General features: G+C 34.6%; 4 protein-coding genes and 1 pseudogene across 8 annotated transcripts; 3 read left to right on the forward strand and 2 right to left on the reverse strand.

The window, feature by feature from the left end:
- Window positions 1-1928: 1928 nt before the first annotated feature.
- Window positions 1929-3065, reverse strand: LOC122313381 (NDR1/HIN1-like protein 26). The gene has a single exon (XM_043128331.1). The coding sequence runs from the start codon at window positions 3063-3065 to the stop codon at window positions 2139-2141; it is 927 nt and encodes a 308-aa protein (XP_042984265.1). The 3' UTR covers window positions 1929-2138.
- A 109-nt stretch (window positions 3066-3174) lies between these two features.
- On the reverse strand, window positions 3175-13036 carry LOC122313380 (coilin-like). 5 transcript variants are annotated; one of them, XM_043128326.1, is made up of 13 exons: window positions 12644-13036; window positions 11968-12032; window positions 11597-11842; window positions 10302-10535; window positions 10103-10172; window positions 8948-9025; window positions 8583-8754; window positions 6615-6646; window positions 5157-5354; window positions 4835-4906; window positions 4628-4753; window positions 3766-3943; window positions 3175-3686 (listed from the first exon to the last, which is right to left on the reverse strand). In XM_043128326.1, the coding sequence occupies exons 1-13, from the start codon at window positions 12830-12832 to the stop codon at window positions 3493-3495; spliced, it is 1854 nt and encodes a 617-aa protein (XP_042984260.1). In that variant the 5' UTR covers window positions 12833-13036; the 3' UTR covers window positions 3175-3492. The 5 variants fall into 5 exon arrangements, with proteins under 5 accessions (XP_042984260.1, XP_042984259.1, XP_042984262.1 ...); XM_043128325.1 differs by having other exon boundaries at window positions 6615-6655; XM_043128328.1 differs by having other exon boundaries at window positions 6615-6655; window positions 11621-11842; window positions 12644-13035.
- Window positions 13037-15448: 2412 nt separating this feature from the next.
- Window positions 15449-16186, forward strand: LOC122312683. Its single transcript, XM_043127344.1, has one exon. The coding sequence runs from the start codon at window positions 15449-15451 to the stop codon at window positions 16184-16186; it is 738 nt and encodes a 245-aa protein (XP_042983278.1).
- Window positions 16187-25419: 9233 nt separating this feature from the next.
- LOC122312684 lies at window positions 25420-30097 on the forward strand (annotated as a pseudogene).
- A 26178-nt stretch (window positions 30098-56275) lies between these two features.
- On the forward strand, window positions 56276-65300 carry LOC122314060 (protein PECTIC ARABINOGALACTAN SYNTHESIS-RELATED-like). The gene is made up of 11 exons (XM_043129444.1): window positions 56276-56656; window positions 57462-57512; window positions 57607-57697; window positions 58300-58376; window positions 60801-60889; window positions 62703-62822; window positions 63303-63419; window positions 63528-63671; window positions 63749-63872; window positions 63969-64160; window positions 64519-65300. The coding sequence occupies exons 1-11, from the start codon at window positions 56354-56356 to the stop codon at window positions 64876-64878; spliced, it is 1668 nt and encodes a 555-aa protein (XP_042985378.1). The 5' UTR covers window positions 56276-56353; the 3' UTR covers window positions 64879-65300.
- The last annotated feature ends 6789 nt before the right edge of the window (window positions 65301-72089 follow it).

Here is a 72089-nt window from a genome sequence, read left to right on the forward strand (position 1 = left end):
GGTTTTACCTCTCCACAAATATACATGTTCTTCCAGTATTACATTAAATGTTTTCATAACATCATCGGTAGCATTCTCTCTCATTAACAGTCTTGTCATAGTCGCCTAACCTACCTATGGTTTCATTTTCTGAATCATACATTTTGATGCAGGTATAGACCCTAGCATAAGGTCTGAGGAAGAAGAGTCAATCCCGCCCAACTCCTGATTAAGGAGACTAGGACCTACCTTACCTCCAATACTCACCATAGCTAACGTATGCCTTTCATAGGATGTACAACAATGAGCCTAGTGCTCATTTGTAATCAGTTTACCGCTTATGGTGACTAACTTTACTCTAAATGATGTAAGGTTTTGAGGTTAATGAAGGGTGAGGAGCCCCTTTTCATGAAGTTTAGTATTTTGGTACATGTTTGCTAACATTGTCACCATAACGTGTTCTATTTACATTCCACTGTGTCATCATAAACCGAATATCTTACACGGGTACTTCTCTCGGGATTATTACATGTCTAAATTTCCACTAGGGTATTGACCAATTGGCAAGCATCCTTGACACCACAAAACCTCATCTAGTCTTTCATGAGGGCCGAGGCGCCACATAATTTTCTCTCTCCTCTCATTTATCTCCTTCCCTGCCATCATCCCTTCCTTGCCTCTACTCTCCTCCCATCTTCTCTTGTCCGCCTTCCTCTCGCACCTCAATGGCCATTCACCATCCTCTCTCTCTCTCTCTCTCTCTCTCTCTCTCTCTCTCTCTCTCTCTCTCTCTCTCTCTCTCTCTCTCTCTCTCTCTCTCTCTCTCTCTCTCTCTCATCTTCTCTTCTTCTTCTCCTCCTCCTCCTCCTTTAAGCCATCTTCTCTCTCCGTTGTTGTAGGTCACGACTCACAACGCACGGCCAAGCCCCAGTCTATGATGATAAGACCACAGCTTGGTCATGGGTCTCCACGACTGCAACCATGGGTCTGTAACTTAAAGACCCACGGCTTGGGTCTACGAGTTTTATGACCCATGGGCATGGCCGCGACCATGGTTTGTCGGTCTATTCACAGATCTAAAGATATGTGTGATCTATAATATTGTTGAAACTTTTTATTGGATTTGTGCAATGTTTTTATGTATATGCAATTGATTTGAACTTTTTATGAAAAATTTGTTGTCAAATAGGGTGTGGACAATGGCTACATCAATCCGTTCGTCTGGTAGACAGATGCGGATGGTAACCCAGCCCAAGCAAGTACACAATCAACTTCAGTTTATAAGTAGATCTCATTATTAAGAAAAAAAAAATATTTTTTTTTGAACTTTCATCAAAATTGGACCATAAATGATCCTTCAGAGTCTGATGGAAGTAATGAGGAAAAAAAAAAGGACAAAAAGTCAATTTTATTTTCTCTCTCACGATACCTCTCTCTTATCACGCACATATCTATTGTTCTAACTTCTTTCTTTTTTAGGAAAAAAAAAATTAAAAAAAAAATGAAGCCCTTTCTGTTTGAGAAAACACAATTATCATCTTTATTTTTTATTGTGTCACATGGGTTCCCTCGCATAGAGGGGCCGCTCAACAAGGAAAAATGCTTGATGCACAAAATAAATTACAAAAAACTTGATTCGTAAGTTATAAAGTAGATATAACATACCATATCAAGTTATGAGTTTGTAAGGTATTTTTTTTATTATTCTCTTTGTAGACGTAGCAGTTATCGCCATCAAAATGTACAATATTAATGTCCAAAATTTAAACTCCAATTTTATTAAGCCATGAAATGAATATTAGCATTTTAAGTTTGATCGACTAGATACTAAGATTGTTGGAAATATCAGATGGGGAATGCAAGGAAAATATAGTGACATGTTTAGTGTCAGAATTGGAAGATCCCTAAAGTAGTAACTGAGGATAACACAGAGTTGGGCAGACAGAAGATTTAAGGATAAATTAGGTAATAGAAAGCTTAATACCAGGCCGTAACCCAATTGATGAAAAGGTATTAGGTGCACGACAATTTTACAAAAATATCAAAACTTAATATCACTGATCAAAACAAGAAAAACAATGGAGAACAACACACACTGCTTATAAACTCGAGTACCCTGACGTGGGTTTGCGTCCCATTAATCCAATATGCATCCTCGATTAATGTTTTGTTTTGCATTTTCTTTTGATCAAAACTCCATCAGGAGGACCAGCAGTAAGAATAGTGCATTGACCATGCAACCAATAAGAGTACCTTAAGACGCTTCCCAGATTAGATCGTGCTCTAAAAATTCCCTTGACTTGAAGCATGACCCCATTGCTTTCAATCTGCTTTTGAAGCCTTGAACTTTCTGCTTGTGGAAGCCGGACCTGACTAGTCACCATATGAATATATGCAAACTTGGACTCGGCCTTGGCCGCAGAGAAGGGTTCAATGTATTGGGTAGAAATAAGTGTGGTTTCATAGTATAGATTGATATACATGTAACTATAGTCGATACGTACTTTCTTGTTCGGATTTGTGAAGTTCACGAGCAGAGTAACATCAGCATTGAGCAGATGGCCCATGTCAAGATAGGCTGCATTTAATGTGACACTAGAAATATCAAAACCAGGGCTTCGTGGACGAAAAACAAGGTAGATTATCAAGACAATGAGGCCTCCTACAATTATGACAACCCAGAGAATTGCACAAAAGACTGCACCAAACCATTCTAATAGTTTGGTTCGGCGTTCACGTGGTATCCGGGGGCCTTGTGAATATTCACCCTGTTGCTGTGGCCGAGTCGGCAGACCCGGCTGCTGATGTGATGGCCGTGAGGATTGTCCGTCCACATGTTGATGGGGATACGGAAGTTTCTCTTTATCATGTGGTTCTATCTCTGAAATTTTGGTCGGTCTGCCTCGAGGCTGGGAATTTGGGTCATGAGGCAGTTGTGGTCTGTAAAAGTGAGGGTTGCTTTCAGGTCGCTGCCAAGACATGGTTGTGGATATGTGATGGGCAATGAATGGAGCAAGACAAGAATAACAAGAAATGATTGATTTGTTGTTATTGGACGCTAAGGGGGAAGGAGAGGATAACTTCATCAGAACTTAAAGGATTATTCGTGTATAGGCAAAGAATCAGACACCAAGCCAAGTATCGGAGACAAAGTTATCTTAGAGACTAGAGACGATACCTTTTCTTTCCTAGAGGTGGTGGGAAAAGAGAATATTTTACTGATATTTACTTGCCTTATCCACTTTTGTTTTGTACACACTCTAGATCAATACCATAGTCGCACTCAATTGACTGGGCCAACTCAGGCCTCACAAAGCCTGAGAAAGATGGAGACCAATGCAAAGTTCTCTCCGACTAACGGTAAAACTGAACACTTTTATATCAAAGCCCTTAGCCTTCCATAGCCCATAAATACACAAAACTAATACCATATTCTTTTACTTTCTACCAAAATTGCTGAATCTCGTTGACAGGAAACAGCAGATGCTTGTGTCCTAATGCCAGCAGCATTTCTCATTGTCCATTTTGCGCTCTTAAAGGAGCATTTGTCACTGTTGGGCCCAGCGCACTGCTCCTGGAGGCCGTATAGGACCACGCACTCTTGCCAGAAGTCTCTTCCTTACTCCAACCACCCTGCTGAGAGAGCTGAGCCTTCTTTGCATTTAAAGCCTGACTGATTTCATCCCATGCATCTACTTCTCCATTTCCTGCAAAGATACAAACCAAAATGAGAGCTTTCCATGCAAGTACCTAAATGCTCGAATGATAACAACCTACAGGAGGTACCTAGAGCAAGGGTAGGGGTTCGGGAAGGGGTCTCTTTGTTGTTATTGCCGACCCTGACACCTGATACAGGGGTTCGATTACCCAAAAAAAGTTCATTATACTCACCAGTGACTGTTTTTGTTGTACCCAAGTTGCCATGCTTCACAATGCGGACGTCAATAAGCATTGAATAACTTATCTGTGAAAGAGCTTCAATTGTCAGCTTTTGCAAACAAGAATAATCACCATTTTCTTGCTTAATTAAAATTCTTCAGTTATGTAACCGAACCAAGAATCCCAATTACCAAGATTGAGCCATATATACAAGTACAAAACAAAACAAAAAAGTAAAGCCTTGGATAATTACCAGAACATTGTACTGGTCAAGTCTAAATATTGTATAAAATATATATATATATATATATATATATTTATCAAAAAAATATATATTGTATAGAAAATGTCAGGACTAGGAGATAACCAATCAGCCGAGCAATTCAACTGCTAAACAATGTAATAGAGAAGTAGTTATAATCAGAACTTCTGATTTTTCAACTTCAACTTAAGGCCAGATCAACTCAAGTTGAATGGCTAGAACAGTAGATTGAAGCATACAAAAAGCACTAGCCTCAATCAATTTAATGACCTATAAAATGAGAATGGTTTAAGTCTGTCATCCTCCAACCTACTGCTTAAAATGAAGCTTATATTTCTAAATTCATGAAATATAGAAGATTTTGAATTTGCCCTCAGTGCCTGTTGGGGTTCAAGTCACCTGAACACGTAATTCACCTGAACATGTAAATTCGTAATTCACCTTCATGCTTGTCAAAAATGAAGGGGGGCACAATTAAACTAACATTAAACTGAATAGCCTGAGCACCTTTAAAGACCCATTTTCCCCATAAAGGGATGTATCTGTTATCTTCTCAAAATCAATTGGATATTCTGGAACTGTTACCAGCATAATCCTATTGGATTTAGGGACATAGCGTGATATCTTCCCTACCTGCAGGTGAAAGAATATGCCAGATTATATCCATGTTCTAATCGACTGACAACAATTATTTAATAGCAGAAAGAGTCATACTCGCAAGGAAGAAACCTCAGGGGTCCATGACGATGATAACTCAATCAAACGATATGCAACTACATCACCTTCCTGCAATATACTAAAAACACAATGCTTCTTATCCATAAAAAGAGAGAGAAACTTCAAGGTTGGATGAGGCACAATAACATGTTTTCCGCAGAAAAAATCCACATATCTAAGGGAAGCTTAATCAGTAAATGGATCTAAAAATAGAAAGCACACATTCCCCACCCTACTCTCTCTCTCTCTCTCTCTCTCTCTCTCTCTCTCAATAAAGACCCATGCAAGCAAGTACAATTGAAGTATAGAAGAAACAAACCTTAGGCGAGCTAGTATAAGGCTTAAGCTTATCCAAATCCACAGGATTGTCTCCAGTTGCTGCTTCTCCAGCAGCTTGCTTTTCAGAAATCTTTTGATTTAAACTCGCATGATCATTCCTTTTGTAAGAAGCAACTTTCTTGGTGCCCCATTTTTTACCCTTCTTTTTGCTAGTCATTCCATTCCACCGCAAGAGCTCCTGAAGAATGATCCAAGACAATTATATGTCATTAATGATTCAAATATTAGATAAAACTCTGCAATATTGGAGCCAGAAACACCATGTGAATAATAGGCCCCGTTTGGTTTCATAGATGGTCTCAACCTGTCTCATCTCAACATCCAAACACTATTCAAATACAAACACTTTTCAATTTCAAATTTTCAACTTTTTCATCTAATCATTACAATTTCTTAAACTTCTAAACAAACAAAAAATCAACTTTTTCAAATCTCAAAACAAAAATAATATTAAAAAATTATATTCTAACAATATTTTAACTTTATAATATTTTTATTTAACTTTTTCTCTCTTTTTCCAAAACCCCAAAAAATATCTAAGCTCAAACCATTTCACTATTATTTATAAACTACCTCACTATTATTTACAAAATTTCTCATCTCATCTCATCTGTATAACTAAATAAGGCCTAAAGACAAAAGGTCAAGAACTCAAGATATGGAGTAATTTCTGACAGGTTCCTGTCACTTTATTAGGCAAGAAAGAGACCATGGAAAAATTTCAATATATATTATAATTAAAACAAAAACATTGACTAAATGACCCTAGCCATGTAATTGTCTCACTTCGTGAAATCATCTATGTAACTTTGCCACTCCAAAAAGAAGCAAAGTCCACGTTGCCTTACAACCATCATGTTTTTATGAATTTCTGGGTCTTTGTATATCTTACAGGCACTGTAATGTCAATAAAAAATCCACTCATTGTGCTGAGGTACAAAGTCAAAAACCAGCATGCCACTTTAAGGCATCATACGAGTGTGAAATTTTTGGACTATCATGTAATAACCTATTTCATTCCAAATATAAGTATCTTTGGAGCTGTCCTTGTATATAGGCATAACTCACCCAAAACGTTTTCAGGACATTTCAAATTAAAATAATTAAGGACATACCTTAACTAAATAACATTTACGATTTTTGTAATGTCGCACACCCCTATCGCTCTCACCCATACAGTTTGAAATTTGAAATAGCAGCTTTGCAAGTAAAATTATCTCTGACCAAAGAACAAAAATTCTCCCCCTCCAACACCCCCACCCCCGGAAAAAAATTAAAATAAAATAATGCCAAGGCATATCTACAAAAAAAAAAAAATGAACCATGAAGAGATGGAATAATTTAATTTTAACAGGGGCTCAACAAGAAAGCATATCAAAAGGTAGGGCAGCAGTAGAAATGACAAGCAGTATAAAATTAGAAACACAATAGGACATACCATTTGACTTTCATTTTTCTTGACAGCCTGATCTGCATACACTAGAACAGAAACAATATCAGATGCTTTGCACTAACCTGGACTTTATTTACTAATGCAGTAGGATGTGACATTTAAAGTGTAACATCCAGACCCAAATTTTATAGGCTTTATAAGTTTGGACCATGGGCCCAATTTTGTTAAAGCTAGAAGGAAGATTATTTTAGTGGGCCCATTAGTCCGTATGTATTATTTGAGGATCTATTACCGATGAGATAGATTGGATATGAAATTATGGACCTAGATTCAAAATGGAGTAGGTTCAGCCCATTGGGCCCAGATATGGGTGGATAAGCCCAAGTATTTTCTAGCCAAAGCCCAATGATTTTTTGCCGTTAAGTTTGTGATAATTAGAAACCAGCTCTTTTTGGATAAGTTAGAACTAGATTAGGTGACAAGAAACACTCTAGATGAAAGCTATCCACACTTAGGTAGTTATAGAAGAATTCTTGCACCAATAGGAGTCTGTTACAGCCTGCTAGGACTCTTTTGAGATAGAATTTGAGCTGTTCCAGATCTGGAGAAGTAGGCATCAGCCCCATTTATGACTTCTAAATGGATCCAAAGAATAGCAACATATTTCCCCTAGAACACCAAGCCATTAGGATTCTTAGAACCCCTTTTCAAAACAAACTGAGTTAAATTCCTATAGCCCTATTAGTAGGTGTTCCAGGTCTCATTAAAAGGACTGTATAACCTGAATACTAGAAAAAGCTGTGAGTCTGGAAAGTTTTTATAGCCATCCCATGTGTGTTCTTCAAGAAAACCAATCCCTTCAAGAAGACCAATCCCTAACCCTAGATAGCTGCAGCAAATACCAATCAGCCTTGTTTTCTTGAGGTCCTTACTTTATTTTTTAAAGAAAACCCTAGGAAAGTTGCTGCAATTCCAGGATATTTAAAAGCCAGCCTCACCCTATCAAGTCCAACCCCTTTTTCAGCAACTTCAAGCAGGTGATTATTGACACGTTTGTTATCACTAGAAGCAAATAGGTAAGTAGCATAATCATACCCCTGCGTGCATGGTAAACGATGTTTTTAAAATATTATGTTACGTATCATTGAAAGCCCCTTTTTACGCACCAAGTTATGATAAAAGTGATTTTGAATGTCATGTTATTATGTTTCATTTATGATTACAATGAGCTATATCATTATGGGTTCTACATGCTTCATGATAAGAAAGATAAAAGAGCTTTACGAATGGCCATAAGAGATGCATGGTACCAATAAATTTATGGGTGGATGTGCAAGTGTGGTCCACCATAGTATGTTATGATGAGTTAAGTAGTTCTCCTTGTGGCAACTGGCAGTGGAACAGGTGCACATCCCTGCACACCGCCCCAGGGGGGTGGGGAGGGGGGAGGGGGGTGTGTGGTTAAGGTGTGCTGGCCAAGAAAGAAAGGGAAAGACAAGTTTAATGAGTTATGCATACTACATGTTACATGTTTATATTAGTAAAGTTGCACACTTTTCAAGAAAACTATATGTTTACTGTAAAACGTACTACTTATTTTGCATTTGATTCATTTTAATTGTTGTTTGTTTTTTATGTTTCTAAAATATTCAGGTAAAGAAGATAGTGTTGACCTGTTGACGGCCAGGCAACGATCATGTGTTAGGGATTTTCAGACTTGGTTAATACATCTATTTTTCACAAAAGGATCAGTTTTAAATTTTCTTGCTATGGGATAATATTTTTATGTTTTTTTTTTTTTGGGGGGGGAAGTTATATTCGATAAATTGGGTATTTTTAATATGTTGGGTCTCTTTACCGTGCACAGTTACGAAAGTACATAACACTCCTAACCTATGGGAAGGGGATGTTACCTAAACTCTCTGAAATGAAATGCCAGAAAAATACAGATATCCACCTCAGTTGACAAAGACACACACACACACACACACACACACACACATGCACACAGACCTTTACCAAGACGCTCAAATCGAATGTGTCCAGGTCTAATTACAACTGGGACAACCTCATCCTCTCTATCATCATTTTCATCCGGTTCATGATGTTCTTCAAAGACTTTCTGATCATCCTTGACAGGTGACTGCTCATCGTCCTTTGTGAGCATTTGCCCCTGATGAAGTAGCTATAGAATCAATTATGATATACAGAGAAGTTACAAATGAATTATCTAATACAAATATCCAATACTGGCTAATGATTCCAACCCTTGAATCACTGCATTTATCGGCTTCCCATTCAGATCAAACATGCCCAAACTTGCACAAATCATAAAAACAACTTTTTACATGTAATCACTATTTCTACAACCCAGGTACCTTTTTCTTCTCAATATTGACTTGTTCCCTCAACCACAGCCTTTTTGCCTTTTTACGCCGAGCACTTCTACTAGGGAACTGACCAAAATAAAAGAAGGTTTTGCAAGATAAGAGCTTAGATTTGACCTTTTTGATACATAATAAGACTTCACTAAAAGGTGCATCATGAGTTAACTGATTTAAGATCATTGTAATATAAAGCCTACCAAAAGGTAAGAATTATAATTTCAAGTTCCTAGCATCATATGGTTCCTTGCATTGGGTATAGCGGCACAGTTTTGGGCTCATGGATTAGGCCATTCCATATCCTTAACTACAGGAGATGGATTTCAATGGCTAAAATGGATTTCTACTATGGTGCTGCTACATATTTTCGTATTTCTTCTTATTTTGTTAAGTAACCTTCTAAAAGTTTGACTTTCTCACTGTAGAATTATAATATAATTGGGAATAACCACACATCCAGTATGAATATCACAACCCAAAGAGGAAGACACGTACTAGCAGCAAACTACATTCCATAGAGAAAATGACTAAGAGCAAAAGGATAGATCTTTTTCACTTGAAGGATAGTATAAAAGCTTTGTGAGGTAGAAATTTCTGATCAGATCAAACAAATCCCTACTAAATTGGCAGCAAAATAAATAAATGAAATGCAACCAACATTCACCTTGAATTAGGGATGGAAACCTAATGGCTTACTTGTGTTTTCCCACCTTACCTAACCATCAATGGAGCAGGTTTAAGAAGTCTAATTACATCTATATACCCCTTTGATTATTCTCATCCCTGCTTTGTTGCCTCATTCTCATTGCCACCTATGTAACTATGGCAAAAGTATGATTTGCACATGAAAAAATTGACCTAAGTACTACTGAAAAAAAAAAAAAAAAGACTTAATTACTGCTATATGCAAAATTTTTTTTTATATCCGTAGGTGTTCGGGCCAACTTGCACACACCTCAACTAATCCCATGGGGCCATGAAGTTAACGGCCACATAAACCTCCAATGGCCCTGAGGGGACTCGAACTAGTGACCATTAGGGAGCAAACCCAAGACTTGACCAACTGAGCTACCCCTCAAGGTTAAATATCAAAAAATATTAAAGATAATTGGAAGCAAACTACATATGCAAACGATGTTCTTCAACCACCTTTTTGGATTCACCAGGCTTACAGGATACTGCAACACTTCCTCCACTGTTTTCTTGAAGCTGGCAGAATCTAAGCAGATATGTAGGAGAGAGCATGAGAGATTAATTGAAGCAACTATATGCAGGTATTGCAATAAAATCTAAGATTTTCTTCCTTTTTGCATTCCATCACACTTCATTTGTCATTAATACAAAATACCTCTTTGCACTAGGTGCAGATTTGGCAATGTCATTACTTCTATCATCACTTTCGAGGGCACTCAATTTATCCTGCTCACCAGGTAATTTCAATAACTTATTCTGTTTGAGACTCTTTTTTGGGACAACTACACGATGATGAATGCTTTGAGTCTCCTCAGCACAGACATCTTTCTGATCAACTTCAGCAAGAACTGGACATTTTACAGTAGTAGCAACCTTATTTTTCTTCCTCCTGTGATTTAGAAATAAAATAATGAGATACAAACCTGGACATTGCTTATGAATATCTCAAAAAATCTTCACTACTTATCAAAAAATAATGAATATCCCAAAAACCATGCACAAACATGAACGGCAAGAAACAAATACCTTAAACATAAAGGATGGAACTTTTGGAAAAATTAAAAGAACTACATACTTAGGAAGGAAATAAAAGGATACACGTAACTTTCAAAACCATAAGAAAATAAATTTCACAGTCCAAACAACCTGTGAAAGGGAACAGTCAGAGCAAAACTATTTGTATTGAACAAATCGATGCAATATATAAAGATCATACTCATGATTTTAATCCGGTCCATGATAAAGCACACAAGATCAGATAAAAACCAACATCTAAATCCATCTTCATAACATTGCTCCCAGTGGATTTCTGCAAATCAGATGAGATTCTAAATTAGATTGTTAACACATTTATACTTAATACTGAACGGGTTACTACTAAGATTGACATCTATTACGCTGTTACAATAACCACATGTCATTCAAAAGGGTGATCTAATAGGGGCTTATGACTTTGTTTGGATTGCAGATTTTCAATAAATTTTCTGAAATAACTGAGAAATTTTTTTAAATGTTTTTCTTTTTTCGGGAGTTCTGTGAAACTGATGGCCCCAGTGGAAAAATATTTATATTTTGAAAATACTTGAAAAAAAATTTAATGTCCTGTGTTTTATTGGATTTTTGTATAAAAAAATGTGTATTCATGGAAACAGAGGAAGATTATTTTTCCTCTAAGAAATGAAAAAAAAAAAATTGGTATTTAAAAGACTTATATTGCATGAGCAAAAAAATTTCTAAGAATTTCTGAAAAAGTTTTTAATCCAAGCATAGCCAGGAAAGGAGAAAAAACAAAAACAAAACAAAACAAAAAAACAAAAAAAAAAAACAAAAAACAAAAATAAATACAAAAAAGAACAAAAACAAAAACACAAAAAAACAAGCCAATATCTTGAAGTGTCATGTCAGGGTTATTTTAAACCACAGCACAGGCAGCAAGATAACGATTAATACACAAATGGGATGTGCCAAATATACTTTGAGCTCTGAAGTTTCTTTGATGCCTTTCTTTTCCTGGAAACCTTGTATTCGTGTACACTCGCATGATTTTCATCATGTTCCTTTTCAAATCCCTCATTTGACAAAAGTTTCACACCTTTAAGCACAGGTTGCTTCTCCACATTCTCCTCTACCTCAAGAGAGTCAAACCCCTCACCTGCCTGAATGGTATTCACTACTGCATCCCCCTTCCTTTTCACACTGTTTAGAAGAAAGAAAAAATACCCAAAGTAAGACTAACACCATACACAAGGACATCAGTAAATGTTAAGGCAAAAATAAAGGGGAAAAAAACAAACAGCAAAAGGTTCCAGTAATAGACCGACCAGACGATATCTCTATCCTTCAAAATGCATGTTGACTCAAAAGACGGTAATACAAAGCCATCCATCTGGAAGAAAGATCACGATAGTGTAAATTGAGAGTATCAAAGAACGGAAAGGCAGAAAAGGCGACAAAAGGCAATAACAAAAACCGAGTTCCAGTATTGAACATGTTCATGTTTAGCATTGTATTGTTCTCAATTATGCACAGGTGAGGCAGTATAGCACAAATAACGCAAGTAATAGCAAGCACTTTCTTTCACGACATTAATTCCCCCATTAGTTACACAAAAACTGACAATAGCTACAAAGTATTATTATTGCAGTGCTTTTACTGGTTACCGAGAAAATTAAGGGAAAGAAAAAAACAGCCAAACACAAAAATACGATACCAAACAATAAAATCTCGTAAGTGAGACTCAGTCAGGGTACAGCATTTCCAATTTTTATATAGAAAATCAACAATTAAGTTTCATGAACTAAACGACACCAAAAAAGAAATCCTCAGACTTTTTCATTCTTTCTGGGTTTCCTGAACTTTCTCCCAATAAAAATATTTTCATAATGAACTTTTCGAGAAGAAAAAATTAAAATTAGCGGCATGACATTGTTTTGAGCTGGAAATTAGGGCACAGAGAAAGAAGTAGAGAGAGAGAGAGAGAGAGTGTGTGTGTCTTACGGAGAGGATGAGGCCACTGGGGCAAGAGTCGTGGAGGTCGAATGCACGAAGGAGATAGGCGGCGAGGTCGGAGATGGTCTTCATTTCCGGTTTGAGGAGAAGCCAACTTCGCCTGAGTCCCTCCTTCAACTGTGATTTGTTCATAACGTTCCGGTGCTCGAAATCCAAACGAACCCTCAAGCTCTCCATCGAAGCACACCGAGAGCGATTAAGCGTGCAAGTGAAATAGAAAGGGCGCAGATTTGAGAGCAGTGTAGTGTACTGCAGCAAGTGCAGGCCAGTCAGGGCTTCCTCGGTTCCTTAAACCCGCAGTGAGTGGGTTTCCGTTTCCCATAGCAACTGTCGGGGTGGCAATTCGTAATCATGTCGCGTGAAGTAACGGGTATTTAATTAATAACATTTCTGTTCGTCATCTTCACCTCCTTTATAAATATAGAGTAATACTACACAATATCTTACACCACACATTTTATATATTAAAATATTATTTTTTATTTTTTATATTTTTTATTTCATTTTATTCTTATTAAACTAATTAAATTATTTTATTTATCATTCACACACTACATATTTATTATAGAAAAAATAAAAATAAAATAAAATAAATATGATGTGTGAAGTGTGAAGATAACAAGAAGAATTTTCTATAAATATATATATATTTTACATTTTTTAAATTAATTAAATTTTTTTATTCATTATCCCATATATCATATATTTAATAAAAAAATAAAAAATTATATATGATATACGGTGTAATAAGAATGATAAGTAAAATTTTTCCTAACTATATAAATTAATGTCAACTCTACCCGTGAAGCTCAGTAGATCAAATTTGTAAATTCTAACTGATGAAACAATGATTTGACACAACATTCAGAATGGCGGGCTCCTTCTCTCTCTACTCTGGGAGTATGAGCATGTAAGGTGTTTGTTTCTTTATTTCTGATACAAAGAATTCGTCTCTCAGTGCACACTGAGAGCTTAATCCTTCAGTTCAAGCTTCATAGCTTTATGCAGTTATTTTAATCAAGATAGTTACTAGAGTTTTGGTCATGTGGTTTAGAAGGGCAGTTCCAATTTACACAGAATTCAAAAGAAGAACACACTAGTACAAGCAATCACAAGCATGGGGGAAGAAGATCTCACAAAACTATGGGAAGGCCTCAACCTCAAGGCAAATGAAGAAGAATTAATCAAGCTATCATCAGATGAAGCATTACGGGCAGCTGCAAAAAGAGGAGCAAATTGTCTAATGGCAATGGTCATCAGTGAAAGAAGTTTTAACAAAAAAGCTTTTCATACAACAATGCAGCAAGTGTGGAAAGTAGAAGCAGACATGTCCTTCACTGAAATAGGAGAAAAAAGTTTTATTATGGAATTCAAAAGTGCAACTGACAAAAGGAAAATCCTCCAAGGGAGACCATGGAAATTTGACAGAAGCCTTATAGCCATTCAAGATGTAGATAGTAACCTTCCCCCGAATGGAGTCAGCTTTACTCATGAGCCCTTCTGGGTTCAACTACACAATCTACCTTTAGTTGGGATGAATGAGAAATATGGCAACCAGAATACCTCTGGTATTGGAAATGTACTAAGAGTTGAAGTTGACAGGGAAGGACATGGTTGGGGGAGGTGCTTGAGAGTGCAGGTGGAAGTGGACCTCACAAAACCACTAGCCCGGGGAAGATGGATCCAAGCTGGGGAGAAAAAGGTCTAGGTAGCTTTCAAATATGAAAGATTACCGAGTTTTTGCTTTACATGTGGGGTTATAAAACACCAGGCGAGAGGGTGCCAAAACCAGAGGTATGGGAATCAATTTCAACCTGACCTCCCTACACAATATGGTGCTTGGCTACGAGCTGCTCCATCCAAGTTTCATACCATGACAACCAAGCATTACAGAGGAGGTTTTGCATCTCCTAGCCCAGAAGACAAGCAATAGCAGCCAACCAATGCCAAAGAGAACGAAGAGAACAGTAACAAGAGGGCAGGCAGCAGGCAAGACACTAGGGAACCATCTCAGGAAAAGGCTATGGAGCTAGAACCAGAGCTCCTAGTTTCAATGCATACCCTGACAGAAGGATTACCAAGTCAGAAGGGAAGTCAAAGGGGGTTACAAACCAGGTGATAATTTACATACAGTGAATCCTAACAACTCCTATCTTATATCTAAGAATAGTACTTCTAAGGCTAATCTGCATATAGGGTTGAAACCAACAACCCCCCTAAATTAAATATGTCAAGATATGGACATGGATCATGTGCCACTCAAAATAGAATTAGAGTAGAAAAGGGACCACCCAAACTTGCCAAAAAAAGCCAAAGCCCCCCAACAAGTGAAAATCCTTCCTCAACCTAAACCTGCCCTAATCCCAATTAACACAAGAAAGGCAAGTTGGAAAAGAAAAGCCAGGGAACTACCCCCACAAACCCCAATGAGGCTACTGGACCATTCAAACTCTAAGGTGGAGGCTGCTATGCAGTCCCACCAAACCCCATGAATTGCCTTAGTTGGAACTGTCGAGGGCTTGGGAACCCTTAACAGTTCGAGAACTTCACCACTTGGTGAAGGATAAGACCCCGGACTTTGTCTTCCTCATGGAAACAAAGTGCAACAGAAACTCACTTGGAGATGTACTACTAATGGACTATTCACTATAAAAGGTGCTTACCACTTACCAACTGAAATCCAACAAAGAGAAAAAGGACAGGCAAGCAATGCTCAACAGGATAGAACATGGAGGAAACTGTGGAAGCTAGCGGTCCCAAATGTAGAAAAGCTTTTTCTATGGAAGGCTTGCAATGATCTCCTGCCCACAAGAAATAAATCTTTTTAAGAAGAAAGTTATTGATGATCCAAACTGCCCGATATGTCTACAGCAGGTAGAAAGCATTGAACATGTCATCTGGGAATGTGAGGCAGCAAGAGATGTATGGGGACTATACTCTAGGCAGCTACAAAAGAGGAGCATAAGGAATCAATCTTTTAGAGAACTGGTAACCAATCTCATGGAGGTTCTAAATAAAGAGATGCTTACTGAAATGGCAGTAGTAGCATGGAGACTATGCAAGAGAAGAAATGAAGCTATCTTTCAAAAGGTTTTCACCAGCCCCTCGATCTTATGGAGACAAATTCATCAAAAATTACAAGACCTCAGTCTCCTGAACCACAAACCTCCACATTCAAGCTCCTCAAATGTCATGGCCAACTCAATGGACCAGTGGAAAGCACCCCTTATTGATCACTACAAAATCAATTGGGACGCTGCCATTGACCACAAGAATTGTCGAGTGGGCATTGGCACAATCATAAGAAACTGGGAAGGTCAAGTCATGGGGACCATGAAGATGAACAGGCCCCTTTATCCTGATCCTTACCTTGCAGAATCATATGCAGCTTTGCAAGCTACTTTACTGGGCGTTAACATGGGACTTAGGAAAATAATTCTGGAAGGAGATGCTCTCAAAGTTGTCAAAGAGATAAATGGAGACAATGAGAATTGGGGACAGGCTGGGATGATCATCTCAGAGGTAAAGTAGACCCTATCCAGATTCACAAGCTGGCAAGTGATACACACTAAACGATCCTCTAACCAGGAGGCCCATTGCTTAGCTAGAAAAGCTCTTGAAATTGATAATGTTATTGTGGAACTTGAATAGTTTCCAATTTGTAATGTTATTTTGTATTGCATTATTATGAGGAATACATATGATGATTTCAAAAAAAAAAATTGTAAATTCTAACTCGATTTATTTAAATAACGAGTCTTATGGTGTCACGTCATCCATTTTTATCTATATAATAATTATTTAAAAATAAGTCAACAAAATAAACTCATTTTAACCTATATCATGTAAATAAATTGAATGAACATGTATAACTCATTTGACATAATTAATATAATTTCATATAAAAGTTAAAATCTATACTTATTATTAACCATAATATCTAAAAATAAATAAATACTACCTAATAACAAAATAGGTCAACAGATCAAAGAAAATGAGTGTTGGCTTCACTTAAAAGACCGGTTAATGGCCCAATTAGCAAATCATTTTAAGAAGCAATACCAGTACAAAAAGATCTTATAAAAATAAATTTATAAAACTTATATGAGTTCATATGATACATTAGATTTACTTTATAATAAAAATAAATTTATAATCTAACGTAAAATATCAAATCATGTAAGTTTATACGTTTAATTTTGTAAGATTTTTTTTTTTTTAACTAAAGTATTTCTCATCCTTTACGCCACTCTCCTTCTTACATTAGGTGGTTGCCAATGTAAGATTTTTGAAATGGTTTAAAAAATCTCCTCCCACACTAAACAAACCTCTCATTGTTGTTACATTGAATGTCTAGTATTGAAGTGGTAACTGTCCTATAAATCGAATGAACCTATCATTCTTTTGTTGGAGGTCATACTGCAAAATGGCAACCACCTATAGAGAGAAATTCATCCAAAACTTAAGAAGAAAAGAGCCTGTCAATACAATAGAGAATGTTTTATGAGAAGAAAATTTTTATTCCAAAAAATAGTATTTTCGTCCCGAAAATATTTTTGGTACAAAAGAAATTTCGTCCCAAGGTTGTCCTAGCTTAACTATCCTTAAAGATTTTTTGGAACAAAATATCTTCAAATAATTAAAAAAAAACTTGAATAGACATGTTTAATATCTTCAAAAATACATTAGAATTTGTTCAAGAAATATAAAAAGTAGTCTCATTCTGCAAACTAAATAGAGACAACATTTGTTAGGAGGCTTGAATTGTTGCATCATCGTGTGCATTTGGTGAAGCATTTGTTCTTGTTGGAATTCCATCTCTCTCCTAAACAACTCTTCCTGATGTTTTTATTTCAATTATATCTCCATTTTTGCTTGTTGTGCTATAATATTCTCTAACTCATGTTGATTTTATTTCATTTCCTTCCCAAATATCATTCAAATCAAACTAATCATTACAACATTTTCAAACTATTCATTACAACTTTCTTAAACTTTTAAACAAAAAATAATTCAATTTTTTCAAATCTCAAAATAAAAATAATATTAAAAAAATTATATTCTAATAATATAACTTTATAATATTTTTTATTCAACATTTTCTCTTTTCTTTCTCAAAACTCAATGAATACTTAACTCAAACTATTTCACTGTTATTCACAAACCATCTTATATTATTCACAAAAGATTGCACACTCAATTGAAGGCATTATTGGATGATGAGGACAAACTAGAAGGCTTGATGCAACAACCCATATCCCTCAAATATCGTAAATGTGGACCCAAGATTTTTTTAAAATGTCAATATCACTTGTTGAGGAATTCTAATTATATGTTGTGTCAACACATAGGACAACTATTGTTTCCTACACATAAGAGAAAAAATTAATATTATCACAAATACAAAAAATATATTTAATTAAAATAGATAATAATGCTTACATAATTTTTGAGTGCGTTGGGATGAGTTCACTCTCCATTATGATTAGTATGTGATGCAGTATATAATTTCGTCAAATCATAATTGTTATCTGATTCTTGCTATAAGACACATAAATATAAATAGAAACTCATTCAAATACGACAAATATCAAACTTGAGCAACCCATAAAAAAATAGAATTACCAATTTCTTAAAGAGAAAATGGAAAGATCATGAGTCTGCATGATGATGAATATTCCAATTCAATCTATTTGTTTTGTTTATAAAATTTTGCTCCTACAAATAATTAGTAAATATTAGTAAGAAAAATTATAAATTATAACAAATAAAATAAACGATTTACCTTATATGTAGGATCTTTAAACATGTCATATAGTAGTTTCCAATTGTTCTAAAGAATATCGTGAAAATGATGTTGGTACGTCACGTTCTTGTTCTCAAACTTATTGTAATGCTCATGACATATCGTCTTCTATTTGTAGAATGCATTACATATAAATTTATCAACAATCTTACGCTCCTCTCTTTGACCAATATTTAGTTAGAAATTATCGTTAAAAAAATTATTTTACGAAAAAATCATTTGCATATTCTACATTTTTTGCTACACATTAAATAAATTAAGCATTATCAAACAACGCTTCTTGATAAGATCTTTGACATCTAGGAAGACTTTATAAGTTCGTGTAAGAGCACCATATGCAAAGCAAGTTAAGCCACTCATTCTCCTTCACCTTCAGTGTGATAATCAGAAATATCAACTTTAATCTTACTCACTTTACAACTTTTTCTTTAATGTGACGCCTCTAACAATGTCTCAACCTTAGTGAGATTATTAGCTCTAAACAAGATCATATTTATTGTAAAAATGAATGAAATGATAAATTAAAAAATAATTCATATTAATTATTTACCTTAATTGAGACAAAGTTTTTATCATTAATACCTCGTTCTGGAGAGTTAATCTCCACTAATGAGTCGATCAGAGAGTTATGAATGAGTGGAGATGAGATGCAAATTTCCTTTTGTTTGGGTGCCATGATTTGAAATGACTAAGACGTACATCAACATAAAAAAAAAAAAAAATTGTAAAATGATGTGTAATGTGAACACAAAAACACATCACTCATTCATTTCAATTTTAGCTTTAGTTGACCATTCACCCTCTTCATTTGTAGATATTTCAAGTGATTTAACATTTTCTTCAACTGTCGCTAGTCTCAATATCTTCCCTACGTAAATGAATCATGTCATGCTGGCTCGAATCCATAAACAAGTTAAAGACAGGTTGACTCTCTTGATATGCTTCTTATATAAAGAGACCCCCTTCTTTTTCTTATCCCTCTGCCTCGGAGTAAGACCATATATATTTCTGGCAAAAAACCTTTGTACCACTAGCCATTGATTCCCTAAATCAAGATCAGCTAAGTAGAAGACCTGAGATACTTGAGAATCCAAAACAAAAGGATTAAACAGGTATACTACATGCTCCTCAGATATTTCAAGCCAATTATATTAATAACAATCTCATAAAATCAATGTTTTCTTCCTCATGACCTCCTTTGACTAGGACACCATTGTTTTATGTTTTTTGATAACATTCTCAAACTATTGTGTGCTACTTACTTTATTGAGAAATACACATAGAATATTGAACTACGCGTCTCAAGGGGTCACGCACCAATGCATATAGTTCTTCTGAGATATTGCTCAAATTACTTGCATGCATTTCTACAACCTACATCGTGAACCTAGCATAAACATATAATAAGTAAACAATTATAAATGCAAGGTTATAACTCAAATATGGTATCTGTAAAGTCATTACCCATTGTTCAAACTATTTTGGGAATTTTTCTTCATGTTTATAGTTTAAATCAGTTACTCCTTATTCTTTGTACACATTAATATGGTCATTGAAAATGGAAATTACTATATAATTTATAATCTTATAATTTTTTAAGTACATTATAATATTAATTGGCAACTAATGACATACTTACTTCAAGTGGCTCTCTATGTTAGAGCAATTATTTAGTATGTACCAATGATCTTTTTCAAACTCTGTTCCATATAAATCATAACCACCCAAAACAACAAGTAGACGTACGTGTTGGGAAAACACAAAAAATTCATTTGTTTGTCTTGTTGTGTCAAGGTCAAAGTTTCTTTTGGGTTGATCAAACCTTATGTCAACTCTATAGAAGTACTTGTAACATAATATATGCCACTCGTTGTCAATATAGGCGTTTGCAATTGAAACTTTTGGCCGAGCCTTGTTGCCCATTGCGCATTTCAGCTTTACAAGGAACCTTTCAATGGTATACATCCATATATACTCGATTGGTCGTGCAAGTCAAGCCTCTAGTGGTAAATGAACATCTAAGTAGACCATTATATTAAATAATGACGGTGGGTAAATACTCTCCAAATTACACAATATTATAGCAATTTTTTGTTCCATTCATTCTAAAACTTGTACATTCAACATTATAACACATAAAGTTTTGAAAAATGTACCTAACTCAGTCAGAGCCATATAGATATCCCTTGTCAAGTAACCACATATACCAATTGGAAAGAGACATTGTAAAAAATTAATATCATAACTTTTTAATCCAATGATCTTTCAATCATGTGTACGCACACACCTTGTTGGTTCAAAGCATACATGTACAATAATTTAATTTTTCTTAGCCATTAGCAAAATCTAACCCTTTTGTTCCTTGACAATATATACCAACCAAGTGGCATATAGTCAGATAAGTCATTTTGTCACAAGTGCATTTTTTATCTTATTCCCAATTGTTTCAAACCCTTGCGTGAGTTTAACGTATATTTTGTTTTGCCTTCAACTGACATCATGTTTTCAACACTGATTCATATATATATTTTTAATATGCATAACATCAAGACGATGCCACTATTTTAACATCAACTAGTATGACATTTCAAAATATATGCTCTTTTTTGTCCAATTCAACTCATTCGTAGTTCGCTTTAACTTCTTTTTTTTTCATATTCATTCTCAGAGATATCTACTAGTTGTGCAACTACATCTTGTCCTAAAAAATATGGTGGAAGGTGCCTCCATTCAATAGTGCCATCAAATATTTTAGTATTTCCACATCATTATTGGTCAATAGGTAAATATCAAGATAACTCATGAAGCATAGTTTCCACTTATACGTAAGCCACTCATATTGAGTGTGTTTGTTACAAGTTAGACATGTCATTTTCCCTTAGTACTCGAACCTAATAAGTTCACATATGCAGAAAAATCATTTGTGGTCCATAACATTGCAGCATGCATATTGAATGACTCGCATGTTTATGCATCAAATGATGTACCCCATGTTCCCATAAGTCTTTCAACTCTGCAATTAATGGCTATAAATGTAAGTAAAATCTCATTTATATGTGATCTCTAACTAGGAATGAACAAACTCAATATGAAATATGGATCCTTTATGCACTTCTATGTTAGTAAATTATATGAGATAAGTAATACGTCAAGTACTATAAGAACAGTGATTACTTACTCATCAAATGCTTAAGTAACCGTTCAAACTGGCAGTTGACTGCATATGTTACATTCGAACATTATCTTCAATCGCTTGTGTCCCATTAGACTGCTAACTTTTACATTTGAACGCTAAGTATATATTTAAACTTTTGAGCGAATAGATTATGATTCGATTCAACGATGTATACATAAGAAAAATTAGTAATTATATTAATAATGCAAGATTGTGTATATCATATTTTTTGTTTCATATAATGATTTTTTGAAGCTTCTACTAATAATTATTTTATAACCACTGCTATTTGTATTATTTTATAAAAATTTAAGTGATTCATGACTTATAGGGGTAGGAAGTGTGGCAAGGTAGGTCAACCCTCCAATGAATAAGTTCTAGAGATAATAGTATTACTGGAACTTCAAGTAAAGTTTGGGGGTTTTCAAGATATTCTATGGGAGGGCTGGTCTCTAGCATCTGTTGTTATAAGCTATTCCTATTGTAGCTCTCGTTGTAAGCACGATCTACTCATCATAGCCTGTACCTAGGCCTCACAGGTCCTCATGAATTCCATAACTTCTTATGACAATCACTACCTTCTTGTCTTCATAATGCAATACATAAGAGATTACTGCAACATGCAATGATGATTCCAGTACAAACATTCCATCAGTTCTGCTATTGAAGGATGTCGCTTAGAGTCTCAATGGTCATTTATAATAATAACTTATAAATCGAATTGAAAATTAGTGAAATGCCTCATGGGTATGGGGCACGAACACTCTCACAGTTAGAAGCACTTTCATCCCTACTTGCTGCTCCCCAAGCAGTCAAGTAGGTCTTCTAGTAGGGGTTCGGGACGATGTGCCCCATAAAATAGGGGGTTCAAGGGGACCATGCATTCAAAGAATGTTGATTCTTGTGAGATTTTCTTTGCCTCATACCAATGAGTTACTTCACTTCCTGATTGCTAAGTCACATGCTATTATCACGTTTCCTGTTACTAATTAATAACTTTTTTCTTTAACTTGTTTCTTGTTATCCTTCTACTATCTATTGTATATCCAAAAGTGGTGCTTAGGGAGTCTATAGTTGCATGTGTTTGGGAGACAGCTGAGGATGTGGGCACTAATGTAGATGGACTAGATGGTCTGGCTAATCATGAGTTCAACAGTTGGCTGTGAATCCAAATGCTCATCTCTAGTATAGGACCAAAAGTATCAAACAAGCTAATATATCTTGAGTTTGCAAGATAATGAACTTAATCATCATCAACAATATCGATCCTTGGCAACTTAAGATCGAGGTTAGCATGCATTGGGTACGGTTTATGATACACATCACTCGGGGGAAGCCTATCCACCTAGCGAGTTATATCTTTGCTAGGATTCAATCATATACGAAAAAGATATCTTGCCTTTTGGGGTTCTGATCACACAATTTTTGTTAACAAGAGGGGTCTAGGCTAGGGCTGAGCACCGATGCAACTGGAATCAGATTTGGCCTCCTCTGACTTCGATTCCGACTTTTTCAGAGGCTGAATCCGACCTCCAACTCCGACTCCACTTGCACTCCACTCTGCTCCGACTCCGACTCCGACTTGTCGAAGCGGAGTCAGAGCGGAGTCGGAGTTGGGCTTTTTTATTGGGCTTTTTTTTAGACTTTTTTCCTTGACCCAATTAACATTTCAATTTTACAATTTGCAACTCTAATCGGATTTGGGCTTCTATATCAATTTTTTTTTTTTAAATATAATTTGAGATTTCTAATTTATCTAACCAAAATTATTATATTAGAAAATAAAACTAAATTCAAAATTCATCACTATAAAAAATAAAACTAAATTCAAATGTGCAACCAAAATTAAAAGCTAAATTAAAACTAAATACACATATTAAAATTACATAACCAAAATTACAACCTAAAATTAAAAATACCTTAACAAAATTAAAACCTAAAATTAAAAATACATAAAATACCTTAACAAAATTAAAACCTAAAATTAAAAATACATAACCAAAGGTCCAAAATTACAACCTAAAATTAAAAATATATAACCAAAATTACAACCTAAAATCATTCATTCAAAATTACAAGTTAAAAAAAACAACCAAATCTAGCATCCCCATGCTATTGTCATTTCAACAACAATAACAACAAACAAAATAACATAGAGCCAAAAACACCAATCATCTAACACATCCAGATTCCATCATTTATCCTCCCAAATTATCCAATCAACTCATGTCTCATCATTCATCAACAAGTTCTAATTCCAACATCAATAAGTTACAATTTACAACTTGCAATAATAGAACTAATACAAATTACAAAAAATGTCATTTTTCAACTTGTGCATAAAAAAAAATGTTGAACTCAAGGTTTCAACTTTCATGTGATTATAAATCTACACATGGATTTTGATGATAACAAATGAATTCAAAGAATAAAGAAGTCTCAAGCTCAAGTTGTCTACACAATGGAGTCAAGCACATCAAGGAAACAAGCATGAGCAAGAAGGGAACAAGTTCACATTAAAATTATAGAGTAATGTTGTAAATCTCTTCAAAATTCGAAATTAGGATTAATGCTCAAAATTAATATTTTATCATAAAGCATTAAAATACATTTTCCACATGTGCATGAATATTTTTGAAAATTAAATTTGAAAATTTTGAAAGATGATTGATTGTCATCTTTTGCATGTGCATGCCTTGATTAAAGGGTTGAACTTTGAAAATATTAAAGATGATTGATTGTCATCTTTCACATGTGCATATTTTATTTGAATATTTTCAAAAGTGATTGATGCTTTTTTAGACTTATACAAAAAGTAAAAGATTAGGTTTGAATTTTTTGAAAATGAAAGTGTGCTCATTTTGTCATATGCCAAAAGTAAAAGATTAGGTTTGATTTTTTTGAAAAAGTGAATGATGTTGTCTTTGACAATTGAGAAAGAAGAACCTTTTATTTGAATTCTTTGAAAAAGTGAATGATGTTGTCTTTGACAATTGAAAAAGAAGAACCTTTTATTTGAATTTTTTGAAAAAGTGAATGATGTTGTCTTTGACATGTGAATCTTTTTTAAATTTGAATATGAAGTCTCATATGCCTATAAATAGATCATTTGAGAGCTTCACATTTACAACACCAAGAGCATACAACATTCATTCAAAGCTTTCATTCTCTCTTCTCTAAACATTGAGCCTTAATCCTTGTTCATTTTGAGAGATATAGCTTGCGCTGTATTGTTCTTATTTCACTCGTTGAGGAGTGTTTTCTGATAACCTACCCACTATCAGCTTTTGTATCAGAAAAGGGGTGTGTATAACCCTTGTGTGTGTAGAAAGTATTCTACACAGGGAATAGTTGAATCACCACGTGTAAGGTGATTGCAAGTGTAGAGGGTGTTCTACACGGATCCTTTGTAGCGGTGTTGTTCAAAGGTGTAATAGGTTTCTATCTCCACCTGAAGGAGGTTGAATAGTGAATTTGGGAATCCTCAAGGGGTAGCTTGAGGCGAGGACGTAGGCAGTGGGACCGAACCTCGTTAACATACTGAGTTTGCTTCTCTCTTACCCTTACTCTTTATATTTATTGTTATTTCATATTTTGTTTATATTTTATATTATATATTTGATTTATAATTGTTATTTTTTTTAATACAACTCAATTCACCCCCCCTCTTGTGTTAGTCATCTGGGCAACAATTGGTATCAGAGCTAAGAGCTCTATTATAAGATTAACTATCTTTTGAGTTAAGATCTTATGGCTAACATTGCAGCTTCATTTGGTGAAGGTCAATCTAGTAGTCGGCCTCCACTCTTTTGTGGAGATAATTACTCATTCTGGAAAGTTAGAATGAGAATATTTCTTCAAGCTCAAGGTAGAGAAATATGGAAATGTATTGTAAATGGACCTTATATTCCAACAAAAGTGGTTGGTGGAGTAAAGGTCAAAAAGGAAGAAGAAGAGTTTGATCGTGAAGACGATAGACTTTATACTTTAAATTTAACTGCTATGAATTTATTATATAATGCTCTTAATGGAAATGAGTTTAATAGAATAATGAATTGCGCTACGGCAAAGGAAATTTGGGATAACTTGGAAGTAACTTATGAAGGAACTTCGCAAGTCAAGGAATCAAAAATTTATATTCTTACTCATGAATATGAAATGTTTAAGATGAATGATGATGAATCTATTTCTAGTATGCACACTCGTTTTACTAACATCATAAACAGCTTGACAGCTCTTGGCAAAATTTATTCCAAGGTGGAGATAGTAAGAAAAATTCTCAACTCTTTACCAAAACGTTGGGAATCAAAAGTTACAGCGATTCTTGAAGCTAGAGACCTCAAGAAGCTCGAAGTCAATGAACTCATCGGGTCACTTATCACCCATGAGTACACATTGAAAAGAGGAGAAGAAGAAGGAAAGCCAAAGAAGAGCTTAGCACTTAAAGCTGTTCCTCATGAAAGTGAAAGTGATGAAGATGAGGAAAATGACGATAAAGATGAAGAAGTTGCGATGATAACAAGAAGAATTCAGAGGTTCTTGAAGAAAAATAGAACTCCTCCGAGGAAATCTTTCAAAAAGTTTTCCAAGAAAGATTCAGGTAAAAACGACACTTTAATTTGTTATAAATGCAATAAACCTGGTCATATCAAGCCAGATTGTCCTCTGCTAAAGAAAGATCGAAACAAGGGCAAAAAAGCAATGAAAGCTACATGGGATGATGATTCAAGTAGCTCAGATAGTGAAGCAAGCAATGAAGAATCAGCAAATCTTTGTCTTATGGCTAAAGATGACATTGAGGTAACAAATCTTGATAATATTGAAAATCCTTCATATGAAGAATTGCAAAATGTTTTAGAAGAGATTTATGAGGAATTTGAAAAATTGGGTATCAAGTATACTGCTTTGAAAAAGAAAAATTCTTCTTTAACAAACGAAATTGAAATTTTAAGAAAAGAAAGTATCATTTTGAAAGATGAAAATCTTGAATTGAATAAGAAGAAAACCGATTTAGAAAATATTGTTGAAAACTTTACGAATGGAAAAAGAAATTTTGAAAAACTTCTTGGTAGTCAAAGATGTGTTTTTGACAAGGCAGGTTTGGGATATATGCCAAAACAAAAATACAAACCTTATAAAAATTTCTTTGATAATCATTCTACCTCAAAGACTAATATTCAAAATTCTTTTCATAAAAATAATTTTGTCAAAAAAGGATATTATTATAATCATTCAAGTTTTTCATATATGTCACATGCTATTTGTAATTTTTGTAATAGAAATGGTCATAATTATCATACTTGTCCTATTAGAAGAAATCATACAATGACTATTAGGGCCATATGGGTACCTAAAAATCTTGTTTCTTCTAATACTAATAAATAAAGGACCCAAAGAACTTGGGTACCAAGAAAAATCATTTTAATTGTTTTTATAGGTATGCATGAAGTCATCCACAAGCAAAAATAAGTGGTTTTTAGATAGTGGATGTTCAAGACACATGACGGGAGACAAGACTAAGTTCTTTGATCTTAGATCTAAAGAAGAAGGACACGTGACATTTGGAGACAACTCGAAAGGGAAGATCGTGGGAATAGGTAAAATTGGTAATGAATCTTCTCTCATAATTGAAGATGTTCTACTTGTTGAAGGTTTAAAACATAATCTTTTGAGCATAAGTCAATTATGTGATAAAGGATTTACAGTTACTTTTAAAATGGATAAATGCATTATTTTGAATGATCATGATTGTAATATTTGTTTTATTGCTTTTAGAAACAATAATGTTTATACAATTGATTTTGAAGAAATTACCTCACAAGATGCTATTTGCTTGTCAGCTCAAAATGAAACTAGTTGGTTATGGCATAGAAGATTAGGTCATGCCAACATGGAACTTATTTCCAAACTTTCAAAAAATGATCTTGTGAGAGGTTTACCAAAAACATATTTTCTTAAAGACAAAATTTGTGATGCATGTCAATTTGGTAAACAAACAAAAACTTCTTTTAAAACTAAGAAACATATTTCCACTACTAGACCATTGCAACTGATACACATGGATCTTTTTGGACCAAATAGAGTTGCAAGTCTAGGAGGAAAATATTATGCATTTGTTATTGTTGATGATTTCTCTAGATATACTTGGGTCATCTTTCTTGCTCATAAAGATGAGGCACATAATGCCTTTACCAAGTTATGCAAGAGAATTCAAAATGAAAAGGGCTATACTATTTCAAGTATCCGAAGTGATAGGGGAAAAGAATTTGTTAATAAAAATATTGAAACATTTTGTGATGAAAACGGTTTTATTCATAATTTTTCTGCTCCTCGAACTCCTCAACAAAATGGGGTAGTAGAGAGGAAAAATAGATCTCTTCAAGAGATGGCAAGAACAATGCTCAATGAGAACAACTTGCCTAGTTATTTTTGAGCCGAAGCGGTAAGTACTGCATGTTATGTTATAAATAGAGTTATGTTAAGGTCTAAATTAGATAAAACCCCCTATGAGCTTTGGAATGAGAAAAAGCCCAACATTGGTTACTTTCATGTATTTGGATGCAAATGTTTTATTTTGAATGACAGAGATAATTTAGGCAAGTTTGATGCAAAATCTGATGAAGGTATTTTTCTCGGGTATTCTACTAATAGTAAAGCTTATAGAGTATTCAACAAAAAGACTTTAACTGTACAAGAATCTATGCATGTAGTATTTGATGAATCTAATTCTCCACTCTCCAAGAAATCTATTGATGAAGAAATAGAAGGTATAAATAACACAGAAAGTCTCAATCTCAACAAAGAGAAAGCAATAGAGGAAGTTCAACATGGAGCCATCAGGAAAGATCATCAAAATTTAATACAAGATGCAACCAAACAGTGGAAATTTGTGAAAGATCATCCAGTGGAACAAATTTTGGGAGAACCTTCACAAGGTGTAAGTACTCGATCATCTCTTAGAAATATTTGTAATCATACTGCTTTTCTATCTCAAATTGAACCCAAAAATATTGATGACGCACTTCTTGATGAATCTTGGATTCTAGCTATGCAAGAAGAGTTGAATCAATTTGAAAGAAATGATGTTTGGACACTTGTTCCTAGACCCAAAAATTATACTATTATTGGAACAAAATGGGTTTTTAGAAACAAGAAAGATGAGTCTGGAGTCATTACTAGAAATAAGGCTCGACTTGTAGCCCAAGGTTTTAATCAAGAAGAAGGAATCGATTATGATGAGACATATGCACCTGTCGCAAGATTAGAAGCTATTCGAATGCTACTTGCATATGCTTGTTATAAAGATTTCAAACTTTTTCAAATGGATGTTAAAAGTGCTTTCTTAAATGGTTTTATAAATGAAGAGGTATATGTTGAGCAACCTCCAGGTTTTGAAAATCATATTTCCCCAAATCATGTTTTCAAACTCACAAAAGCACTATATGGACTTAAACAAGCTCCTAGAGCTTGGTACGAGAGACTCAGTGGTTTCTTGATTGAAAAAGGTTTTTCAAGAGGAAAAATCGACACAACTCTTTTCATTAAATATGAAAATGATGATATTCTTTTGATTCAGATTTATGTTGATGATATAATATTCGGTGCTACTAATGAAAATATGTGTCAAGTTTTTGCTAAGACTATGCAGGAAGAATTTGAGATGAGCATGATGGGTGAACTTACATTCTTTCTCGGATTGCAAATTAAGCAAGCAAAAAGTGGGACATTCATCAATCAATCAAAATATATTAAGGAATTACTGAAGAAGTTTGGGATGGAAAATGCTAAGGAAATTGGAACACCAATGAGCCCATCAACTAAACTTGATAAAGATGAATCCGGTAAGCCAGTTGACTCGAAGATATATCGAGGTATGATTGGTAGCTTATTATATTTAACAGCCAGTAGACCAGATATTATGTTTAGTGTGTGCTTATGTGCACGTTTTCAATCATCTCCAAAAGAATCACATTTAATTGCAGTTAAGCGCATTCTTAGATATCTTAGTGGTACAATTAACCTAGGGTTATGGTACCCTAAGCACACATCTTTCGATCTAATCAGCTACACAGATGCAGATTATGCTGGCTGTAAAATAGATCGAAAAAGCACTAGTGGAGCATGTCATTTCTTAGGTCATGCATTAGTTTCCTGGTTTAGTAAAAAACAAAATTCTGTTGCACTATCTACTGCTGAGGCAGAATATGTTGCTGCGGGTAGTTGTTGTGCTCAAGTTCTCTACATGAAGCAACAACTTGAAGATTTTAAACTCATGTATAATCACATTCCAATCAAATGTGATAATACAAGTGCTATAAATCTTTCAAAGAACCCAATACAACATTCTAGAACTAAGCATATTGAAATAAGGTATCATTTTCTTCGAGATCATGTGCAAAAAGGTGATATAATGTTAGAGTTCACAAACACACACGATCAGTTAGCAGATATTTTCACAAAACCTTTACCAGAAGATAGATTATGTATGATCAGAAGAGAAATAGGTATGATGCATGCTATGAATATCTCTTAAAAGATAGACCAGAGTCAATAAAAATAGAGATAGATTTTTTTTTAATACTTTTACATAAATTTGAGATTCTTAGCCTCATGTTTGAGACGCTCATTCTCTTCATACAATATCATGTCATTCTTATTCATGGGAACCGGCAAGCGGAATGAAGAATCTAATAAAGATTTCAACTGTTTATTCTTCTGCCGAATTATTCCTTCCCTTGTGTGAGACTCTTGAACAATTTGTTGAAGTACAACAATTTGTTCTTTGAGCTTTTCAACTTCGTGATTTTTGGCTTGTAGCCGCTGAGAAAAAGCCACAATAGAGGAAGAGTAGCGAGTCCCAAGACTCACCAAGTCATAAATAGCATCAGAATCTGACTTATTAGTCAGATTATTATTTTCTTGCTGCAACATGGCACCAATGGTAGCTGCAGAAAGAACAGGAGGTTGAGATGCAGAATGCCTCATGAATGGATCTAGAGAAATGTTAGAAGAATGAGCCATTGAGAAAAGAATAGAAGGCTTAAAACGAGAATGCTGAAGGAATGCAGATGAGTTATAGAGATGAGATGAAAACTTGATGCGGATTAGATGAACTTCAGGACTGATTTTATAGAGATAGCATAAAGAATAAGACAAACTATTTTCTCTTCAAATCTTATTTAGTCAAAAGAAATACAAGATATGCTGGACACACATTGTCAAAAGTTTTCTTACTAAGCCAGCGAGATTAACAGTAGATTGTCCCTATTTTTCTAGTAAACGATGAACCTCTGCTGTTATCTGCCGATGTTGACCTTGTATCTGAACCCTTTCTCGTTCCAGCTCTTCTATTCGTGGTTGCAGATCATGAGCATACCAATCTGCAAATTTTTTCAACTCTTGGTTTTCTTGCTTTAGCCTTTTATTCTCACTATCCTTATTAGCAAGCTTCTGTCGTAACTCAGATATTTGCATGTTAAGATGATCAATCTCACTCACCCTCGCCATTAACCTTCGAGACATGATCGTAACAGAGGCAGCATATTGATTACTGAGCATTCTTGATTCTGCAATAATCTCAGAATCAGCCTTACTAGAAAAACGGTTCACTGCTCCTATCATGGTATTGACGGCCTCAGGAGAGAAGATTGATGATTGATGCGTCAAGGGTTCCTGATTCAAATCTGGAACATTAGTGGAAGAGAATTGCTCAGCCATTCTATCGTTGTGGAAAAACAGAACTCAGGTCAAGAAGTGATTATTTTTTTGGCATCCGATAGATGAAAATGATCATTTTTTTATAGAAACTCGGAGCCTTCAATCCCGTTTGTCAACAACATCAGGCGATTGTTTAAATCTTTAGCCGTATTAAATTCATAGAGTTAGGCCTCGAGGCTTTGCAGCACTTGTCGGGTCACGGACGGCTCCATTTTTCAACTATCTACAGTGACTATTAAACGCATCATTTTCTTCAGTCCATTTACTTGTTGCGGATCCTTTTTAATGATGCCAAAAGGGGGAGAAGTGTTAGACTAGAACATTAACATTGTTTAAATTGCTAAACTTGTTATATATGCTTGGAATTATATTTATACTTTTGCTTGAAAAACTAACGCATATTTTCAGGGGGAGCTTAAGTATTAATATAGGTTTCAAGTTCTATCAAATATTTGTCATCATCAAAAAGGGGGAGATTGTTGAACTCAAGGTTTCAAGTTTCATGTGATTATAAATCTACACATGGATTTTGATGATAACAAATGAATTCAAAGAATAAAGAAGTCTCAAGCTCAAGTTGTCTACACAATGGAGTCAAGCACATCAAGGAAACAAGCATGAGCAAGAAGGGAACAAGTTCACATTAAAATTATAGAGTAATGTTGTAAATCTCTTCAAAATTCGAAATTAGGATTAATGCTCAAAATTAATATTTTATCATAAAGCATTAAAATACATTTTCCACATGTGCATGAATATTTTTGAAAATTAAATTTGAAAATTTTGAAAGATGATTGATTGTCATCTTTTGCATGTGCATGCCTTGATTAAAGGGTTGAACTTTGAAAATATTAAAGATGATTGATTGTCATCTTTCACATGTGCATATTTTATTTGAATATTTTCAAAAGTGATTGATGCTTTTTTAGACTTATACAAAAAGTAAAAGATTAGGTTTGAATTTTTTGAAAATGAAAGTGTGCTCATTTTGTCATATGCCAAAAGTAAAAGATTAGGTTTGATTTTTTTGAAAAAGTGAATGATGTTGTCTTTGACAATTGAGAAAGAAGAACCTTTTATTTGAATTCTTTGAAAAAGTGAATGATGTTGTCTTTGACAATTGAAAAAGAAGAACCTTTTATTTGAATTTTTTGAAAAAGTGAATGATGTTGTCTTTGACATGTGAATCTTTTTTAAATTTGAATATGAAGTCTCATATGCCTATAAATAGATCATTTGAGAGCTTCACATTTACAACACCAAGAGCATACAACATTCATTCAAAGCTTTCATTCTCTCTTCTCTAAACATTGAGCCTTAATCCTTGTTCATTTTGAGAGATATAGCTTGCGCTGTATTGTTCTTATTTCACTCGTTGAGGAGTGTTTTCTGATAACCTACCCACTATCAGCTTTTGTATCAGAAAAGGGGTGTGTATAACCCTTGTGTGTGTAGAAAGTATTCTACACAGGGAATAGTTGAATCACCACGTGTAAGGTGATTGCAAGTGTAGAGGGTGTTCTACACGGATCCTTTGTAGCGGTGTTGTTCAAAGGTGTAATAGGTTTCTATCTCCACCTGAAGGAGGTTGAATAGTGAATTTGGGAATCCTCAAGGGGTAGCTTGAGGCGAGGACGTAGGCAGTGGGACCGAACCTCGTTAACATACTGAGTTTGCTTCTCTCTTACCCTTACTCTTTATATTTATTGTTATTTCATATTTTGTTTATATTTTATATTATATATTTGATTTATAATTGTTATTTTTTTTAATACAACTCAATTCACCCCCCCTCTTGTGTTAGTCATCTGGGCAACAAAAAAAAAGAACAAAATTAGTAAGGAAATAAGATACCATATAAATTTATAGAAATAAAGAAAGTAAAATTGAAATAAGATACCAGAAAAAAGATTGTCAATCCTCTTCATGAAGTATGCTGGCCATAGAATTGGCTAATTCTGCATTAAGATGTTAAAGTATAGGAAATTAGTATTACAAAATCTTGAGTCAACTCATATAACAACTTAAAAAAATCTCTAAATACATTACCTGAGTCTAGCTTATAGCTCTCTGCATCATTAATGGCTTCCGAATAATTTTGACTCAAGCATATAGGAGTAGACTTCAACCAGTTTTGCGAGCACACAAAAGCTTCTACAGTTCTAGGAGCCAAAGAACTCATAAACAAATCCAGGACACGGCCTCCTGTGCTAAATACTGACTCAGATGCAACGGTGGTGATAGGAATGCCCAAGATATCTCTTGCCATTAGAGCAAGAACCGGATACTTGGTGAAGTTGACTTTCGATCAAATTAAAATGTCGAAACTCCCCGTAGGAATCTCAATGTTCTCCAACAAATACCGCTCTAACTCCGACTTATAATCCATCAAAGATGTTGCATGCTCTTTATGGAACTCTATCAAAAAATCCAAGGGATCCTAATCTGTAATAGTACTACTACTCCCCATTGATGCACTAGCTTCACCGCTCTGAGTTTTATTAGCACTAGTTACGCACCCACCACCAAACTCTACATATGCCTCATACAAATATTCCATATCCCTCTTGAGGAGTGCAACAAATTCCTCACCCTTCTCCTCACCCAATATTTTCTTGAACCAATATGCTTGAGTGACCAATTTGAACCGCGGATCAAGAATAGCAGCAATAAACAACAACCGATTTATTTTTTCAAGATCATCCCAGTATTTATTATACTTTGTCTTCATTCTGAAAGCCATTGAAATCAAACGTCGATTACTATTGTTACAAAAATTATTCAAGTGTTTATGAATGGCAATAAGCTCTTGGACATAATTATTTGATGTGACATATAGTGTACTAGAAATACGTAATGTAAAACCATAAAATATTTGAAGAAACTTCGAAAAGTTTCTTATGGTCTCCTAATCATCTGGCACAGGAGCTCCTAGACTCTTTTTCCCATGTCCATCCTCAGACAAATAAACTCGTGAGTAAGGATCTTCATCAAGCAAAAGTTGGAAGGCTTTTTGATACTTCTCAGCCACGTCCAACATAAGAAAAGTCGAATTCCATCTAGTAGGCACGTCAAGAGTAAAAAAACTAGAGCATTGAACTTTTGATCTATCAACACAAGACTTGGAAGTGGCAAGTCTTTGGGGAGAAGACTTCACATACTTAATCAAATTTCGGACCCTTACAATTGAGTCATCAACATCTTTCAAACCTTCACTCACAATAAGGTTTAAGATGTGTGCCGTACACCTCATGTGAATAAACTCGTGACTTGCAACACAATCCGCACTTTCTATTTCCCTTGTTTTCAACCAATCAATAGCGGAGTCGTTAGAGGTAACATTATCCACTATAATTGTGAGGATATTGTCAATGCCCCAATCAAGCATACACTCCTCTAACTCCCTCCCAATCGTTGCCCCCTTATGGTCACTAATCCGAACAAATGAAATGATCCGCGTATGCAACTTCCAATTATTATCAATAAAGTGAGCGGTCACACACATGTAATTAATATTTTGGATAGAAGTCCAAGTGTTGGTGGTCAGGCATACTCTTTGTTTGGTGGTCAAAAACATTTTCTTCAAGCTATCATTCTCTCTCAAGAGTACCCTCATGCAGTCACGCATTACAGTAAGGAATAGGAAACCTTGGATCAAGAGCTTTAACAAATTCTCGAAACCCTTCTCCCTCAACACATCTAAATGGTAGCTCATCCACTATCACCATCCTAGCAAGGGCAACTTGGATTTTTTTCTCATTATATTTGGTCATCCCTAAGGTCTTCTCTCATTCCCCTCCTTCGCTTCTTGCTTCCGGGACCAATAATGTTTGACTCTTGTCCAATTTACTTGTACGATTTTTGGGGCAAAGTTGGATGTGTATTTTCATGGCCGAAGTGCCTTACCTTTTGGGATGGCATTTCCATTGCCTATAACAATGATTACAAGTAGCTATAGGCTCTTCGGGATCACAATCAGGCACTCTTGTGAAGTGGGACCATACCTCAGACCTATTCTTAGGATTTCTACTACTAGGTGGAGGGCGAGGGGTTGAATGAAAGGCACTAGGAGTACCTACCGAAGAGCCTATTGGTCCGCTAGACTCATCAACTATTGGACTAGGAATACCAATCAGTTGTTCTGGGGCTGGAATGCCAGGACAAGATGCACCTGTGGATTTAGGAGTGTTTGTGCCTTCTATATCCATGATTTAATAACTAGAACTGTAGAACACAACAAACAAGATAAACATAAATAAAATGAATTCATAAACTAATGTAAAGATTACTCAAGTAACTTATATGATATACATATATAGTAGTAATGAGAAAAAATGTCCTAATCAACCAAAATATGCCACCAACGAAAATATGCTTTATTTAGTGAAAGGTGTTGAGGGAAAAATGAGTGTATTGGCATATTCTTGTGAAAACATGTGTAAAATAGTGTTGCAACAAGCGTTGTTGTGGAAAAACTTGAAGTGTGCTCATTATTGGTCAAAACATATGTATTCGCTCGACCCTCGCTTAACAGGGCACTCGAGCGAACTCAGGCAAATTGCACCGCTTGACCCTCGCTCGACACTGAGCTCGAGCGAACTCAGGTAGAGTGTGCCGCTCGACACTCGCTCGACACTGAACTCGAGCGAACTCAGGCAGATTGTGCCGCTCGACCCTCGCTCGATACTTTGCTCGAGCCAATGTTCCAGATCACTTACAATTTAGGGTTTTGAATAGAAATCAACAACAAACAAACAAATCAACAACCAAACCCATAACAGATAAAAGACTAAAAGAGAAATCAAAAACCATATCGTGGCACTGTCAGAGATACCGAATTTCAAACACATATCCACGAATCAAACACTAGAGAGAGAGAGAGAGGAGATACCGGAGAAGCTGTCGGAGGCTAGGGCTGCACCGTTTCGTGGTGGCTGAGGGAGTCGAAGGCTGGGGCTACGCCGTTTCAACTTTCGTGGGAGCTGAGTGACTGGGTTTGAAGTATATACCCTAATCAAAGATTCAAACACTATCAGACCTGAGACTTCAGTGTTGTTTTGGGGGGGGGGGGGGGAAATAATTAAACTGGTTTGGCAACCAAAACAGAGTCCAACAACGCCATTTGGGCTCTGTTTTGGTATTTTCAGCCTTTTTTTAAAAAAAAAACTCTAAATCAAATATTAATTTTGTTTTAATACTATATATATTAACTAGACTATTATATATAATATAACTATATATTATATAAGTATAACTATATATATTATATAAGTATAAATATATATAGTCTAATGACTCTAATACTATACAGTATATATATAGTTATATAGTATATTATTTGATATTAAAATAAGGTATAGTAACTTATATAGTAACTTATAGTTAATTAGTAATGTAAATTAATTATATAAGGTATAGTTATATAAAATATGTAAATATATATAATTAATGTATAAAAAATAAATAGTATAGTAACTATATATTATATAAGCCCTTAATATATATAGTATATATATAATCTATAATTATATATAATATAACTATATATTATATATTAACTTATAGTAAACTAGTAATGTAAATTGTAAAATATAAAATAAGCTATAGTAACTTATATAGTAACTTATAGTCAATTAGTAATGTAAATTAACTAAATAAGGTATAGTAACTTTAAACTTATATAGTATCTTATAGTAACTTATATAGTAACTTATAATAAATTAGTAATGTCAATTAACTATATAAGGTATAGTTATATAAAACATATAAATATATATGATTAATGCATAAAAAATACATAGTATAGTAACTATATACTATATAAGCCCTTAATATATATATATATATATATAGTATATATATAATCTATAATTATATATAATATAACTATATATTATATATTGACTTATAGTAAACTAGTAATGTAAAATATAAAATAAGCTATAGTAACTTATATAGTAACTTATAGTAAATTAGTAATCTAAATTAACTATATAAGGTATAGTTATATAAAATGTATAAATATATATGATTAACGCATAAAAAATACATAGTATAGTAATTATATATTATATAAGCCCTTAATATATATAGTATATATATAATCTATAATTATATATAATATAACTATATATTATATATAATATATTGACTTATAGTAAACTAGTAATGTAAAATAAAAAATAAGCTATAGTAACTACTAACTTATATAGTAACTTATAGTAAATTAGTAATGTAAATTAACTTATAGTAACTATATTAACTTATATTATTCATTATAATGTTTATACATTATTATTTATTAGATATTAATATATTGATTACACATATTTTTATAAAATATGCACAATATCGGAGTAGAAGTCGGAGTCGGAGTCGGGACACCTCCACCTCCGACTCCGACTTCCAGGGGAAAAAACTCCGACTCCGACTCCGACGAGTGGAGTTAGAGCCGGAGTCTGATTTTCGGATTTCTACTTAGCCCTAGTCTAGGCAAATGTTGTTAAGTGTATCCGAGAGCTAATTGGGCCAATCAACCCCTCCACCTTGTCATGCAGCAAAGGACACTCCAACAAGAAGCCTCGTGCTCCCACTACTAAGACAGCCAACATTCCTAGAGATACACACTCAACAGATAATGGGGTATCAGATAAGGTCTCTATATATGGGCAACATGCACTGCTATTCATGAGGAGATTGTAGATATAGTACGTGCAGAGATCTGCATATAGATAGTCAAGGTGATGGATACAATGTGTACAGAGATATAAAGTATCATCACAGAGTTAGGTCAAGATGTGCAGACAATCATGACTTGGCTAACACAAATCGAGGCATGCATAGCAAGAGTCGAGTCAGTGGTCCGTGATTTGGGGGCTTAGTGTAAACATTTTATTTTCACTTTCATAGTTTTTTATATGAACAATAAATATTTTTTTTAAATTAATTTAGTTATGATTTGTTGCTTAAATATCATTAATTATGCATTCTATCACATTTATTTATCTTGTTTTTAACAATAACTGAGCTTTTTTACATCATTCTTTTCCTTTTCTAAATTATTTTTCGATCTTAATTCTATATAGTCTCTAACTGATATTTATTAATATAAACTAAATATTTATCCCTAATTGATTTAGGTAGTATTTTGACCTCAAAATAAATAAAAATTCTGATCTTGTTCGAATGGATTTTCCACTCCCGCCAAAAAAAAAAAAAAAAAAAAAGATCTCGCCGCCATTTTTCCGTTTGAAGTATATTTTTTTTATTTGAATGAGTTCTCAATTTAAAGCATTCGATGGAATGAAATATATATGTTCGAAGTATAATGGTTTTATTTCAATTCCATTAAAAAAAATGCTTGATTTTTGAATAGTTATATAAATTGTTAAAAGGGTAAGTAGATTTTCCACTTAAATTAGTAACTTATTCACCCATTTTTTCATCCAACCATAACTAATAACCGTTCGAACATTTATTCCTTTCTTGGTTGAATGATTTATTTACCGTTTGAACAAAATCTTTATTAATGATGACATTTTTCATTCCTAAATAACTCGTTCGGACGTAATATTTATTATTGAAACGGCATATGACTAGTCAATATTTAGAGATAAAATTTGAATTTCTTTCGTAACAATCAATTTTTGGGACGATTTTTATTTTGTTAAAAAACATCATCCTAAAAGACCATTTTTGTTATAGTGTGTCTTTAACGGAGAACACACAAAGGGTTCTTGATTCTTTTATTCTACTGAACTTATCTAGCTTTAGGAATAGCTTGTAGCTAGGGCTTATCGATGATCCAGTTTAAGTTCTTAACCTGACATCAATCAACCACACTTATTGTCTTCTTCTTCTTTTTCCTCAATTTACAATTTACATTGATTTATTTTATTCCATTGTTGTTACATCTCGAACATGTTGGTTCTACTATTTCACTTATGTTATTCCTTGTATGCATGCTGTTATCGCGACAAATCTTCAAGTCGTAATTGCTCAAAATATTAAACCATAAGGCGTGTAATTAATGAAGATTGATTTGCATGGGAATTACAATCCCTCAAGCTGCGAAAGAAAAAAAAAATCACAATCCTAGTTAAGGTCCTCAAGATTCATGTCAATGATTCAATTAAGAATACACAACCTACGATAGAACAGACAAGGTATATCTCTGCAAACTCTTTTGCATTGAAAAAGTGTTACGTTGTTTTGAAGATGTGTAAATGTGGCATCATATCATCAAGACTATTTATTTACTTTTATTTAACTTTTATCTAAACATGACAGGAGTTGAGATCTAACTCATCATTAATCAAGAAGTTTTATTTTATGTTTGTGATTCGTTCATTTCTTTTTTAAACACATTCCATCTTATTCACAAGTCTCTTAATTAACTTTTTTTTTTCTTTGAATAAAATAAACTCCATTATTGAAATATTATAAAATTTTATAAATTGGTATTAATAATTAGTTACTTACATTTAGGGGTATAACAAGTCAAATTCGGTCTAGTTTTTGACATATTTTATAATCAAATCGGTATACACGTATTTTAAGAACTGAAGAATTGATACCGAACCAATTCATCACCGAAACTCAACCTGGTTTCTCTGGTCTTTGTCTTAGGTTTTTATCCATAAGTCTTTTTTATTTATAGTTTTTATAATTTATTTAGCACTAATTTTAATTGTTAGAATTTAGCATATATTATTAATAATTTCTAATTCATTATTATCTAATTATACTATTATCTAACTTATTAGTTAGTAGTGGGATTAACTTAATATAGTATAATTAGTGAGATAAACATATTATACTCCACTTATTTCTATACTAGACTACTAGTAAGAAGGATAGTGGTACTTGATTTATTTATATACTATAGTGTTTAATTCCATGTTATTATACTGGTCACTAACTTATTTATATATTTGATTATATATGTTAGTGATAATATGATGTTTATATATACTAAAACTATTAGTTTATTTATATTATAGTATATGTTTGATAATAATTAGCACATAATAGTATAGTATTGAATTTAACTATACTACTATAGTCTATATAAGTTAGACTACACACTTTTTATATGAGTATATATGATCAAATGTGTAGAAATGTATTTATAAAAAAGAATATATATTATATTTATTATGCCATAAAATATATTTATCCAATATATATATATATCAAAAGTATGTTTATATTAATAGCTTTATATTAATGTTCATGTTTAAGATTAAAGTTTTATATTATATTTATTTTATGTTATAAAATTAAATTTTATATATTATATCAAATGTTATATTAATTTTATATTATTCGATTATTATATAAATAATAAGATTTTAAAATTTCATATTATATTTGTGACGCCTCAACTCCCACATAAGAAAACGCGAGAATCGTGACATTAAGATAACGACAACTCAGGTCACGCACCCCAACAATAAGTGCTTCCAATGTGTGTAATATGTAAAAATGTGTAAAATTAGGTCGCAAGGTATTAGAGCACCTGCACTTGCCTTAGACAATAACACCTCACGAGCATCAGCCATATGCTCTCAACAGAATGCCATGCCCATTGCACCTGCTGCTCACTGTCAACAGCATCCCATAACAAACTCTGCCCCATAGACTATTGTGAATTTGCTCCATCAAGAATATTATAGAATCTTCTAGAATTATTCTTGATGTAACCGCTACACTTCTACTATAAATATGAGTACTATTGTATTGAGGATCATTGTATATATGAATGATACTTTTATTCAAGAACAATCTCTGTGATGCATTTTTACAAATACATTGGATACACTTATCTTCTTGTTGGTTCAAACATGGTATCGAGAGCCTGAAAGGGCCAACGCCCATTTTTTCTCTCCCCGATCATCATGGCACCATCCAAAACCCCTTCTCCAAATCCCTCCATCACTAATTCAGCCGCACAGCTCATCACCATCAAACTTTTTACAGATAATTACTTACTTTGGCATGCCCAAATCACAACATTCCTTCGCGGCAACCAATTCTTTGGATATGTCGACAGATCCACTCTCATTCCTCCCGCCCTCATCGATGATGTCCCCAACCCAAATCATTCCTTCTGGCTTCCTTAAGACTAGCTCATCATGTCGGCTATATACTCCTCTCTGACTGATACGATCCTTTCTCATGTTCTTGAGTGTTCCACTTCCCAGCAAATATGGGAAATACTTCACAATCTTTACTCTGCTCAGTCCACAGCTCACCTCATGCACATGAAATTTCAACTTGCAACTCTTAAAAAAGGGTCCGATTCAGTCTCTACCTACTTTCACAAAGCTAAGGCACTCTCGGCTTCTCTTAATGTTGCCGGACATCCTATTCCTGACTCAGAGTTCATCATCTATTTCTTAACTGGTCTAGCTTTTGATTTCGAGTCTGTAGTATCTTCCATAACTACACGACCCGATTCTCTTTCTATTTCTCAAGTCTATAGCTTTCTTATTAATCATGAGTCACGACTTGCACATCAAACCATGTCTCTTCTCTCAACAAATTCTTTCACTACCAACTCCACCACTACATGAGGTTCTTTTACTCCTTCTAATAGAAACTGTGGCCGTGGCCTTCGATGTGGAAGGGGTGGCCGTATTTTCTCTCCATCTCTTTCTAATTTCTTTTCTTTCGCTCAGACCGATCGACCTACTTGTCAGCTCTGTAATCGTGTCGGTCACACGGTTTTTTCCTGCTATCATCGGTTTGATCATGTATATCAATATCCTCCTCCTCCTTCTTTCTTAGCTAATTTCACCAATTTTCCAAATACGTCCTCTGCTTCTACTAATTGGTTTCCAGATACTACTGCTTCGACACATTTCACCTCTGATTTTTCCAAACTTAATCTCGAGTCCACTACTTATCAAGGGCCAGACCAAGTAACAATTGGAGATGGATCCTCACTTGCTATTCAAAACACTGGCTCTGGCTTACTTCCCACTCCATCTGGCAATTTTCTTCTTCGTCAATTACTTCATGTTCCTTTGATTTCTCGCAATTTATTATCTGTTAGACAATTTTGTTTGGATAATTCAGTTTTCTTTGAATTTAACTCATTTGGTTTCTTTGTGAAGGATTTACATTCCAGGAAGTACTTCTTCAGGGCCCTATTAAGAATGACTTGTACGTGCTTCCAACTGATGATCAGGATGTTCACCTTCCCTCACAGCATGCTTTCATTGGCGAAAGGACTTCACCAAATATATGGCACGCTCGTCTTGGTCACCCATCTCCACGGATCACCTCTTTTACCATACGACATCACAATCTTCCTATCACTTCCACATCTACCTCATCCACTTGCTCGGCATGTCTTCAAGCCAAATCTCATGCTCTTTCTCATCCTTCTTCCCCTTCTCAATCACAATTTCCCTTTCAATTGTTATTTTTAGATGTCTGGGGACCAGTGCTTGTGCTATCCTCTAGTGGTTATAGGTTTTATTTTTCTATTGTTGACGACTTTACGAAGTATGTTTGGTTCTTTCCTTTAAATGCAAAATCTGATGTCTTGTAAATTTTTCTTAACTTCGTTAAATTTTTCGCAATACTTTTTCTAAAAATATTATTGCAGTTCAATCTGATTGGGGTGGTGAATTCTGCCCCTTTCATGCCATTTTGCAAAATCTTGGCATCTCTCATCGAATTTCTTGTCCATATTCTCAAGCACAAAATGGTAGCATTGAACGGCGACATCGCCATATTATTGAAACTGGGCTCTCTTTTAGCCCAATCTTCAGCTCCTACCAAATATTGGGCTGATGCTTTCCAAACAACAGTTTTCCTTATAAATAGAATGCCCACACCTATTCTTAATCATTTCTCTCCATTTCAGTTACTTTTTAATTCATCACCTGATTATAATTTTTTACGTATTTTTGGCTCGGCTTGTTGGCCCAATCTTCGTCCCTTTAATCGTCATAAATTAGATATGTGTTCTCAACTCTGTGTCTTCTTAGGATATACTCTTGATCACAAAGGATATAACTGTTTACACATCCCCACTGGTAGAATTTATATTTTCCGAGATGTACGTTTTGATGAAACACTCTTCCCCTTTGCTTCGGCTCAATCCTTACCACATACATCCCAAAGCTCAGCCCAGCCCACTTCATTAAATCTCTTTTCTCCCTCCTTACCAGACCGGCCCCCTCTATAGATCATCATTCTTCCGCCCAGCCCAACCCAGCCGAAAATATTTCTTCTCTCAATAATAACAGCCTAGCCCACGAGCCCATTCCATCTAACCCTAACTCGGCATCGTCTCCTTATACAGACAATGTTTCTCCTACACCGTTTCCTTCAAACACGTCCCCTGCACCGAATCATTCAAACTCTCCATTATCACCTGCTCCATCTTCAACCTCCATCACAAATATTCATCCCATGACCACTCGGTCCAAAGCATCCATCACCAGTCCCCTTACTTGAAAAGATGGCACAATTTTATGGCCACCACCGAAACACAATGCCTCCTTTTCTACTCATCTCTATGTTCCCGATGAGCCTACTTCCTACACGGAAGCTTCCAAATTTCTAGCTTGGTGTGAAGCCATGGCCAGTGAGTTTGTAGCTCTCCTTCGCAACGAGACATGGTCTCTCGTTCCTCCCCATCCCTCTCAAAATCTACTTGGTTCAAAATGGGTCCTTAAGACCAAACGGCTTGCCAATAGAACTATTGAGCGACAGAAGGCTCGCCTAGTTGCCAAAGGTTTCCATCAACAAGCTGGACTCGATTATTCAGAGACTTTTAGTCCAGTTGTTAAACCGGTTACCATACACCTTTTGCTTTCTATTGTAGTGTCTCGGAAGTGGCCCCTTCATCAGTTGGATATACAGAACGCCTTCCTGCACGGGGACTTGGAAGAAGATGTTTTCATGCAACAACCTACTGGGTTTGTTCATTCTGACTTTCCTCATTTGTTTGTAAATTAAAAAAATCTATCTATGGTTTGAAACAAGCCCCTAGGGCTTGGTTTGCAAAGCTTAGCTCGAAATTAATCTCACTCAATTTTCATGCTTCCATCTCTGATTCATCTTTGCTTATTTTTAAATCTGCTACTGCCTCTATGTATGTTCTCATTTATGGTGATGACATAGTGGTCACTGCCTCTGATTCCTCTCTTATTATTGATTTTATATCATCTCTATCCAAATCTTTTCCTGTCAAAGACGTAGGTTCACTTCATTTCTTCTTGGGAATTCATGTCTATCGCACGGTTAAAGGTCTTTTTTTATCTCAGTCACGTTACATTTCGGATCTATTAAAAAAAACTAATATGCATGAGTCTAAACCTGTGTCAACACCAATATCTACCTCTGACAAACTTTCAGCTCTTGATGGGTCCTCTTTTGAAGATCCTCAGCTCTATCGGAGCGTCGTCGGTAGCCTCCAGTATCTATTTTTCACTCGTCCAGATATTTCGTTTGCAGTTAATAAAGTCTATCAGTTTATGCATTGTCCTCTCCACTCTCACTGGCAAGCTGTCAAACGCTGACTCACTCAAAAATGAGTAGCACTAAAGTTATCCCAAGTGCAGGAGGATGTCGTGTAATAATTAGGAATAAATTCCTAAATCGTCTCCTCAGGGAAAGTTCCTTAAAAATCAAACTCGTTGAAAAAGGTGAAAAACTTCACAAAAAGAAAATAAAATGATGGTATGTGCAATGGATGAAAAAAGGGTCTTAGTCATGGACTAGATTCATATTTTTAGATTTTGATTGTCGGATTGGAATGTAAAGGACTAATAGATTAAATTCAGAAATTAATAAAACTAAATTAAGAATTAAACTAAATTAGGAAGTAATTGACAAAATATGCACTGAAAATTGAAAAGCTCCAAAATCAATGTTCTAGGGTTCATCATTGTATTCAAATCACAAATTCTCAAATTAAACCACCGTAATTGTAATCACTATTAAAATGAAAGCTTAACGAAACGATAAAAATAAATAACATGAATTAAATGAATAAAAAATAAATTATTCAAACGTCTACATCAAAATTCTCCAAAATAATTCAGAAACTCAAAACTGAAATGAAATAGCAAGTAGGGAATTGAAAAGATCAAGACAATTGAATGGAGATGAAGATTCGAAGCGGTAGAGGAGGCTGAGCTGTAGTGGCAATTGGACCCCTCAAGGAGTTCTTCAATCTGCTGCAGTGTGAGTGAATGATCCAGTGAAAATTGTGTAGCTGTGTGAATGATCGATTGTATGAATCCTCCTCTCCGAATCTGAATGAAAATCAATGGAAAATAATGAATTCTAAGTGTTTCTATACTCAAAACCGAGTTTTCCAGCCAAAGGTCCGTCCTAAGATGTAAAAGAAACATATATATACTCTGACGGCGGAATAAACCCTGATCTGTAAAATACGATATTCGCTCGAGCGGAGTGTCGAGCGAACATCGAGCGTTCGACTCTGCCTGAATTCGCTCGAGCAGCCTGTCAAACGAACATTGAGCGTTTGACTCTGCCTGAATTCGCTTGAGAGGCCAAATGCCTTCGCTCGAGCGATCTCTTTTCTCGCAACTCGCTCGAGCCCACTGTCGAGCGGAAGTCGAGCATTTGAATCTGCCTGACTTCGCTCGAGCGGCCAGAAGCCGCCACTCGAGCGATATGTACCATAATCCATATTAATCAACAGTTGATAAAATTAGAACAAAAATTCACGTTTTTAATCAATTAAAATCACAACTTTGATTTATTCATTTTTTCATATAAAACCAATGATAAAGTAATGAAAGAATTAATATATATTGATTCCAAAAGCATTAAAAATGCAATAATTCAGCTCAATCAAACGCATACTGCGTTATCTCAAACTCACCATCTCTCTTGGCTTATATTTCTCCTCTGTCTCTCTTCTTAAATTAACAGCATTCTTAGATGCTGATCGGGCTGGTTGCCCGGATGATCGGAAATCTACTGGTAGGTTTTGTGTCTATTTTGGGTCTCACTTAGTATCTTGGGATTCTAAGAAACAAGTAACAATAGCTAGATCATCGACCGAAACTGAATATAAATCAGTTGCAAATACTGCTTGTGAAATTCTTTGGATACAAGCTTTATTAAAAGAATTGGGGATTTTCATTTCTGATGCACCACACTTGTTATGTGACAACATTGGTGCAACTTATCTTTCAGCTAATCCAGTTTTGCACTCACGGACTAAGCATGTGGACCTTGATTATCACTTTGTACGTGACCGTGTCGCTAACAAAACTCTCACTGTCTCCTTTGTCTCAAGTAAAGAACAAATGGTAGATATTTTTACTAAGCCACTCTCCTCGACACGTTTTGCACTCCTACATTCAAACCTCACCATCCAATCGGTGCCGCTTGAATCGCGGGGGAATATAAGAGCACCTGCACCTGCCTTAGACAATAACACCTCACAAGCATCAGCCGTATGCTTTCAACAGAATGCCACGCCCATTGCACCTGCTGCTCACTGTCAACAGCATCCCATAACAAACTCTGCCCCATAGACTATTGTGAATTTGCTCCATCAAGAATATTATAGAATCTTCTAGAATTATTCTTGATGTAACCGCTACACTTCTACTATAAATATGAGTACTACTGTATTGAGGATCATTGAATATATGAAGGATACTTTTATTCAAGAACAATCTCTGTGATGCATTTTTACAAATACATTGGATACACTTATCTTCTTGTTGGTTCAAACACAGGGAATGATTAAAAGTCAGCCAACTAAGTATCAAAAATTTAAATATACACAAATTAAAATAAAAGTATTTCAAAATATTATACAGTTATCTAGCAAAAGTAAAATAAAAATTAATATTTATATAACCAAAAAGTGATACATAACCCACGAACGAAAGTGACCACATGTCACTTTGTCAGTGGAGCCGTATCCTCAGGCTCTACATCATCATCTGTATCAAAATCTACGATACCATGAAACGGTATTGCAGGGTATCGAATATCATGAGATTATGAGGTTTAGCAAGTAATCAACCAAATAATCCAAGAGATAAAATATATTAATACATCCAAAAAGCATGCGTGCACATGTGAAACATGCATGTGATCTAAAACCATTTTCCAAAAATAACCACTCGCTATTTTTTAGAAAATGATCCAATTATAAAATCTACAATTTTTCCAGAAAATTGTTCACATATCCATTTATTAAAAACCGTCATTTTCCCATAAAATGACCCATTAACCAATTAATACTGTCAGCGAGAATCGCAGGCAGGACTCTACTACCATCCCTACTTACCACCATCCCTGCTTACTACCATCCTTGCCGAATGCATCATAGGCAAGAATCACAGATAAAACTCTACAACCATCCTTACTTACCATCATTCCTACCGCGTGCATCGTAGACGGAAATCACAGGCGGGACTACCACTATCTCTGTTTACCACCATCCTTACAGCTCCCACTGAATGAGAGAATAGCAGGCGGGATTACCATCATCCATGCTTACCATCATCTCTACCGCATGCACTGTAGGTGAAAATCACAAGCAGAACTTTACCACCGTCCCTGCTTACCACCATCCTTACATTCTCTTTTTCCTCTCTCTCAATCCTTACCAATCATATATCACAAATCAACCCAAATTCATTTCTTACATGGAAACCCAATTTTTATTTACAATGCATAAATATGCATGCCATAATGCAATAAAAATCATGATGCCAAACACAACATAATACATGCAAGCACAATTCAACTCAATAAATAAACCATCCTGTTGCCCAGATAACTAATACAAGAGGGGGGATGAATTGAGTTGTATTAAAAAAATAACAATTATAAAACAAATATACAATATAAAATATAAACAAAATACGAAATAACAATAAATATAAAGAGTAAGGGTAAGAGAAAAGTAAACTTAGTATGTTAACGAGGTTCGGCCCCACTGCTTACGTCCTCGCCTCAAGCTATCCCTTGAGAATTCCCAAATTCACTATTCAATCTCCTTTAGGTGGAGATATAAAGCTATTACACTTTTGAACAACACCGCTACAAAAGATCCGTGTAGAACACCCTCTACACTTGCAATCACCTTACACGTGGTGATTCAACTATTCCATATGTAGAACATTTTTTACATGCACAAGGGTTATACACACCCTTTTACTGATACAAGAGCTGATAGCGGGTAGGTTATTAGAAAATACTCCTCAATGAGTGAAATAAGAATAGTACAGGGCAAACTATATCTCTCTCAAAATGAATAAGCATTAATGCTCAATGCTTAGAAAAGAGAGAATGAAAGTTTTGAATGAATGTTGCATGCTCTTGATGTTATAAATATGAAACTTTCAAATGATCTATTTATAGGCATATAAGACTTCATATTCAAATTTAAAAAGATTCACATGTCAAAGACAACATCATTCATTTTTTCAAAAAATTCAAATAAAAGGTTCTTCTTTTTTAATTGTCAAAGACAACATCATTCATTTTTTTTAAATATTTCAAATCTAATTTTTTACTTTTGGCATATGAAAAAAAGAGCACACTTTCATTTTCAAAAAACTCAAATCTAATCTTTTTACTTTTTGCATATGACAAAAGGAGCACACTTTACTTTTAAAAAAATTCAAACCTAATCTTTTTACTTTTTGCATATGACAAAAGGAGCACACTTTACGTTTCAAATTTTTCAAACAAAAACATCTACCTTTTGCATAAATAAAAAAAAAGTATCAATCACTTTTGAAAATATTCAAATACAATATGCACATGTGAAAGATGACAATCAATCATCTTTAATATTTTCAAAATTCAAACTTTTAATCAAGGCATGCACATGTGAAATATGACAATAAATCATCTTTCAAAATTTTCAAAATATTCATGCACATGTGGAAAATGTATTTTAATGTTTTATGATAAAATATTAATTTTGATCCTTAATCTTAATTTCGAATTTTTAAGAGATTTACAACATTACTCTATGACTTTAATATGAACTTGTTCCCTTCTTACTCATGCTTGTTTCCTTTATGTGCTTGACTCCATTATGTAGACAACTTGAGTTTGAGACTCATTTATTCTTTGAATTTATTTGTTATCATCAAAATCCATGTGTAGATATATAATTACACAAAACTTGAAACCTTAGGTTTAACATATCCTCATACTCCTCGGACTCCAAGTTTGCCACAACCAACCAACTGCAGAAAAGTTGTTAGTACAATAATATAATTAAATCTAAAGAAATTCTTTGAAAAATTATTTACAGTGCTAAAATATAATTTTCAAATGATCACAGAAGTGCTAGAGGCATCGGCACAGCAACACAACTGTGCAAATTGGATAAGAGTCGTGAGTCTCAAACAAAGACTTGGGATGGCTAGGGAAAAACTTAAAGGTGTTGGTAAAATTAATGGTGGTGGTGGTTGGTCATGGATGGTGGCGTGGGGTAGTGATTGGAGGCCAAAAAGTTAAAATCAGAAAATGCAATGGATGGGCTTTATCGGTGGCGAATCAAAGCTGGGGAAGGGTGGTTTGGGTGGCTGGAAGGCCGATAGTGTTGTGTGAAAAGCTGGTGGCCAATGGTGGCGCCACGGCGGCCCTGGGACACTACGATCGCGCGGCTTGAAGCCGTGCGTGAAGGAGTTTGGATGTGTGGAAGGAGCTAAAAACGAGGGGTTGAGGTTGCCAGCTGGTGGGGAAGGAGATGAGAGTGGCAGCGACGACAATGAGAGGCGCACGACGGTGCAAAAACACCCAACCCAAATGGGTTTTGCATGGAGAGAGAGAGAGAGAGAGAGAGAGAGAGAGAGAGAGAGAGAGAGAGAGAGAGAGAGAGAGAGAGAGAGAGAGAGAGAGAGAGAGAGAGAGAGAGAGAAGGGAAGGGAAGGGAAGCTAGGGTGGGTGAGCTCACCAGCAGGTAGGGAAGGTAGTGGGCTGGGTGGTGTCCCCGGACGTGGTGCATGGCAGCGGGCTAAGGGCTAGAAGTGCATAGAGAGAAAGGGAGAGGAAGTGCTCGCACACGGGAAGAAAGAAACCAGGGGAGGAAAAAGAAAATGAAAGAAAGAGGAAAGAGAAAAAATGAAAAAGGAAAAAGAAATGGGAAGAAATAACGTATAGTTTTTCCAATCTGAGTTTGAAAACTAATCTAACGAAAATAAATTTCAAATCAGTGAGTTAAATAAAATTATTTAAACATTGTGACTAAATAAAAATAAAATAATAAAATCCAACAATTAAAAATTTTAAAATAAAGAGCAATTTAAATAATGTACAATATTTAATAACAAGAAATCTCATTAAATTAAATTTTACAGTTAAAAATTTTAAAATAATACCACTTAAATCATCTAAAATTTAATAAAACAAAGCCCATAATATTAATTAATAAAATAATTTACTTAGTTAAAATACACGTAAATATGGGATATCAAATATTAATTAGCAATTTAGCATATAATATATATAATATAATATAAAAATATTTTATATATAATATAAAAAAATAAAAAAAATAATATATTTATGTTAAATAAGCTAAGCAAGAGATTGATGAAGAGACACTTAAAACTCAAGAAGCCTAGTTATTCTCTTGCTTAGCTTATTTATTTGAATAAATTGTTGAAGCAAGAATATTTTCAACTTAGGTAGAGTCAAATTTAATGCTTACAAGTATAACCCTCTTGCTTAGCTTATTTATTTGAATAAATTGTTGAAGTAAGAATATTTTCATCTTAGGTAGAGTCAAATTTATTGATTATTATGCATGCACCTTATTTGATTCAAGATTATCACAATCTTTCATGTTGTCAGCTTTGTGCGAATGTGTGGTTTATAAACAAAGCTCCTACAACAAGTAGTGACAATAGCTATTCTAACAAGAGAAGTTGTTATGTGTAACCCAATCGTGGAGGGGTGTCCCTTAGAGATAGAAGGGAAAACGTTAACTGTAGACTTGATTGGGTTTAACTTGATGGGGTTTGATGTTATAGTAGGGATGAACTGGCTATTTAAGCATCATGCTAGTTAATTATCAGAAGTTGGCAGTTTTCACTTATAGGAAGGAGAAGTAGTGAATGCTGAAAGTATGGTGAGAATGGTACCCTTGTTCATATTCACAATTCAAGCCAAGAATATCAGATTCAGTTTCGATTCTTATTAACTCTTAGGGTGTGTATGGGTATCAAGAGTACCTCAACTCTCTTCAACACTTTTCATTACTATTCATTACTTTATTATTACTTTTTACCTATTTTTACTACTATTCTTTATTTTTTACTTACTTTTTATTACTATTTACATCTCTTCTCAACATCCAAACCTACCCTTACGAACCAATTACGAACTAGATCGAATCCACCGATTTTTCATTTTTACAGCCTATACTTGAGCAATAATTTTCCTATCGATCGGTAAATAAAAGAGTGAAAGAAGACGGAATGATGGAGTTTATGAGATTTCAATTCAACGAATTTATTTAAGGAAAAATATAGTTGCAAGCATAATTGTGTACTAATTTGTGCACTAATGTGATATGATTGGTTAAAAAGTAAATTTTATTAAAAACAGTATTAATTTAAATTTTAAGTATGAATAAATCAGTATTGGTACACAGATTAATGTGCGACTGTACTTGTATATAACAAAACTCTTTATTTAATAAGGCAATTAGTTGAATTTTATATTCGGGTTACTTACAAGACCACAGCCTCTAGTTTTTGGCCTATTTGCAAATCCTTCGCTTGATTTTATATTTTTAAAATTTACTCTTTGAATACAAAAAGTTTTACAATAGTCCTTCCGTCCAACTGGCGAAGGACGAGATTGGCACATGACAACCAATCATAGCTGGACACGATATCAGCATTTGTTGAAAAATAAGAAAACAAAAATCTGATTTAGAATAAAGAAAAATGATAGTAAAATTATCAAATATATCCATCAAATGTGCTTACTTATATTTTTTTTATTTTTTTAATGGTTAAGAAAATGAATATTAATAAATTTATATTTTTTTAAATTTTTTTCTTAATAGTTACGATTGTTTAAAAATGATTAAAGAAAAAAAAATAAAATAAAAAAAATTCATTTGTACTAATGTGTACATTTGGTAGTCACTCTAGTATTGTCTTAGAATAAAAATTCAAACAATTTTAAAAAATTAAGATAATTATTTTTGAAAGAGTAAATATTATTTAGACATGTTGAAAATATTTCAAAGAAACTTCAAAAATATTAATAGGATGGAGTGTAAAAAATGAAACTTTAAAAGCTAATCTTAAAATATAAGAATTTTTAAAACAAACAAATTAAAAATAAAAAATTTTAATAATTGATTTAAATAATAATAATAAATAAAAACTAATTATTTTGAAATTATAAAATCAGTTTAAAAATAAGAATAAAACCATATAATTATTTAAAACTAGAATAGAAAATTTAGAACATTATGAAAAACATTTGAAGAATCCTAAATGTTATTTTGAAAAAAAAAATTACAAATATTTATAAAAGCTTAAAAAAAAAAAAATAAAAATATTTAAAAGAAAACAAAATCTTGACTGAGGGGGGACCTGTCTTTCCCACGTGGAGCCTAATCTTGACTGAAAGGTACCGCTCTTCCCATGTGGGGCCTGTGGCGACTTGGTTCGTGAGGCACCCTACTACTGTTTAGGGGTTGCAGCCACTCAGTGGTGGCTTGAAAACTATTATGAACCTGCTTGTATATGAACTGTAATGAAGTACGAAAGGTCTAATGTAATGGAGAAGAGATGGACTATACAGGAAAATATAATGGAATACTCATACGCAGAAGTGTGTTTGAGGCCACTCCTTCCTCCAAAAAGAAACTTACAAGGAATTTATCAAATGATTTCAGACTAATCCCTCCCTTTCCCTTCCCTACTACTTATAAGAAATTACAGGAAAAATAACTAACTCTTCTAACAGAATCCCCTAACTTCTAACACAGCCATACTACTTTGACATGTGGCAAGGCCACCTTCTACAACATGAAACACAACACCTAACTAACATGAAACTCTGCCCTTCATGACTACACTGCTACTATTAAACGGCATCGTTTCTTTCTCAGTAGCCCATTTCAAATAGGACTGTTCAACCGGGCCGGATTTTTATCCGGCCCGGTCCAGATAACCGGATTCTGGTTTCGAATTTCGGCCCGAATTGAATCTGCACCGGACCTATTGCAAAATCCGGACCTATCCGGTCCGAATATGGGTTGTCTAACCCGAGTTTCGATTTTAAGATCCAGTACCCGATTTATTTACCACCCCGTTTCTATTTTCTAGGGTTTTCCATTAGCTTCAGCCGCCGCTCCCCTTCCTTTCGTCTCTCTCTCTCTCTCTCTCTCTCTCTCTCTCTCTCTCTCTCTCTCTCTCTCTCTCTCTCTCTCTCTCTCTCTCTCTCTCTCTCTCTCTCTCGTGCTGAAACCTAGCTTCCTCTGCTGATCAAAGCGTCGTCTCTGTTTTGTGGCTATCTTTGTCGTGTCTCCTCGCTCTCTCTTCTCTCTATGACTCTATCTCTCTCACGTCGAAACCCTAGCCTCTGCTGATCAAAGCGTTGTTTTGATCCTCGTGCCGTCGTTTTCATCCACATGTATTTCTTGTTCTTTGTTTGTTTTTTATCTCATTATTGATTTTGGGTTTGTTTTGATGAGAATGTTTGAAAATTTGAGGATTATTTTATGAGTTAGATTTGTAACATTTTTATGAATACGTTTGTTCTCTCTATAATGGCGTGAAAATTTTTATGGGATTGTTTGTTTTGATCTACGTTTTGTTTTGGTTTGGAACCTGTCGGATGGGGTTTTTATGGGTGTTTTGTTTTGGTTTGGTTTTTCTTTTTCCAGATTTGCAAAGGATCCCAAATTAGTGGATACTGGTGGCTATCGAGGAGATCTAACAAAACCCCTTGATGTTTCAGATTTGCAAAGGGTTAGTACATATATTTCAATTGATGTTTCATTCATCTTTTTGGGCCTAGATTTCTAGAGAAACAAAACCCCTTGCAGGTTGACTAGCAACTGATTTTTCTGATAAAGTTTCTTAGCACATAATAGTAGTAGAATACGTATGATGTTTCTATGTACTTTTTATTCTAATTAAACTCTATTTTGAGCAACAAGGAACGTCTATACATATGATGAGTTTGATATCTAACTTGAGTTGCTTCTAAGCATGAAAACTAAAGCTTTTCATCGAAGCCTATGGATCTAAGCCTCTGATTCTCCTAAACATCATTGTTCAAAAGGGTATCGTACGATGTTCAAAAGGGTATCGTTGACGCCTGGTAATTTTTGGTTCCATTGGTATGGTTCTCTTCCTCTATTCCTCATTTTCAGCAACTTGAGGAAGAAAGTAACTTTTTTGGCATATTTGGTGTGTTTATTCTTTATTTTAGTTATTTTAATTTGGTGTACTGATTGGATTTGCTGTGTTAGAACTTTGGTTGGTATGGATCCATGGGTCTTTGACTAGCCTTCTTTCTTTGTTCATTTTTTTAAAGTTTCTGATTAGGAAGTTTGGGTTGGATCTGGTTGCTTTGATGATTAGATTTTTGGATTTTCTTCCTTTAATTATCTGTGGGTATGTATGAAACATAAAAGATTTTGTGTTTTCTTTTTTTGTGTTTTGGAATCAGTTAGTGTTCTCTGAATGGCAAATGGAAGATTCAACATTAGGTGAGTTGATACTTTGACTATGAAGATTCAACTGGAGCAGTGAATGAGATATATGGGAGAGTATTACAGAAACTCCACTGATTGGGTTGAAGATGATCAATCTATGACAATGGCTTGTAGTTTTGTATTTTGTAATGTAATTAAATACCAAATAATGTAATATGAAGTGAGTGGAATTATGTATTGCATGCATTTTATATTATAAATATTGAATTACTATTTTTTAGATGCATTTAGTTAAAAAGATAATTAGTTTTATATAAAAAAATGTTTTTCAAAATTTATTTTTAAAAAAAATTGTAATAGAATATAGGCTTTTAGATAAACATAAAAAAAAAAGGAAAAAAAAGAAAAAGATTTTTAGCAATATGTTTTTCTAGAAAAAAGTAATAATATAGCCTCTGTTAAAAAAAAAAAAAAAAATCGGGTACAACCCGGAATCCGGAATTCCGGGTTGTTAAAATTCGGATCCATCCAGGTTTCAGTTCGGGTCAAAATCAGTATATATCCGGTCCAGAACCCAATCTAGATTTGAAATCTGGGTTTCGGGCCGGGTATACCTGGATACCTAATCCTAAATATGGATGAACAGCCTTAATTTCGAACTCAACATTACTCTGCTACCTGTTATCTTCATGGCCTCAGCTTCTAACTTTTCTCTTGAACTGAGTCCAATTGAGGTTCGTAACAAAAGCCAACCACCATAGGTGGTCGATCTGGCTACGGGCCAAAAGGCTCCCATCAGGCATCAACAGTGTAGCCTATAGGCCACCCCCAAATCGCTGTGGGGTAGCTCATCGGCCACCTCGTGGTGGCCTTGGGGAGGAGATCCTCTTTCACGTGGGTGTCTCCAGAATTGTTTTTCTATTAGAAAGGAAAAAGCTCATTATTTAATGTTTTTATCTATTTTTTTTTTATTTTGCATTAACTTAATTTATAATATTTAAAATTTTCTTATTTTTAATAAGGTTGTCGCGTGGTATTTATTGATTTGTCATGCGTTGCAACTTTATACCAAGCGAATAGAAGTGTTATAATAAATTTTATAAAAATAAATTTATATATTAATATATTTTATATAATATTTTAAATCTATTTTATAATAAAAATAATTTTATAATTTATTATACTACGTTTAAAATTTATTTTTAAGATACGGCAGTCATGTAATAAATCGCCAACCGAAACCAATTTAAACAACCCCCCCCCCCCAAAAAAAAAGCCAAAATACCAAAATACAGAACAGAGCTGGCTCACAGTCACAGTCCAAAGCGAGCCATGGTGGAGCTCAGGCACTCAATCTCGATCGGGAGCCGAGCTTCTTCCTCTCCGATGAAGCGCGATGGCGACTTGTCCCCTTTAACTCCCGATAGCCGGCGTAACGACGATGACGATGACGATCGCGATCGCCACTTGTCCAAGGATCGTGACCGACCGTTCTGGTACCATTTCCACTCGATATGCCCCTTCTTCAACGAAGATTCTAGATTTTCTCCGCACAACTCCAGGATCTGCCTCTTCTTCCTACTCCTCCTCCTCCTCGCTGGTTTGATTTCAGTTTTATCAATCGTGAACCGACTGGTTAGTATATTATCTCCTGTTGCTCTGCATTTTGGGATTTCGATTCGGCACTCTCGGTTTTCCTTCTCAGAAAATTTGAAAACATAGGCTATGGAACTCCACTTTGGATAACGACTGAATTAGGCATCATTTACTGTTTTTATATTGTTTATCACTTATTATTTCTGGTGTTGTTTTAACGCTTTCTCAGCAGACAGTCTGAGTACTGTTGAATTTTGACTGTGTATGATTTTAATAATAAGAGATTAGGATTTATTCTAGTAATTTGAGGGGGCTTTGGACTTCAAAATATCTGGATTGATAGGTTCTTTAGCATCACCCTTCTAAACTGGATTGATTTCTAAAGCATGACAGTCGAATGTGGATGTAGCTGCAAAATGATTATATACATTTTTTTTTATAAGAGAGAAAAAAAATGTATATGATTATATACATTCCTATTTGATTTGTTTTGGGTTATGTACGTTGATTAATCTTCGTTTTTTTTTTTTTTTTTTTTTGCTTGGGCTTTGGTGCATCTTCATATGAGATGTATTGTCTTATGTGGTAAAATGCTGTCGATGATTTAGTTTTGGTTATTGTCACACTTTTGGTTCCTTTCTGATTTGCTCTTTAGTTTTCCTTGTTGACCCATTTTTCATAGATAGCAAAATACACTCATTAATCATGATGAAAAGGTCATGAGGCTGAGAATTATGTGTGATATGAACTTATCAACATGTAGAGGATAAATTGGTGCCAGCAGTCTCACGTGTTTTTTGCATTCATAATCTGTATTCCTAACTCTCCTTTCAACTTATTGTAGAATGCCCCTTACTTGTGTAGAAAAGATGGCATTGTTCTTCACTGCCCGCATGTAAGTTAAAGGACCTTCTTTGGTCATTTCTTTCCTTCAGTTCACATGTGCTTGTTGATTTGTACAAAATGTATATATAATTTCCTATCTTTAGGTCAAGGAATCTCCTTCACTCTGGGAGAATCCATTCTCAGCCACCACATCCTGGAAACCTTGTGCTGAGCACCGTGATGTTGGAATATCAAGTAAGATTCAGTTGTCTTCAATAATATATGCTGGGTATCATCCTATCCAGTTCATAGGGCAATTTTCTTATCTGCTGCTAAATCTACTATCCATTCATTGACTAGTAAATGCAGTACGCTCTGGGTGGGACCCATCATAATTAAGTTGGGCTATGTAGTGTTCTGGGGTTTATGGGATATTTGGAAAAGAAAGTAGAGCCAGAGTGTATTACTGGGGTTCACAGACTGCCATAAAGCCTGTTTTTGGAGCTAATGAGTGTTCTCTTCTTTTTTGTTTCTTTTCTTTTTCTTTTGGAGAGATTCTTGAGGTTGGAGATCTGGCGTGCATGTTGTTTGCCCTATACACTGAAAATCCATTATGACGATATGTTTCTTCTATGCATGGGTTGAGTCTGCAACTCTATATGACTGATCATGGAGTAAAGAGATGAGTTGGCTGAAATATTTAATTTGAACCCGGATTGTGCTTAATTTGTTCGTGTAGAAAAGATCTGGATGCTATTCTCTCTTCCCTTCATCTGATACCCTAATCAAGTTTAGCTCCTCTTTTACTTTCCAGTTATATTCCTTTGTATCCTAGCAACTTTTTTGGCACTTTGCAGATCTTCCCTCTGAAAATGAAACAGCAGGCTATATATTCATCCATGCTGAAGGTGGTCTGAATCAACAAAGAATTGCTGTATGACTTCTTTTCTTTATGAACAATTGAAATCTGATTAAGAAAGTTCCTTTTCCCTATATATTGTTTTCAATCTGCACATTTATTTCATGGCATAGCGAAAGTAGTACTTTAACATTTACTTGTCGAACAAGAAATTTACAGATATTGTTGTAGTAAGTAATAAGTGTTTATTAGAAAGTGCAAAAGGTGCAAGCCAAGTACATATATTACCTATATAATTTCTGAAGCATTTCCTTCGCTCCATCGATTCGCTGTAGCATTTTCTGAATCACCTTAATTTTTTTACTATTTTATTGGTTCCTTAATTTTATTATTCTCTTAATTACAATACCAACTTTTCCACTTCCTCCATTATGATCATTCACTTGCTCATCTCTTACACTCTGCCTACTATTTAAATGACCATATGTTGCATAAAAGACCCTTCAATTTTCAATTCAAAAAAGACCTTTCAATTTTCACTTCCGAAAAGACCCTTTAGGTTACACTTTAATCAAAGTTACCACACAAAAATTAGGGTTTTTTATTCTTTTATTTTTTCCTCTAGATGGTAGAAATGGTATATTGTTACCTATCAAAAAAGAAAAAGAAAAAAAAGAATAAAGAAAAGAAAAGAAAGGGCATATTGATTTTTTTTAAAAAAAAGTGAGCTCCTCCGGAGTCTGTTTGTGGTTCCCAAAGATTCTATTGTTTATTTTCTTCCAAATGCACCAAATGGGGCAAGTAGGAATTATCTTCTATACTGCTGCGATTTGTGGCTGCCACCTAACCCTTTCTGTAACATAAGAGATCCACAATTCTTTTGGGCATGACCCAAGTGAAGTCACTCCATAGTGCAATTGCAATCTCGCAGTTAAGTAAAAGATGATCAACGGATTCGCCACTCGTAAACATTCAACATCAATCAATCAATGATTTACACATGCAACATCACTCTTACAGATGCGACCACTTAATTCTCTACACCCTCTTCCAATATACGGTGTGGTGTATTTCATGGTTCTTCAACATGTGTTGAGAAATTAATGTGAACAATATGCATCAATATAAGCATTAGTCTGTGGAGTTGTTACGCCTCAATGGAAGGCCCAAACCACATGGCCTATACTCCAAAAGAACTAGTCAATTATACAATTTGAGTCCCATTGGAACCTTATAAAGAGCAAGAACTTCTCATTTCCAAGCAATGTGGGATCTCATACACCACCTACCTTTATCTTTATCATATGGGGTATCACAGGAGTACATATGCACAGGATTATTTAACATTGTACCTTGGTCAAGATTTGAGGGATTACTTGCATTAAACTCAACTAATGATATGGAGCAATCGGATCTCACTCACAAAACTAATGAATTAAGTTCAATTTCTATTGCTTGCTATCTTTCAATGTGGCATAGCAATGTATTGTTGAACTTGGCTTTGTTGCTTGTTATGTATTTGGTCAAAGTGGATTTGAGGCAATAGAGCCGCATTTTGATTTCTATTAATTCCTTTGTCTATACGTTTTAGAATCGATCTATCAAGATCTGAAATCATGATGTGGCAAACAAACACCAAAACAATGTTTTAGAAGAATCATATAATAATAGTTGGTTGCAGACGTTCAAAGGTTTGCAAGCAAAAGGAAGATCATCGTGTTACTGTTTTTCCCAAATAAATCTATAATTGGCGCTGAGAGCAGGAAATTGAAAGCAACATGCAATAATTAACTTTGCTGCAATTAACAGATTCCAACTATATTGATACTTGTTCAAACAATCAAAAAGAAAATTATAGTTGTGACTTGCCTTGTGAAAAACTTCACCACTACCTCTTACAGTGATTATATTCAAGTTTAACATACATTATTTTGGAAGAATTGGGACATTATCAAAAATTTTTTTTGGCTATCATCTGTGTATCCTGCCGAGGTATAGATATTTTTTATGCGTAAACTGGTTTTGCATGTTATGGTAATCTACTACTAACGCATATCTTTGTAAATGGAGTCCAACAGAATGGTTTAATACAGTTCTTAAATAGAAGTGTTATTTCTGAATAAGATTAAACTTTTTCATTCCTTGATTGCAAGTCATGGCGCTAGTTTGATGTTATGTTTCCCACTTAAATTGTCATTTGTATTAGGTGAGGTTCTTTGAGTGGCTTCTCTATAGAATTGCTTTATGTTTTTTTTCTTGGACTTCGGTCATTGATTGTAATGGGGATAGTTTCCACAAATTTCTTGTATCCATTTCTAGTCCCTCGATGATGCTAGGTATATTCCGTGTATACTTTCTGTGTACTTGGGCTATGCCTCTTTCTTTCTAACAAGATTTTATTCTTATATATATATATATATAAAACATTGCTTATGTTTATATATGAAACAGCTTATAATTTCAGAACTCTTACACTTAGTGAATCTTTCTTGTGTGCAGATATGCAATGCAGTTGCTGTGGCTAAAATAATGAATGCCACCCTTATTTTGCCAGTGTTGAAGCAAGACCAGATCTGGAAAGACCAAACGTGAGACATCTTGACTGTTATATAATGCTGTAACCTGTTTGCTCATTCAGTATACTGGCATATTTAAACAACACTACAATATAATCCATGTGGTTCCCACTTCCATTCTATCATGAGAAATTGTTATTGTAATATTTTTCAATTCTATTCTGTTTTCTTATAAGCTTTAAGAATTTGATAATGGTTGTACCATCGAAGAACTTTGGGTATTGGAATGTTTTTCTAATTGAATAAAGTAAAGAAAGAACAGTAGTACTAGCGTTAACATTGACTTCTCCCAACCCTGTTCTATACTCTGATTTTTTTAGTTTATGTCTATGCCTCTGCCTTTACTGTGCTATATATTAGTTTTGTGAAGTTTATTTAAAAAACTCAGCAAGAAATTTGACAGACCATGTTTTTTTATATATACTGAATTGGTGCACAATTGTATCAAGCTGCCTATCTAATCATCTTTTATTCATTCATATATGGAAAACTATTTGAAAATACTTTGTAATCATGTACCTTTTAGTATGTTTGCTAAGTAGATAATTAGTTAGATTATATTACTCAGTATCCTGATGAATCTAATTGGAACCTCGAATTCAATTTGGTCTGATTAGAGCTCAGAAAATTGCACTGTTATTATCCTCACCACACTAAGGATATCCTCAGCTACTAATACCACTCCAGCACTTAAATTTTCAACTCCAATAGCGTTTTTGTTTTATAAGAGTTTATTAGTACCAACTATCAAATGCCACATCTTCTGATTCTGACATCATTGTTGTCAGCCCTTTTGTCAACACCCTCAAAATATACTTCCTATCGACGCTATTTCCATTGCACCCATCAGAACCACTCATTGGCAATGATGCTGCCTCAACCACCCATTCCTATATCACCAACTTCGGCAATTCATGATGTATGGGTTGCAAGAGCAGATCACTCAATTCAGTGAGACTTGGGGGATGTTTGGGGAATGAGATGAGATAAGAATTTTGTGAATAGTAGTAAAATGATTTGTGAATAGTAGTGAGATAGTTTGAGTTAAGTATTTATTGGGTTTTGGAAAAGGAGAGAAAAAGTTGAATAAAAAATATTATAAATTTAAAATATTGGTAGAATATAATCTTTTAATATTATTTTTATTTTAGGATTTGAAAAAGTTGAATTGTTTGTTAGTTTTTGTTTGGAAATTTGGGAAAGTTGTAATGATCAGTTTGAAAAAATTGCAATGATTTGTTTGAAAGTGTTTGTGTTTTAATGATGTTTGGAAAGGAAGTGAGATGGGATGAGATGACATGAGATGAGATGGAAATTGTTTCCAAACATCCCCTTCCCCTTATTCATTGATCTTTTAAGGCATTCACATTAGAGCAAATGACACTTATAAAAAATATCTAGAGCAGATCACATTTCTTATCTCAATTCTGACTCTTAGACATAACAAAAATGCTTATTCAATTTGGTTTCAATTACTGAAATTTAATTTGCCAACTTTTAAAGTTTAAATTGAATTATTGTCTAAACTGTTTCTTTTCTCACAGTGGTTCCATTCTATTATCAATAGTACATTTCTTAGTTGCAAACTGATTTCGAGAAAATTCCCATATTTTGTTTTGGTCAATGGATACTACCTCTGCAATTGAGCATTGGATGTTGGTGTGTTTTCATTGAAAAGTGTACATGCACCTAGACCTGCACTCACAATCTCATTGTCATCCCTCCCATTGGTGTGTTTGTGCTAGAGCTCATTGGTATTACACATTGACTTTTTTCTTTTAAAAGAGAACCGCCTATCCTTACTATTCTTTTTAAATATATGCAGGAAATTTGAAGACATCTTTGATGTAGATCATTTCATTGACTACCTAAAGGATGACATGCGAATTGTCCGTGATATCCCCAAGTGGTTTACAGACAAATCAGAGCTTTTCACAAGTATAAGGTTTAATGGACTGATACCTTTCTGGTTTAGAGCCATTAACAATCACAATAACCCAAAGTCAATAATCACATGTTCTTCATCTGCAGGATTTATAGAATGTTGTCTTTAATAGTTTACTAGAGCCATCTCTAGTTACAACTTTCCGTATTTTCTATCCCTTTTTCCTTTTGAAAGTTAAGTGGATTTTATGGATATGTTCTGTGTACGTTTCTTTGCACTAACCTCATCAGATTTGTCCCTAGACGAAATTGTTTATTCTGAATACTCAACTTTTATTGAAATTGATTCTGCTTTTTATGACAAGCATAGAGGGAAGTGAAAAATGACTTCAAGATAGTTTATTTAAGGTTTCACTAAATATGATGTGTTATAAATTGTAATGCCATCAATTGTGATCCAAGAGAACACATTTTCTTGAGATTTAATTTATTGCAATTTGTTACAACTGTTATTTATTAAGATTTTCATTATTTTTTATAGACGGACAGTAAAAAATATTCCAAAGTATGCACCAGCACAATTTTACATTGATAATGTTCTGCCCCGACTCAAGGAGAAGAAGATAATGGCACTAAAACCTTTTGTTGATCGGCTTGGGTAAGTTATGGATTTTTTGTTTCAAATATATGTTGTACTGCAGTCACATTTCTGCTTTATAAAGGAATGGTTATGACAAGCCAAATATTGCCAATCATCTGGGTTCAGGTATGACAATGTTCCTCCAGAAATCAACAGGCTAAGGTGCAGGGTGAATTATCATGCTTTGAAATTTCTTCCTGAGATAGAGCAGATGGCTGATTTACTGGCATCAAGGATGAGAAACCGTACGGGCAGTTCAAATCCTTATATGTATGTGAAGTTGGTGTGTGAAAGTTGTCTGAATATTCTGGGTCTTGTTATCTGTACTAACAATTTACACCAAATAGGGCTCTTCATCTTCGGTTTGAGAAAGGGATGGTAGGCCTATCGTTCTGTGATTTTGTGGGAACAAGGGAGGAGAAAGCCATAATGGCGGAATATAGAAAGAAGGAATGGCCTCGACGTTATAAGGTGTCCTGCAATGATACTACCTTGTCAGGTTTCTGTGTAGAAGTTAATAGAAACATCGCTGACATGTTTCTCACCATATGGTAATTTGATGTGCAGAATGGTTCCCACCTGTGGCAACTGGCCCTACAGAAGCGGAAGGAAGGCCGATGCCCTCTTGAGCCTGGAGAAGTGGCTGTGCTTCTTCGGGGAATGGGCTATCCCAAGGAAACTCAAATTTATGTTGCTTCGGGGCAGGTCTATGGTGGGCATAACAGGATGGCGCCCCTCAGGAACATGTTCCCGAATTTGGTAATTTTAATTATTATTTTGTTTAAGCTACCCGCACTACTTGTTTTGACAAAGCACAGCCGCATAATGGTTTGTCATTTTTGGAATTGTTTTGCACAAGCCCACCCACCCCCATTTGGCAGGGGCAATGGCTGCCAGTTTCTAACGATACTTTCTCTTCTCATAGCTCAAAAATTTATAAAGTGGAAAAAATTAGCTGAAGTATTGTATATTTCTTGGATTATAAAGAAGTTAAAAATCGAGAAATTTTAAGGCATGGGAAGAAATTCATGGAATTGAACAAGGGAAGATTCTTGTTGAGTTCTCTTCCATTTGCCTTTTCTGAAATAATATGGCTCATCTTGAGTATTTATTACAGGTTACCAAAGAGGAGTTAGCAACTAAGGAGGAGTTGGTTGGTTTCAGGAAGCATGTGACAAGCTTAGCAGCCCTCGACTTCTTGGTTTGCTTGAAATCTGATGTGTTTGTGATGACTCATGGAGGGAACTTCGCTAAACTGATAATCGGGGCACGTAGATACATGGGTCACCGTCAGAAATCTATAAAACCCGACAAGGGGCTTATGGCTAAATCCTTTGGGGACCCGTATGTAGGCTGGGCTTCCTTCGTGGAGGATGTGGTTGTCACCCACCAGACACGGGCTGGATTGCCGGAAGAGACCTTTCCCAACTATGACCTCTGGGAGAACCCACTGACTCCTTGCATGTGTAAAGCTTGATCGCAAGGATTTCCACATATGAATGTTTACCACTGGAGCATCTCCTTCACCAACATGTTCATTCTCATTCGAAATGCAAGTTGGTTGGAGCCCAATATGTCTGTCTGGAAGAGAAGAAATCTGCAGGGAGTGGCTAGAAATTTGGAGATGCAGTGGAGTTACTGGCTAGCAGGAGTGAGGTTCTAACGTACATCATGATAATCGCCTTCTGATCATCTTTCGTACCCTCCCCGTCCTTTGGGCAGACACTCGGCAGTTTTGACTTCTGATCGTTCGATTATCTATTACCAGCTTTTTGACACAAAAGAATTATATGACTTTTCATGTATCGCTACAAATCAATGTAAATCTTTTTTGAAGTGCAGGTCAAAACAAAACCGTTAAAAAAAAATAATAATAAAAAACCTCCATTTCACTTGAAATTGACGGTATTAATTTTGTAAAACATGAGATATTTTTATTATTTCACATTATGTTGACATTTTGAGAGGTAAAATGGCCAAACTATCTCATGTTATATACACTAAATGGATATTATCTTTTTCAATTTCACCTGAAATAAAGAGCATATTTGTCACCTCAACTCAAATGGCTTAGGACTCATTTAGTTATATAGTTCAGATTAGATGAGATAAGATATTTTGACTCATAGTGAGATTTTTTAGTTAAAATGAGTTGAGATGGTTTTTTAAAAAGTGTGTTTGAATTGTGAAATTAAATATGATAGTTTTTACTTTTTGAAATTTGATAAAAGAGTAGGTTTCATCAATGATTAAAAATCATTTTATGATTATTAGGTAATAGTTATGAATATATTAATAAAAGGACATTGTTACGTCCGTAGAAATCATCTACCGATCACTTAGTTTTAAAAAAAGAAAAAAAAATTATTTCATCATTTTTATTTAAATATTTTTTTTAAAAAAATCACATATTTATTTAAAAACACTTACTTAATTACCAAGTAAAAAAATTATAAAAAGTTGCTAAACAATTTCGGTACGTGGCACTAGTGTTTTCCTTAATAAAAAGTAATATTTATGATTAATTAAAAAATATACCATAAATAAATTTATATCCCAAAATATATAATAATGTTGCCCGAAATGACTATATTCCCACCAAAAATTAAAATTTCTTTGTTAAAAATAATACTCTCTAAGAAAAATTCTATACACTATATTATTATTTTATTTATATTTTGTTAAATAAGATGTGACACATTTACTACTATTGAATGATAATTTATTGCATGTTTTTTTATTATCAAATAGTGATAAATACGTTACATTATATATAATGGGATACAAGTAAGATGGTGGTATAATGTATAACATTATTCATTCTAATTATGGCTTATTGATTATTCTATCTATTAGGAAAATCAAAATATTTGTACCGTAATTATATATTCCAATAAAATTGAATATTGTAATATAAAATTCTATTTATTGAAAATCTTGAATGTTCTTTTTTTCTCCAATAGTTTTACTGAAATTACTGCACATCTATGCCATTAATAAATACATTGAAAGCAAATGGGTTATTTATCGCGGTGTGGGATGGTGTTGGCTTCATCCGCTTAAATGTGGGTTTAGGCACAGGGGAAGAGGCATTAATGGGGAAGAAATGATATTTGTAATCGTGGTTATGTAAATACAATGCAGTTTTTTTAAAAAAAATAAATTAATACGAGACTTATATAAAAATAAAAAAATTAATTTTTTAATTGTGACCATATATATATATTTTTAAAATAATTACACAATATTTATATATTTTACGACTATACGTATTATTACTCTTAATAGGAAGGAAGAATGGGATAAGAAAAATAAAAAAGAAGATTACGGAAATCAAAAAAGAAAATAATGTTTTTGTACTGTTAATTTAACTTTTTACTGTTTATATTAGTTATTAATTTCAAAACAGATTGAAAACATATTGATGAAATGAAAACAACCCACTTACCATTTGGATAAGCAGATAAGACTTGCTGTACAACCCAGATATCACATTTGGGAATCCAAATCGTGCCTTACCACATGGTGGATGAGATGGTGCATGTAGACTGGATAATGGGCCCACCTAGTAGAGAGTGCAGGAGGCCCTATGGGTGGCCACCAAGTGGTGCGATTGTTGGCCAATCCTTTGGGCAGCCTATATCGAGGTAGTTGCCATCCTTTGGGCGGTTTGATCTACCTTGTCAAGTTCCATGGTGCACCTCTTGTGTGCGTGACTATGTTTTTTTAAGTATTTTTATTTAAAAATTTTATGATACTTGATCAAAAGAAGGCCTAAAAATTTCATTTAAAAAGGGAAAAATATAGAAAAAAAACAAAAAACACCATATAAAATTTATCTAGACATAAGCCCAAAACCGAGTAGAAGAAGTTGATTTATTTTACGTGTCTAATTATGCAGATAATTTGTTTTAAGTATTCAAATACGGATGGGGATTACCTAAGTTTTAATAAAAATGCAGGATGTGGATATACGGATATGCACCCATATTACGATAGTGATCCATATTTTTTTAAAAGAAATGATATTTGTAGTCGTGAAGTGTGTAAATATCACATAATCTCTTTCAAAAAAGAGAGTAAAGACTGAATCCACATAAAAAATAATAATTTTTAACAGTAGATATTATTCTTTTTCAAAGCGATTACATTACGCTTACACACTATACAACTGTATAGGATGATTAAATTTAGATTCGGATGAACAGTACTAGCAGGGAAATTCACCAATGAAAAGAGGTTATTTATCTTGATAAATGGTAAATAAAGGTAAAAAAGAGGGAAATTGATTATAAAAATAATAAGTTTTTGTACACGAATTCAAGAATTGGGCTTTCTTATAATTGCTTATGTTAAAAAAAAAGTTATATGGTTTGAGAGACAAAAATAGTATATATAGACTTTATATCATTGAAATGTAAAATTCACATGTTATATCTATTTGAGTAATATTACATGTACTTATAATTTTACCTATAAGACTTTTTTTGTCAATTTTATTTTAAAATTTAAAATTTCATAATTTTTAATATATCAATAATTGACATGTAGAGAAGTAAATTTTTTAAATATTTTTCTTAACTACTAAAATTAGCATTTATTTATTTATTTCTATCTATAATTGAAAAACTATAGAGTTTTCATCCCAATTTAGAATGATAAAAAGTAGTTGTGGCGGTTAATTAATTTTCAAATTTATTCATAGCACAAACTGACCATGAATAGCTTGAACACCCAAAGTGCTCATTCTCTCTCCCCCTTTATTACTTGCCACACTATTCATTTCTTCCTTTCTCAATATATATTATCCTCACTATTGTGACAAATTAAGTTTCTTTTTCTTCATATTTACTATGAGAATTGGATTGGATGTGCAACTCCTTCATTGATATCTGAAAAACAAGATTTTTGCCACTTCATGTATTTTTGTTAGTCATAACAATCATAATTAGATAGTTTGGGCACTAAGGTTGTGATTGAAAGTAGAAACTATATTTTTCTAATGGAGAAATTTCACTTTGTCCTCTACAATATCACTATTTTTGCAATGAAATTTGCTACATACAGTCATTTTCATGTACTCATTGCACACTTCACTGATGTGATTGTCCACAACAGTTTTTTTATATAAAAAAAATGACGCAGTCAATCACATTAGTAGAATTTGTGATGAGTGCACGAGGAGTTTTTGTTAAGAGTTTTTAATATGACCACCAAATTACCAAGGTTGTCAAGTAGCCTGTGATGACCCGCTTTTAAGTGTATTTTCGCTTAAATGGTTATTTTTATTTTAATTAATATATCGGTTATTTTATTTTAATTTATTTGCGTTTTAAAAGTTGGTTTTTATTTAATTTAATTTATTTGATGTTGTGTTTTATTTCTTTAAGTTGTTTTGTGGTTTTAATCTTTTTGGCGGTTGGTTTCGTTTTCCCGGAGTGAGGACTGGACCTCATCTCTTTTCACATCTTTTTTCCTTTTTTCTCTTTTTCCTTTTTCTTTTTCCCTTCTTTTCTTTTTCCTTTCTTTTTCTTTTTCTTCTTTTTCTTTTTTTTCTTTCTTTCTTTCTCTCTCCCCGATTCGGACCCCCCCGTGCTCTCTCTCTCTCCTCCCTCTCCCTCACGCCGGCGTCACCTTCTCCAGCCCCTACCGCCGCCGTCCGGCCACCGTTCGGCCTCCCACCGGTCCCATTCTCTTCCTCTCCCTCCGGTGCACCACCCCTCCAAAACCCACCCCCAACCGGCCGGCCGTTTGGCCGGAAAAGCTCCAAGAAGGGCGCACGGATTTTGCTCCGATCCGCCGCCGTCGCTCCACCTCCGGCCACCATTTCTTCACCACTTCATCACCGACTCCTTGCCGTCCTAACCCACCCATTTCCGGTCTCCAACGACCACCGGAACAGCTCCTACGAGCTTAGTTTCCGTTTTGGGTAATCCGGCCATTTCCGGCCATTCCGCCGCCACCCACGGCCGTTCGCCACTTCCAATAGCTTCACAACCATCCCTAGACCATCCCCTATCAATCTCGTGTCCTAGTTTGTCCCCGTTCAAAAGTGGGTTTTTCAAACCCACGGCCACAGTGAATTTTCACTGTGACGTTGCTGTTTTTCCGCCGCTTGCAATGCTGCTTGTTTTCTAAAATTGCCGTATAGCGCTGTAAGTATTTTCCAAACCCTATTTTCAGATTTTAATATATATTGCTCATTCAATTATTTACTGTTGTTGGTTGTTGATTCCGGACTGAGTCCGAGGAGTTTCGGGGGTCGGATGGATGGAGGACGGAGTTGTCTGTTTAATTGATTTCTGTTGGTTGGTTATTTTATTATGCATTGATATGGCATTTCATGGTGCATGCACGTGTGTTTTTGTTCATGTGTGAAAAGCCTGTGTATTGGCGTGAGTGGTTTTACGGGTGCGTGTGTATCACGAGCCCAAGCCGGGATGGGTTATTATCTCGGTGGAGCTCCTCTGGTCACTCGGGAGCGGAATAAACTGAGTGATGTCCCCTGAGTTGTCGAGAGAGATGACGGGAGCAGGGCTAGGGGATGCTTGGCTACGAACGCGCCGGGCGCGGAACCGGGCATCGCCTTACTCACCGACTCCGTGGCCCTTCGCTGGCGAGGGCTAGAGGATGCTTGGCTACGCACGCGCGGGGCGCGGAACTGGGCATCGCTCGTTAGGTGTCACATGCGTGGTGGTACTCTACGGTGTGACACTGGAGCCAGGGTGTGCGGATGACCCCTAGGGGAGGTCATGGTGCATACGGTTAAAATTGGATAATGGTTTATGAGGCCAAATGGGACTTTTGGCGTGGGCCAGATGGACTTCTGGCGAGATATTGGGCCGGATGGACTTCTGGCGAGATATTGGGCCAAATGGACTTTTGGCGGCCAAATGTGACTTTTGGCGTGTTTTCGGAAAAGGATGTGTTTTTGGGCCAAAAGGGTTTTTGGCGTGTGTGGAAAACTGGTGTTTTTGGGCTTTGGGCATTGGGCATGGTTCATGCATATTGTTTGAGTTTTATGTGTTTTTATCTGGTAGTGTTTGGGTTTTACTTACCTGCGGTACCATTCGTGGTTCCGTAGCTTTTGGTGCAGAGTTAGAGGACGAAGAGGAGGAGGCTGAGCCCGAGGATGCGGCTCCGCCGGGTTGCTGATGCTATCTTTTTATTTGTTGAAGCTGTATTTGTGTTTTGTAATATTTTATCTATGTATGTTTTAAACAGCTTGTATTACGTTAAGAAAAATTCTGGTACTTAGTTATGACTTTCGTTATCCGCTGCGTGTTTCTCTGTACACATCTGTTGCCTTGCACACACTCGGCACCCGTCGATGGGATGGTGACCCGAGTTGTCACCATCCGGACGTCTCAATTTCCCCGTGTTCGGGCGTGGGGATTTTGGGGGCGTCACATAGCCCCTAATTTAAAATAAGTTGTAATTTGTCCTATTCATCGGTATTGTTGTGTCGTATCACTTGTTTTTAGTCTATTTTAAAGGCTAAAAATAGTAGCTATATTTTATGTTAGATGTTTGAATGACACTTTCATAATTACTTGGAGTTCGCAAAATAAAATAAACTATCAATGTGTTATTTTCCTTCCTTACATAGTAAAGTGATCCTTAAGTTTTAAATCTTTATCAAGTTTGACCAGAATATCAATTACCATCTTCCTTTAATATTCCATCAAAATAACTAATGATAGATTTGCCACAAATGTTTACTTTAGGCAATAGATGATAGATTTGACATGAATGTTCACTTTAGGTAATAGTTGGTCAAATTAAACACAGTGCATATCACTTTTACATGACTAAACATTGTCTTGTTATCTAAATTAGTAAAAATAATAATATAGCAAAACTAATTGAAACAAAAAATCAACCCTCCTCGTAGAAAAATAGTGAGTTGTAAAGAGGCGAAAGCAAAGGCCCTCTACTACCCCTATGAAATCATTAGAAGGGTGGAAGAGGCATATCCTTCACCCTTTCCCCTTAAGAGTGTAATTGGTCCAATTTTAGATAAATTTTAAAATTGAATTGATATACACTTGTTTTGAAAATTTAAAAATCAATACAGACCGATTTATTTTTGAAATCAAAATTTTTGATTTTTTCAATTTTAATCCGATCTGGTCCATTTTTTCCAGTTTACCATTTACACATGTGGACTAAATAAGTTTAGTATTATAATTTCTTAGATGTTAAATTTAATTGTTAGAGTTTAGTATTTAGTATTAATAATTACTAATTTATTAGTATATAATTATACTAGCATAGTACAAGTAGTGTCTAACTTAAGTAGTGAGTTTACTTATTAGTTATTAGTGAGATTAACTTATTAGTTATAAGATCAATACACATGAATAACAAAATTAAAATTTCACGTTATATTAATTAGCAATTTAGCATATAATATAATATAAAAGTTATATATAATATAAAAATATTTTATATAAAATATAAGAAATTAAAAATATATATATACCGGTCTGGTTTAGTTCGATTCAAACCAATTTTCAAAATATGAAAATTGGTACCAAATTGGTTTAGGACTAGTTTCAATTCTTAACCAAATTGAACCAACTAGTTCGGTCTACTCAATTGGCTTTTTTGGGTTTTTTTTTTTTTTTTAAATTTTTTACACTGCTACCCCTACCTTTTATTCATCATTAAGGTTGCTTTGTGAAG

This window comes from Carya illinoinensis, chromosome 6, assembly GCF_018687715.1.
Source record: "Carya illinoinensis cultivar Pawnee chromosome 6, C.illinoinensisPawnee_v1, whole genome shotgun sequence".
NCBI classification, from domain to species: Eukaryota; Viridiplantae; Streptophyta; class Magnoliopsida; order Fagales; family Juglandaceae; genus Carya; species Carya illinoinensis.

Coding starts and splice junctions, on each gene's coding strand:
- LOC122312683 (XM_043127344.1), top strand. CDS start 15,449: ATGATCTCCTGCCCACAAGAAATAAATCTTTTTAAGAAGAAAGTTATT.
- LOC122313380 (XM_043128325.1), bottom strand. CDS start 12,832: ATGGAGAGCTTGAGGGTTCGTTTGGATTTCGAGCACCGGAACGTTATG. Junction 12,033..12,643: donor CCAGTGGCCTCATCCTCTCC/GTAAGACACACA, acceptor TCTTTCTTCCAG/ATGGATGGCTTTGTATTACC. Junction 3,944..4,627: donor GGGAAAATGGGTCTTTAAAG/GTGCTCAGGCTA, acceptor GCTCTTTCACAG/ATAAGTTATTCAATGCTTAT.
- LOC122314060 (XM_043129444.1), top strand. CDS start 56,354: ATGGTGGAGCTCAGGCACTCAATCTCGATCGGGAGCCGAGCTTCTTCC. Junction 57,513..57,606: donor TTGTTCTTCACTGCCCGCAT/GTAAGTTAAAGG, acceptor TCCTATCTTTAG/GTCAAGGAATCTCCTTCACT. Junction 63,420..63,527: donor CCTTTTGTTGATCGGCTTGG/GTAAGTTATGGA, acceptor ATCTGGGTTCAG/GTATGACAATGTTCCTCCAG.
- LOC122313381 (XM_043128331.1), bottom strand. CDS start 3,065: ATGAAGTTATCCTCTCCTTCCCCCTTAGCGTCCAATAACAACAAATCA.